This window comes from Thalassophryne amazonica, chromosome 12 (genome assembly GCF_902500255.1).
Source record: "Thalassophryne amazonica chromosome 12, fThaAma1.1, whole genome shotgun sequence".
In the NCBI taxonomy this organism is placed as follows: Eukaryota; Metazoa; Chordata; class Actinopteri; order Batrachoidiformes; family Batrachoididae; genus Thalassophryne; species Thalassophryne amazonica.
Window position 1 is genome coordinate 45873923 of NC_047114.1, and position 72089 is coordinate 45946011.

General features: G+C 42.6%; 2 protein-coding genes across 3 annotated transcripts in view; one reads left to right on the forward strand and one right to left on the reverse strand.

Moving 5' to 3' along the window:
* Positions 1-17534: 17534 nt before the first annotated feature.
* Positions 17535-57161, forward strand: LOC117521738 (annexin A13-like). Of its 2 annotated transcripts, XM_034183079.1 has the most exons (12): positions 17535-17677; positions 25168-25243; positions 34333-34427; positions 34511-34681; positions 36542-36575; positions 37336-37415; positions 37872-37940; positions 39786-39887; positions 48271-48346; positions 48450-48562; positions 56049-56900; positions 56964-57161. In XM_034183079.1, exons 1-11 carry the CDS (start codon positions 17663-17665, stop codon positions 56166-56168), a joined length of 951 nt encoding a protein of 316 aa, XP_034038970.1. In that variant the 5' UTR covers positions 17535-17662; the 3' UTR covers positions 56169-56900; positions 56964-57161. The 2 variants fall into 2 exon arrangements, with proteins under 2 accessions (XP_034038970.1, XP_034038971.1); XM_034183080.1 differs by lacking the exons at positions 48271-48346; positions 48450-48562.
* Positions 57162-67824: 10663 nt separating this feature from the next.
* Positions 67825-72089, reverse strand: part of LOC117521235 — a 12677-nt gene continuing 8412 nt past the window's right edge. The window contains exons 3-6 of the mRNA XM_034182569.1: positions 70752-70922; positions 70278-70430; positions 67919-67985; positions 67825-67832 (exon numbers count right to left, since the gene is read on the reverse strand). Coding sequence (XP_034038460.1) covers positions 67825-67832; positions 67919-67985; positions 70278-70430; positions 70752-70922 — 399 coding nt within the window. The remainder of the gene's footprint in view (positions 67833-67918; positions 67986-70277; positions 70431-70751; positions 70923-72089) is intronic.

Consider the following 72089-nt stretch of genomic DNA (forward strand, 5'->3'; position numbering starts at 1 on the left):
GTGCAGGAATGTGAGTACTTATCCAAAAAGTCCAATACAGTCTCCAGCTGTACTACTCACTATCTGCACACAAGCAACAAAGTATATTGTCAAGAAGACAACACAATTGGCTGAGTACGTTACCTCCTCGGTAGAGCGATATCTCGGCAAAGAGGTGGAGATGACGTCTTGCTGATATACCGATGCGGATCAGATGATTGGTGACAGCTGTCGTAGGTGATAAGTGACAGCTATCACCCCGGCTGCTCCGGTGAGGCGGCAGCGCCCTCTGGTGCCTGGAGCCCGCACTCCAGGCAGGGTGCCCTCTGGTGGTGGTGGGCCAGCAGTACCTCCTCTTCAGCGGCCCACACAACACCAATATTGTGTATCCTCCATCCATCCATCCATCCATCCATTCATCCATCTTCTTCCGCTTTATCCGGAGTCAGGTCGCGGGGGCAGCAGCTCAAGCAAAGCCGCCCAGACCTCCCGATCCACACACACCTCCCCCAGCTCCTCCGGGGGAACCCCAAGGCGTTCCCAAGCCAGCCGAGAGATGTAGTCCCTCCAGCGTGTCCTGGGTCTTCCCTGGGGCCTCCTCCCAGTGGGATGTGCCCGGAACACCTCTCCGAGCCCAACCAGCCCCTGAACACATGTCCAGGGGGCATCCGGAAAAGATGCCCGAGCCACCTCAACTGACTCCTTTCGACGTGGAGGAGCAGTGGCTTGACTCCGAGCTCCTCCCGAGTGACCGAGCTCCTCACCCTATCTCTAAGGGAGCGCGCCAGCCACCCTGCGGAGGAAACTCATCTCGGCCGCTTGTACTCGCGACCTCGTTCTTTCGGTCATGAGCCAAATCTCATGACCATAGGTGAAGATCGTAGCGTAGATCGATCGGTAAATCGAGAGCTTTGCCCCCCTACTCAGCTCTCTCTTCACCACAACGGTCCGATACAGCGACTGCATCACTGCAGACGCTGCACCGATCCGTCTATCGATCTCACGCTCCATCAGTCCCTCACTCGTGAACAAGACCCCGAGATACTTAAACTCCTCCACTTGAGGCAAAGACACTCCACCGCCCTGAAGAGGGCAAAGCACCTTTTTCCGGTCGAGAACCATGGCCTCGGATTTGGAGGTGCTGATTTCATCCCGGACGCTTCACACTCGGCTGCAAACCGCCCCAGTGCACGCTGAAGGTCCTGATTTGTTGAAGCCAACAGAACCACATCCGCAAACAGCAGAGACGAGATTCTGTGGTTCCCAAACCAGACCCTCTCTACACCCTGGCTGCGCCTAGAAATTCTGTCCATAAAAATAATGAACAGAACTGGTGACAAAGGGCAGCCCTGGCGGAGGCCAACGTGCACTGGAAACAGGTTTGACTTACTACGGCAATGCGAACCAAGCTCCTGCTGCGGTCGTACAGGACCGGATATCCCTTAGCAAAGGACCCCCCATACTCCCGGAGCACTCCCCACAGGGTGCCCCGAGGGACACGTCTGAACGCCTTCTCCAGATCCACAAAACACATGTGGACTGGTTGGGCGAAAACCAGGACGAAAACCACACTGCTCCTCCTGAATCCGAGGTTCGACCATCGTCGAATTCTCCTCTCCAGCACTCTGGAATAGACCTTGTGTATCCTTCATATGAAATACATGTTTATGGCTGAGGTGGTTAGTGAAGCATCCAGAGACGCAACAAGTAATTCCCGGCATTCTGAGCCTTTTCTTACTTCTGAGTGTGTCTGTGCTGTCTGCAGCAGGCATGGATTTCCCACAATCCCCTGCGTGACCAAAATCCAATATGGCGGGTGTGCAATCTCCCTATTGTTTAATGATATTGTGCACTAGAGAGGGTGAAATATGCATTTTTTTCCTAACCTATCATGATATGAGTTTTGCCATGTTCTTTATTTTACTCTTTGGTTTGCATTATTGTTTCTCTGTTCAGTGCTTTCTTGCATGTTTATTCTCTTGTTGGGTTTTTTTTTCCTGCTTGGGTCTTTCTGTCCCTTTCTCTCTTGTCTGTCTCTTGGTTCTTGGTGGTGGGCTTTTCTCTCTCTGGCCACACCCTTGTTCTGGTGCTTTCCATGCACACCTGTTCTCAATTTGCAGCTCATCACCTGGGTGTATTTAGGTTCACTGTTTGCTCTGCTCCCTTGCCAGATTGATGCACCTTGTGCCTTCTCTCCAGCTCCATTTGGTGTATTTCCTCAACCTGCTTGTGTGGGAAGTGTAGAGACATGGACCCACAACAGGGGGCATAAATGAACGGACAATGGATAAGCCAAAAAACAACAATTTACTGTTGTGAAGTGCACAACGAAATACAAACAATCACAGAGTCAATCAATGTACAAGGTGACGTGTGGGCAGGCTCGAGGATAGAAGACGTCTGTCCAGAGAAGAGCCGGGTCCCACACGATTTCCACTGCCAACGGATCTGGAGCACACTGGAGCCGTCAAGTCCTGAGTCCCCAGGTGGCCACCGTCTCCAGCTGTCAGATCTGGTACTGCTGGCAGGAAGCAGAAACGATTAATGGGTGTGTGCACACACCCAGCAAAATAGTCAGCAAGCACTTCCTTTCCAGTGGGGAAAAAACACTTCCACCTCCTGATCTCACAATATCCACAGTTCGTGCAGATCCCAAATTACACTTAACCGCTGAGGAGCGGAACGCCAACTCCTCCCGACTTCTACAACCTCAGCTCCAGCTGCAAGTGTAACGGGCTATGTCTGCAAACTCAGAATTGATAGTTAAACAGCTGTCCAAGCCTAGATGCAAAGGACATCACAACTACGATTAGCTACAAACTTAATATGTGCAAACTGCACAAGACGGCTGAGTTGTTTTACCTGAATGGTTGACGATTTCTCATCAGGAAGGTGGAGTTGCTGCCTGGCTTTTATGGGACGTGGTGATTGATGGTTGATGTGTGACAGCTGTCACTCCAGGCTGCTTCTGGGAGGTGGCTGCGCCCTCTCGTGCCTGAAGCCCGCACTTCAGGCAGGGCGCCCTCTGGCGGTGGGCCAGCAGTACCTCCTCTCAGCGGCCCACACAACAGGACCCCCCCCTCAACGGGCGCCTCCTGGCGCCCGACCAGGTTTGTCCGGGTGTCGGCGGTAGAAATCGGCCAGGAGGGCCGGGTCCAGGATAAAGCTCCTCTTCACCCAGGAGCGTTCTTCGGGTCCATAACCCTCCCAGTCCACCAAATACTGGAATCCCCGGCCCTGACGATGGACATCCAGGAGCCTGCACACAGTCCAAGCAGGCTCCCCGTCGATGATCTGGGCAGGAGGCGGCACCAGTCCGGGGGCGCAGAGGGAAGAGGCGTGGTACGGTTTGATGCGGGAAACATGGAAAACTGGGTGGATCTGCAGTGAAGCTGAAGCTGCCAGCTTCCGGACTGAGAACCTTGAGGATTGTGAATGGTCCAATGTATCGGTCTTTCAGTTTTTGGGATTCCACTTGCAATGGGATGTCCTTCGTTGACAACCAAACCTCCTGCCTGGGCTGGTATGCAGGGGCTGGGGAACGCCGGCGGTCTGCATGGGCCTTGGCCCTCATCCGGGCTTTGAGCAGGGCAGAGCGGGCAGTACGCCACACCCGACGGCACCTCCTCAGATGGGCCTGGACCGAGGGCACCCCGACCTCTCCCTCCACAAGTGGAAACAATGGGGGCTGGTACCCCAAACATACTTCGAACGGGGAGAGGCCAGTGGCAGATGAAATTTGGCTGTTGTGAGCGTACTCGATCCAGGTCAGATGGTTGCTCCAGGCCGTCGGGTGTGCGGAGGTCACGCAGCGGAGGGCCTGCTCCAAATCCTGGTTCGCCCGCTCTGCCTGTCCATTCATCTGGGAATGGTACCCGGACGAGAGGCTACGGTGGCACCCAGTTCCTGACAGAAACTCATCCAGACTTGTGAGGAGAACTGGGGACCACGGTCTGAGATGACATCGGATGGAATCCCATGCAGACGCACAACATGGTGGACCAGGAGGTCTGCGGTCTCTGGGCCATTGGGAGCTTCGGGAGGGCCACGAAGTGGGCTGCCTTGGAGAACCGGTCCACTATCGTGAGGATGGTGGTCATGCCCTGGGACGGTGGGAGGGCCCGTGACGCAAGTCCAGGCCAATGTGGGACCAGGGCGATGAGGCACAGGCAACGGATGGAGGAGTCCTTGTGCTTTCTGAATGGTCTGCCTGGCCCCTGGCGCAGGTGGTACAGGCCTGGACATACTCCTGGATGTCGGCTTCCATGGACGGCCCACCAGAAGTGCTGCAGGACCACTGCCACGGTTCTTCGCACCCCTGGGTGACAGGAGCGCTTGGAACCGTGACAGAAGTCCAAGACTGCAGCTCTGGCTTCTGGTGGGACGTAAAGTCTGTTCTTAGGGCCGTTCCCTGGGTCCGGGTTCCGTGCCAGGGCCTCCCGGATGGTCTTCTCCACATCCCAGGTGAGGTTGGCCATGATAGGGACTCGGGGAGGATAGGACCCAGTGGATCTGACAGCTCGGTTTTGACTTCCTCTTCATGGACCCGGGACAGGGGCGTCAGCTCGTTGGTTCTTGGTCCCGTGGGCGGTAGGTGATCTGGAAGTCAAAACGCCCAAAGAACAGTGACCAGCGGGCTTGCATGGGGTTCAGACGCTTGGCGGTCCGGATGTACTCCAGGTTCCGATGGTCCGTGAAAACTGTAAATGGTACGCAAGCTCCCTCCAACAGGTGTATCCACTCCTCAAGAGCCTCTTTCACCGCTAGGAGTCCCGATTGCCGACGTCATAGTTCCGCTTTGCCGGGGTCAACCTGCGGGAAAAATAGGCACAAGGGGGGAGACCTTATCGGACTCCCTGCTCTGGGACAGCACGGCTCCTATCCCTGAGTCAGAGGCATCCACTTCAACAATAAACTGGCAATTGGGATCGGGCTGCACCAGAACTGTGCAGTCGAGAACCGGCGTTTCAACTCCCTAAACGCGGCGTCGCACCGATCCGACCAGGTGAAGGGGACTTTAGTGGAGGTAAGGGCTGTCAGGGAGCTAACTACCTGGCTGTAACCCTTGATGAACCTCCGGTAAAAATTTGCGAAGCCGAGGAACTGCTGCAATTTCCTACGGCTCGTCGGTTTGGGCCAATCTCTCACCGCCGCCACCTTGGCCGGATCAGGGGTGACGGAGTTTGGAGGAGATTATGAACACCAAGAAGGACAAAGAAGTGCGGTGGAACTCGCACTTCTCACCCTTCACAAACAGCCGGTTCTCCCAACAACCACTGCAGGACCTGAGGTACATGCTTAACATGGGTCTCAGGATCTGGGGAGAAGATGAGGATATCGTCCAGGTATACGAAGACGAACCGATGCAGGACGTCCCGCAAGACGTCATTAACCAAGGCTTGGAACGTCGGGGGCGCATTGGTGAGGCCCGAACGGCATGACCAGGTACTCAAAGTGACCTAACGGGGTGTTAAACGCCGTCTTCCACTCGTCTCCCTTCCGGATCCGAACCAGGTGGTACGCATTCCTAAGATCCAATTTAGTGAATATTTGGGCTCCATGCAAGGGCGTGAACACCGAATGCAACAGAGGTAACGGGTATCGGTTGCGAACCGTAATTTCGTTCAGCCCTCTGTAATCGATGCATGGACGGAGTCCACTGTCTTTCTTGCCCACAAAAAAGAAACCTGCACCCATCGGGGAGGTGGAGTTCCGGATCAACCGGCAGCTAAAGAGTCCCGGATGTACGTCTCCATTGATTCGCGCTCAGGACGTGAGAGATTGTACAACCTGCTGGACGGGTACTCAACGCCCGGGATCAAATCAATGGCACAATCGTACGGACGGTGTGGGGGAAGAGTGAGTGCCAGATCTTTGCTGAAGACGTCAGCAAGATCATGGTACTCCTCAGGCACCGCCGACAGATTGGGGGGGACTTTAACCTCCTCATTAGCTGTCACACCGGGTGGAACCGAGGATCCTAAGCATTCCCGGTGGCAGGTTTCGCTCCACTGCATCACTACCCCAGACGGCCAATCTATCCGGGGATTGTGCTTAACCATCCATGGAAATCCCAAAATCACTCGGGAGGTAGAAGGTGTTACATAAAACACAATCTCCTCCCTGTGGTTCCCAGACACAACCAAGGTCACGGGCTGTGTCTGGTGTGTGATTAATGGGAGAAGGGTGCCATCTAGTGCCCGTACCTTCAATGGTGAAGGTAGAGCCACTAGAGGGAGCCCTATCTCCCTTGCCCATCTGCTATCCAGCAGATTCCCTTCCGACCCCATGTCCACCAGTGCTGGGGCGTGAAGGGTTAGATCCCCACTCAGGATCGTCACTGGGATGCGTGCGGATCTAGGGGATTTCCCCGCGTGAATGTTATGGCCCACCCTTAGCCCAGTCTCTAGGGGCGGGCATTGTAGTTTAACCGCTTGGGGCAGTTCTTTTGTATGTGCTCACTCGAGCCACAGAAAACACATTCTCCGCGGGCCAGCCTCCATTGTCTGTCATTAGATTTTACTTTAGCCCTGCTCGTGTCCATAGCTTCGTCAGCAGGGGGAGCTGTTACCACACGGAGCTCTCCAGCTGTGGAGCGTGGGGATGGTGGCACCCTTTCAGACCCGGAAGGAAGAGGGACGGCTCGCGCCCGGCCACGCCCTTCGGCCCGCTCCCGACGATGTTCCTCTAATCAGTTGTCTAACCGTATGACCAGGTCGATAAGCCCGTCAAAATCCCGTGGCTCATCCTTAGCCAGCAGATGCTCCTTTAGGACCGGAGACAGTCCGTTTATGAAGGTGGTGCGAAGTGCAACAGTATTCCAGCTGGACCTCGCAGCCGCGATGCGGAAGTCGACTGCATACTCGGCCGCACTCCGACGTCCCTGTCTCATTGACAGCAGCACGGTCGAAGCGGTCTCGCCTCTATTGGGATGATCAAACACTTGTTTAAACTCCCTCGCAAACCCAGTATAAGTGGTTAGGAGCCGTGAATTTTTGCTCCCAGAGCACCGTAGCCAGGTGCGTGCCTCTCCTCGAAGCAGATTTATAACATAAACCACCTGGCTGGCATCTGACGCGTACATGACGGGACGCTGTGCAAAGACGAGCGAACCACTGCATCAGGAAGTCTGCGCACGTCTCACACAACCTCCGTACGGCTCCGGAGGGCTTATGTATGCTTCTGGGGATGGTGGGGGGGGGTTCGTTGAATCACCACTGGAAGTCTGTATTCAGCACCTGAACAGCAGGAGGAGGAGCTGCAGCAGCGCCCCTGCGTGCGCACTTCCACCTGGGCGGTGAGAGCCTCCATCCTCCGATTGAGAATAACATTCTGCTCGGTCACCAAGTCCAACCGAGCAGTGAAGGCGGTTAAGAATTGCTGCAGCTCACCTAATACGCCTCCTGCCGGCGCCTGTGCACCCTGCGTTTCCATTGGTGGTTCACCCAATGGTTGACACCCCTCGGAATCCATGACGCTGCCGAGAAATCCTGTTGGGAAAGTGTAGAGACCGGACCCACAACAGGGGGCGTAACTGAACGGACAATGGATAAGCCAAAAACAACAATTTACTGTTGTGAAGTGCACAACGAAATACAACAATCACAGATTTTGGAGTCAATCAATGTACAAAGGTGACGTGGGCAGGCTCGAGGAAAAGAAGACGTCTGTCCAGAGAAGAGCCGGGTCCCACACGATTTCCACTGCCAACGGATCTGGAGCACACTGGAGCCGTCAAGTCCTGAGTCCCCAGGTGGCCACCGTCTCCAGCTGTCAGATCTGGTACTGCTGGCAGGAAGCAGAAACAATTAATGGTGGGTGTGTGTGCACACACCCAGCAAAACAGTCAGCAAGCAGTTCTTTTCCAGTGGGGAAAAACACTTCCACCTCCTGATCTCACAATATCCACAGTTCGTGCAGATCCCAAATTACACTTAACCGTTGAGGAGCGGGACCGCCAACTCCTCCCGACTTCTACAACCTCAGCTCCAGCTGCAAGTGTAATGGGTTACGTCTGCAAACTCAGAATTGACAGTTAAACAGCTCTCCAAGCCTAGATGCAAAGGACGTTACAACTACTAAAGAACATGGATTATAAAATAGTAGACAATATGACAACTGTGATTGATAACTTATTAGAATGTATAACTATTGAAATATGTGAAGAAAAAAGCAAAAATGTATTAGTCAGCTGTATATATAGAGCACCAGGATCTAGTATTGAAACATTCACTGACTGTATGGGAAAAATGTTCTCAAAAACTAATCAAAAAACTGTGTTCATTTGTGGTGAATTAAATATTGATCTGCTCAATCCAAATAAGCATAAAATAACAGATGAATTTATCAGTATAATGTACAGTATGAGTTTATATCCAAAAAATCACCAGGCCAAGCAGAATTACATCCCATAGTGCTACCTTAATTGATAATATATTCAGCAATGATATTGAGAATAACACTGTGAGTGGATTATTAATCAATGACATTAGTGATCATCTACCAGTTTTCATCGTTTATAATAGAAACCATCGGCGGAATCAGCCAGAGGAGAAAATAAAATACAGGCGAGTGCGGACAGAGGAAAACATGAACACACTAAAGAAGGATTTACAGGAGCAAAACTGGGAAAAGGTATACGGTGAAAGTGATGTTGATAGTGCATATGAAACTTTTTTACAAATATTTACATCATTATATGATAAAAATTGTCCAATTAAACAAGACTACAGAAAACAAAAAATCCAAGCTCGACCATGGATGACGAAAGGGTTACAAAATGCATGTAATAAGAAAAATACACTGTACAGAGAATTCATAAAACTAAAGACTAAAGAGGCAGAAAATAGATATAAGAAATACAAAAATAGATTAACTAATATTATACGGGTATGTAGGAAGGAATATTATAGTAACATATTATATAATAACAAAAACAATATTAAAGGAATATGGGATATATTAAATAGCATTATCAAAAATGGTAATAAAAAACAGAGTTACCCTCAGTATTTCATTGATAATAATGTCAAGAAGGAAAATAAGGATGAGGTAGTCAACGGTTTTAATAATTGTTTTGTAAATATTGGACCAAGCTTGGCAGAAAAAATTCCCGATTCCCAACCTGAGGATTGGGATAATAATCTCATAGAAATCCCTGTTCAATGTTCCTCACAGCAGTGGATGGAAAATAAATTATACACATTGTGAATAATTGTAAATATAAAACATCTACCGATTTAAATGAAATTGATATGGTGGTGGTAAAACAGGTCATTGAATGAATTGTAGAACCATTAACATACATCTGTAACTTATCATTTCAAACCGGTAAATTTCCCAATCAAATACAAATAGCTAAGGTTGTGCCGCTGTATAAGACTGGGGATAGACACCACTTCACAAATTATAGACTTGTTTCTTTGCTTCCACAATTTTCCAAATTATTAGAAAAGTTATTCAATAATAGATTACACAAATTCATAAATAAACATAAGTTACTTACTGATAGTCAATATGGATTCAGAGCACATAGTTCAACATCACTTGCATTAATAGAATCAGTTGAGGAGATTAAAAACGCCATAGACCACAAATTACATTCAGTTGGAATATTTATAGACCTTAAAAAGGCTTTTGATACAATCAATCATGACATATTAATCAATAAACTTGAACAGTATGGGATTAGGGGGTTGGTGTTGCACTGGGTGAGAAGCTACTTAAGTAACAGAAAACAGTTTGTGAAGTTGGGGGAATATACATCATCATGCTTGGACAATGCTTGTGGCGTCCCACAGGGGTCAGTATTGGGTCCAAAACTGTTTCTAATTTATATAAATGATATTGTCAATGTTCCAAAATATTAAAATTAGTATTATTGCAGATGACACAAGCATTTTTTGTTCAGGGGGGGGGGATTTGCAGGAGTTACTGAGGAGGATCAGTATAGAAATGGGAAAATTGAAAATATGGTTTGACAGAAACAAATTATCATTAAACTTAAGTAAAACAAAATACATGTTATTTGGCTATTGTAATACAGACATACAGGTTCAGTTACAAGTCGAGGGGGTAGATATTGAAAGGGTACATGAAAATAAGTTTCTGGGGGTGATAATAGATGATACGATAAACTTTTTTTTACAATCCAAATTCTTAAAATTCACAGACTTGGTTCATTTTCAACAGTACAAATCGTGTATAAAGCAATAAACAATTTACTTCCAGCAAATATTAAAAATACGTTTTTTAACAGATCAGGAGATTGCAGTCTGAGGGGGAAATTTAATTTAAAGCATCAGTGGGCACGAACAACATTAAAAGGTTTCTGTATTTCTGTCTGTGGGGTGAGGATGTGGAACAGATTGGGAGTGGGGCTCAAGCAATGTCCAAGCATGAACCGGTTCAAACAGCGGTACAAAAATATGTTTTTTTCTAGGTATAGGGAGGAGGAAGGGTAATGAGGGTTAGGGTGTTTTTGTTTTTTGCTTCGGCTTGTAAATATATAGTATTTTGTATGTAAGTAGGTATGTGTAGGTGTATATTTATGTTTGTATATATATATATATATATATATATATATATATCGGTTTAGGTGTGTAGGAATCTATGTGTATATGTGGCAAAGGGTATCACTGGTTGTGGGGAAGAAGGGGTAGGGAAAAATAAGCTGATTCTTCATCCTACCCCCTTTTCGGATATGTTGGGTACACAGTAGGAACTTTTTTGTTGTTGTCTTCACTGATCTATCTTGTAATTGTTGTTGTATCAAATGTTCCAAATAAACAGTTTTCATTCATTTATTCATTCAACTGTTCAGCTTCTCTTTTCTTTCTTTCTTTTTTTTTTTTTTTTTTTTGGTGAGCATTCCAAGCTCTTTATTTTGAAAATCTCACCTTCATAAACCTGTCTGAGTCATCACTCACTGCAGCTCCAAGCATGCATGCTCTGCAACCTGACTTCTGTTCCACACAAACCATGTGCCTGTGACAAGCGTGTGGACAGACGGAAGGAGGGAGCCAGAGAGAGAGACACAGAGAGAGAGGGAAGGAGTTTCTCCCAAAAAAGTCATTCATAAGTCATAAGTGTAAAAAGTCATAGTGTAAAAAAAAAGGGGGGGATTCTTGTTTTTGTGGTAGACTAAGCCAGTGTTCAAACTTTACTTATTGTTCCGTTATTGTTTGCATTATCTTTTAATTTGATGTTCTTAATTAATGAAGTGACCTCGTTTTGAGGTTTTTTTTTTCCCTTTTATTGATTAGTATCAAATCATGATTGCAATAACCTGTTGACATCACTAGTTTGTATTAACGCCAATGTTTATTTATCCATTCATTCAATCATTTTAACCCCATTACTTGCCCCAAATTGCCTGTTACAACTTTTTTTGGTACGTGTTACGGGCCTAATGCAGGAATGGAAACAAATATATTAACAAATGAAATCAAGTTGACCCCTCACAACATGAAATGTTTGGGTTTATGTTGTCTGCAATTAAATAGAAGTCAAAATCACTGCAGCATTTTATTTATTTATTTATTTATTTTGAGGTTGTATTTTTGATGCTGGTCTGACTTTTTTCTGATCTGGGGTTGCAGGATACAAATTTGCAGTTTGAATTATTTTCAGTCCTGCCAACCATAACAGCTCCCAGACGTTATAACACTGCCCCTATGTGGAAGGTCCAAAAACCTTACAGAGAGCTGAGCTGTTCTAGGTGGACTTTACATATCTGAGCAACTGCTTGCTAGATGGAATCAAGCTTTCACTGGTTTGGGGGGAGGAGAGGCGACAAAATCCCAGACTTGAAACAGTGAACACAATGAATTTATAGCAAGACTGGAGTTTTGAGGAGGTGCGGGATCTGTTGCCGAGGAGTTACTGATTCAGAAAAGGGTTTGATAAACCTGCATTTAAGATAAGTTTGTACAAGAACAAAAGAAAAGAAAAAAAAATCAGGAACTGAAAAGTGTGCTAATATATATATTATATATATATATATATATATATATATATATATATATTACACCAATCATGCTTGAACCCTCGTGCGCATGCGTGAGTTTTTTCACGTGACGTCATTTCCCTGTGGGCAGGCCTTGAGTGAGATGTGGTCCCGCCCTCTTGGCTGAACTCCTTTGTTTCACACGCTGCTCGAGACGGCGTGCGTTGCTTTATCAAAATTTTTTGTGGACCTGTGAGGAATATCCGAGTGGACATTATTCGACAAATTAAGCTGGTTTTTGGTGAAAAGTTTAACGGCTGATGAGAGATTATGGGGTGTTTCTGTCGGTGTAAGGACTTCCCACGGAGCGGGACGTTCGCGCAGCGCTTCCAGGCACCGTCGTCAGCCTGTTTCGAGCTGAAAACATCCTAATTTAAGGCTTAATTCACCCAGAACGTCGTAAGAGAACAGAGAAGATTCAGAAGAGGGCCGGCATGAGGACTTTATGCGGACATTCCACTGTTTAAGGACATTTTTTAATGAAAGACGTGCACGAAACACCTCCGTGTTGAAAACCATTTGTAAAATTCAGGCGGCTTTGATGGCTTTCAACAAGTGAGTAACTGAGAAATTGTTTAACAGCTTGGGCATGTTCCAACTTGCCCGTTAAGGTTTCCAACGGAGGTGTTTTTCCTGTCGCGACCCCCCGCGGTCGGGTCCTGCCCGACATGCGACTCTGCCCGCACGTTCTTTCATTACAAAATGTCCGTTAACAATGGAATGTCCGAATAAACTCCTCATGCCGACTTCTTCTGAAAGTTCTCTGTTCTCTGACGACTTACTGGGTCAACAGAGCCTGAAATGTGGAAGTTTTCAACTTGAAACGGCGAGACGCTGCCGCCTCGAAGCGCAGATCGCCGTCAAGCACCGTGGGCCGTCCTTAAAGCGACACTACCGGACCAAAATCTCTCATCAGCTGTTAAAATGTTTACCGAAAACCAGCTGAATTTATCGAATGGTGTCCACTCAGTTGTGCCTTACAGTTTTGAAAAAAATTTTGATCAAACAAAGCAGCAGTCTCTGAGCCATTCCTAAACAATGAAAAAATCGACGAGAGGGTGGGCGACTCCTCACTCAAAGACTGCCCACAGGCGAATGACGTAACCGACAGGCGTGAAAAAACTCTCGCATGCCCACGAGGGTTCAAGCATGTCTGATGTAATCACACGTGATTCAAATCCATGTGGTTTTTGAAAAAAATAATAAGGTCGGATACTTTTCTAATAGACCTCGTATATATATATATATATATATATATATATATATATATATATATATATATATATATATATATGCACAATAATGGAATTCTACTTGGTTATATTCTCTCAATGTTCAAACCTTCATCATGGACTTGAAATACCGCAAAATACGACTCGGGGGCTCAATGCAGGAACCTCTGTAGTATTCAGGGTAAATGCTGTGATCCATTGTACTTGAGACTGAAAAAATGTGCTCCAGCTTGGAAAAGTGCTATGAAATGTTCATTCCGAATGCCCAGTCAGAATTCCAAGTTGGAAAATCAGGCAAGCTCCGTGTAGACTGAGATCATCGATCTGATGCCACAGCATTATGGTGTGCACACAGTGAGCAGTCAGCAGAACTACCTTTTCAACAATTTATTATATCATACTTTCACCAAATGGTCTAAAAAAATCCCTCACAAATCATGAAGGCCTTTGAGTTTAGTGGTTTATCCCACAACCTGACCCTGCTCATCACCAGGTTAACAGCTGATCGCTCCACCCTTCTCATCACCTGAGTGTCCAAGTCACAGGTCAGACGACATGATTCAGAGGGGTGCCCATACAAGGTGTTTGTGATGGACAATCCATGTCCAGTAACAACACACATGGGTTCAGATCAGGGGTGCCGTTCACTCCAATCACTCCCCTTCAAGTTTCTCCATTATTGAACTCAGGAGCACCCAGCAGGGTCCTTTTCCAGGAACTGGTATGATTCTCAAAGAAGGCTGGGCATTCTGAACTGCTTTTTTGGTGCATGTGCACAAACAACAGTCCAAATCCTGTCCATGACATGAAGTCATATTGAGGCAGCCCTCCAAAATAACAACACAGCCAGGGAGTTGTGAGTATCCCACCCACCCCAAGTGCCTCTCACCCTGGACAATTCCAGACATAGTCCAGCACCTCTCTAGGGGCCTCATGAACAAAGCGTGCTTACGCACTAAAACCTGACATACGCCTGTCTCCACGCTAACGTTCAGATGTATCAAAAGTGAAATGACCATGGAAATGTGCAGTGCCTCAAACAAAAATCCTGACTGGCGTACGTACGTTTATACAGCTATTGTTCCACTGTGGACATGTAAAGGTGATGCTGGGAACCGTTAATAGTGTGAAAACAGGAAGTCATCAATTATATGGATAGATATAAAAGCATGCACAAAGTGATGTATAAAATGGCATTAACAATGGCTGCGTTAGCATTGTTAAAGCATCTTGCAAATGGTGCAATCCGATGTGAGCATGTACTCGGAATGCAAGGATTTACTTGCAAATGAAGCTAATTGGCTCATAAACCGATTTTGATTACCAAGGCCATTGTTACTGGAGCTGCCCATACAACTACAGCCGGCCCAGAGCGCAATACAGTGAGGAGCCAGTGGTTGTTTGTGCGCACACAGGTGCTGACTACGCTGGGCATCCTGGCATCATGGGCATTCCAGCATGAGCTGGCTGATCGGTCAGGAGTGTGCCAGTCAACCTTGCGCCTAGCCATGCCAGCTGTGTGGAACACAATCATCCGAATCTCATTCAGGTACATTCCAACATTAAAGTGCATTTTGCAGCGAGAGCCGGTTTCCCGAATGTAATCAAAGCTATTGACTGCACACATATTGCTATGAAGGCGCCATCACATGATGAATTTGTTTTTGTTAATAGGAAACATTTTCATTCCGTCAATGTTCAAATCGTGTGGTGGGCAAATGTGCATCAGGCTGGAGGCGCGGTGTGTGATGGGGGGGAGGGGTGTGATGGGCTTGGTGGTTACATAATTTATCCGTGTAATTGTTCCTAATGAAAACCAGCATGGACACATTTGGGCATGTGTGCATTCAATTTTTTTATTATTATTTAAGCTAGGGTAGGTAACTCTGTTCAGAAACACTTTTTGTTATATTGGGTGAAATGGTTTGTTTATCCTAACAGTCATCAATACATTATGTATTCAGAAAAGGAACGAAAAAAATCAGGCGTCTGTAGCAGCTGTAGGTTCAATAAAACTCTGACCAATAGAAGCCCCGCGATCCGCTCTCAAAAAACAATCAGATGCCTTCCTGTCTAGTTCTTCCTGTTGGTGTCACCAGGCTCAATGCCCCCCCTCTGTCCCTCCCTCCTCTGTGCGTGCACACTCATCTCATTTTACCAAAGAAGTTCACTTTGGTACAATGGCAGAGGGAATACAGCTAAACTACCACTTCCACTGGATTGTGGCATGTCGGATTAATCATTTTCTCTGCAAATTGGCAAATTGGCTGTTGAAAACGGCTGTAATCAATTCTTGAATCACACAGGACCTCTCCAGCTTCAGCCATTCGTGCGTGTGCCCAACAAGCTGCAAATTAATTATTTGTCATGTTTACATTGTCATGGCTTAGTAAAACAGTTGTGTGCTCTTTCCTTCTTGTGTGCAGCTGTGCGTGGATTCATGTCTACGCATCCCTTGATACATCTGAATACGAGGTCTGTCAATAAAGTAACGGTCCTTTTTATTTTTTTCAAAAACTAAATGGATTTCATTCATATGTTTTTACATCAGACATGCTTGAACCCTCGTGCGCTGCGTGAGTTTTTGCACGCCTTTCGGTGACGTCATTCGCCTGTGAGCATGCCTTGGGAAGGAGTGGTCCCGCCCCCTCGTCGGATTTTCATTGTCTGGAAATGGCGGAATGAAAAGGACTTTTTTTCCATCAGAATTTTTTCAGAAGCTGTTAGCGACTGGCACCTGGAAACCATTCGAAAAATTTATCTGGCTTTCGGTGAAAATTTTACGGGCTTCACAGAGAATAAGGTCTGTTACTACACCTTTAAGGACCCCTTTAAGGACGCTCGGTGGGCCGTGCTCCGAGCTGCGACAACGCGGCACAAGCCACCAGACCATTTCTAAACGGATGGCTCTGTGGATACGAGACCGTCGTGTGCTATTTCTCTGGTTATCACAAGAGCTGGACATCAGCCATTTTCTGGCAGATTTCACTTTTAACAAGAGATTTTGTCATGGAAAGCCGCGCAGAGGCTTCGCGCGTAAAGGCTGATTCGCTTTGGAAGCGAGACAAAGGAACACTTCCGTTTCGGCGTGTCAGAGGACAAGTTTGGACATGTCTATCTCGGCTTTCAATGCTTACCAGTCCAGTAAATATCAGTGAAATTGTGGAAAGCTGGACATTTCAAAATTCAAAATTTCATTTTGAATTTGCAAACATAGCAGGTGTTATGTTTCTCCCCACATTTGCTAGCTTAATCCTGCTTATTAGCGGATGCTAACATGTGGGCAAAACAAAACTGCTTGTGGGATTGATCTAGTACATTAAAGGTTCATGACAAAATAATCAGTTCATCTTTGTTATGTGCTCTTCTTAAGTAGGGGATAGAATTTATTGTTTTTGAGTAATCTTTTACACACAACCTGACTGGGATGGACTAGAGGGCATGTACAGAGAGTGGTGACACTGGTGTTCCAGGGTTTTGAGAATGACAGGTGCCATATTACTTCCAATGCCAGAGTCATCAACCCTTGATTATACTGCACATCGCAAGTATTCGACAAAAATCTGCATAAAATACAGTGAATAATAGTGTCCAATCGCTTCAGCTTGGAAACAATATGGCTTCAAGTTGTCACTCTCGAGGATGGACTGTCACTTACTTGCCCACTATTCTACATTTTTGTTGTTACCAACACACATTTATAAATTAAAAAAAAGACTTGTTGCTGCAGCAGATAATTGTGTGATTTGGACTAGAGGTGGGCGGATCAATCCTAATATCGATAATATCGATACCAACGCTGGTATTGATATTGAATGATCTTCGTGTAAAAAGATCGATACTCAAGCTTTTTTTTCTCTCCCGCACGCACTGACTGTTGCGCACGCATATTCATCAAAATCTACTCTCTGTAAGAGCAGCGCTGCGCTGTGTCACACAACACAGAGGAGCGCACCCTTGTATTGTGGTTTGTCAGCCCTCTACCTCAGGAGATTTTAAGTTGTGTTGAGTGACATTTTTTTAAACAAAAATGTTGATTGTGATAATTAAGTATTTTGTTGTCACGTACAATGTTTGGTGAAATTCTATAATAGGTCTTTTGGATCCTTTGGATCTATGAAACTTAAATATGAAAAAGTATCGGTATCGGTATCAGCAATACTGGGTCTGTATTTACTTGGTATCAGATCAATACCAAAATGCCCAGTATCGCCCACCTCTAATCTGGACTGAAGGTTTTTTTTTTTTTTTTTAAACATTTGATTTACGGTCACCGCCCCTCTCGTTGGCGCCGGCGCTAATAAATGAACGGCGGTGACGTCATGGCTGCAGATGCGGACGGACAGGGCAGGAACCAGGCGGCAGACACGGAACTCAACAAGAGACAGCGCACATCCTAACAGCTTCATATTACTCCAGTAGTGGAAAAACCCGTCCGACAATCATGGGCAACGTGCAGGTGAGAAAAAGGCAATTTTCTCCAAGTTGTTCACGAAAAACAACTCTGTCAGCTCATAAAGAAAGAGAGAGTTTTGCGCTTACCAAGCAGTGATGCAGCAGAAATGTCAAAGTGTAAAGTTAAACATGATGCCAGCGTAATGTTAAAGTGGATAAAATGGGTTTGGTTTGAGGTAAAGATGATGAAGTGACTGTGAATAGTGAGAACAAGAAATTGCGCAGTTAAGAGGCGTAAAGTGAGGGAGGGAGCCGAGCAGGAGTGGCTGTATGTAAATGTGTCTGATCAATGAGGCTACAGTGTGTGAAGGCAGCAGGATGACTCAGCAGGCCGCAATAAACATAAATAATCTATATTTTATTTGTTATGATGCTAAACCGTAGAACTCTGGCTTTTGTCGTCAAAAAAAATCTACGTGAAAAATCTGCATAATCTAAATTAAATAAACATAAATCACAAAGTTGATTGAATAAGTGCACACCTTTTTTAAATATAGTACAACTAAATCATTACTTTTAAAGTCACTATATCTTTGGCTTTTGGTGTTTGTGTGTGTGTTTAAATCATCTTGCCCAATTTTGTTTTCACTTTGACATAAAGAGCATCATTTTAAAAATTGAATGAATAATTTTTTTTCTCAGTTTGCATTTTTTTTTAAAAAGCACTTAATTTGTAAGTGTTAGACAGAGATGTCTAAAAAGTCATTACTAAAATAAAATTAATTTATAAAGGATAAATTTACAAAATATTTCGGTGTACAAGGATTTTTTTTATTTATTTATTTGTTTGTCTTTTACGAGGGCTGTCAATAAAGTTACGGTCCTTTTTATTTTTTTCAAAAACTATATGGATTTCATTCATATGTTTTTACGTCAGACATGCTTGAACCCTCGTGCGCATGCGTGAGTTTTTCCACGCCTGTCGGTGACGTCATTCGCCTGTGAGCACTCCTTGTGGGAGGAGTCGTCCAGCCCCTCGTCGGAATTCCTTTGTCTGAGAAGTTGCTGAGAGACTGGCGCGTTGTTTGATCAAAATTTTTTCTAAACCTGTGAGACACATCGAAGTGGACACGGTTCGAAAAATTAAGCTGGTTTTCAGTGAAAATTTTAACGGCTGATGAGAGATTTTGAGGTGATACTGTCGCTTTAAGGACTTCCCACGGTGCGAGACGTCGCGCAGCGCTCTCAGGCAGCGTCATCAGCCTGTTCAAGCTGAAAACCTCCACATTTCAGGCTCTATTGATCCAGGACGTCGTGAGAGAACAGAGAAGTTTCAGAAGAAGTCGGTTTCAGCATTTTATCCGGATATTCCACTGTTAAAGGAGATTTTTTTAATGAAAGACGTGTGGACGGATCCGCGCGTCGGGACGCAGCCGACGCGGTGCGGCGGCACAGGAAAAACACCTCCGTGTTGATAACCATTTGTAAAATCCAGGCGGCTTTTGATGGCTTTCAGTGGAGTGAGTATATGAGAAATTGTTTAACAGGCAGGACATGTTCCAACTTGTCCTTAAGGCTTTCAACAGAGGTGTTTTTCCTGTGGCGGAGCGTCGCGGCGGCTGCGTCCCGACGCGCGGACCCGTCCGCACGTCTTTCATTAAAAAAATCTCCTTTAACAGTGGAATATCCGGATAAAATGCTGAAACCGACTTCTTCTGAAACTTCTCTGTTCTCTCACGACGTCCTGGATCAATAGAGCCTGAAATGTGGAGGTTTTCAGCTTGAACAGGCTGATGACGCTGCCTGAGAGCGCTGCACGACGTCTCGCACCGTGGGAAGTCCTTAAAGCGACAGTATCACCTCAAAATCTCTCATCAGCCGTTAAAATTTTCACTGAAAACCAGCTTAATTTTTCGAACCGTGTCCACTTCGACGTGTCTCACAGGTTTAGAAAAAATTTTGATCAAACAATGCGCCAGTCTCTCAGCAACTTCTCCTACAAAGGAATTCCGACGAGGGGCTGGACGACTCCTCCCACAAGGAGTGCTCACAGGCGAATGACGTCACCGACAGGCGTGGAAAAACTCACACATGCGCACGAGGGTTCAAGCATGTCTGACGTAAAAACATATGAATGAAATCCATATAGTTTTTGAAAAAAATAAAAAGGACCGTAACTTTATTGACAGCCCTCGTATGTTAGCACCAAGTACCACAGCAGTTTCCTAATGTGAACTTTTCACTCATATGGCAATAAAACTTTTCTGAAAAGCAGTATTTGCTGTCTTTATATTTTGGGACTTTGTCTAAAGGGGCTCTTTAATACAGAGGCTGAGCAGTTTAATTTAGGTATTTCATCTCAAGAGTCATTACCGCAGATATACGAGGTCTGTTAGAAAAGTAGCCGACCTTTTTTTTTTTTTCAAAAACCTGATGGATTTGAATCACGTGTGCTTGCATGAGCATGCGTGATTTTTTTCACGCCTGTCGGTTGCGTCATTTGCTTGTAAGCAGCCTTTGTGTGAGGATGGGTGGAGTCTCTCTGCGTTTTTTCTTTGCAAGGAAATGGCGGAACGACTGGAACAGCGCGACTGCATCAAATTTTGCCACAAACTGGGCAATAGCCAGGTGGAAAGTTGTTTTCCAATTGTTGTTTTACAATTTCTCTGATAGTCACATGACTGAAAAGCCACTGAAAGCCGTCTGAATCTTCCGAATGGTTGACGAGCTGGGCATGTCACAACATGTCCTGTGATGCTTCGTCACGGAGGCGCTTTTGCTGCGCCATCAGCTTTGTGCCGATGAATTTCGCCGCAACTCTTTTCATGGCAAAATCTTCTGTCACAGTGGAATGTGCCGAAAAAGTGCTGATGTCCACCTCTTCCGCAGTTTCTCAGATAATCACACAACGGTCCTGCATCTTCACAGCATTCACTTCGGAAATGATCCGGTCGTTTCAGCGTGTTGATGCCGATCGGAGCGCGGCTCACTCTCTGTTGTGCGGCCGTCTTTAAACCGGTTGTACCACTCCTTAATCTGTGTGATGCCCAGAGGATCGTCACCGAAAGCCGTCTGAATAATCCTAATGGTTTCCACCTGGCTGTTGCCCAGTTTGTGGCAAAATTTGATGCAGTCGCGCTGCTCCAGTCATTCCGCCATTTCCTTGCAAAGAAAAAAATGACGAGACAACACCCATCCTCACACAAAGGCTGCTTACAAGCAAATGACGCAACCGACAGGCGTGAAAAAAAAATCACGCATGCGCACGAAGGCTCAAGGTTGGCTCATGCAAGCACACGTAATTCAAATCCATCAGGTTTTTGAAAAAATAAAAAGGTCGGCTACTTTTCTAACAGACCTCATATACTGAACAACAAGAGAAATCAGATTTCTGACGTCCGCCGATCCGGATCACCTCCAAAATTCTGTGGATTCTTCCATGCTGTAATATCTATCTGTGGTGAAAATTTTGTGAGGATTCGTGAAGTAGCTTTGATTTAATCCTTCAAAGTCTATATAAAGTGAATCTTGATCCAGGATCTGGATCCAGATCACCTCCAAAATTTAATGGAGTCTTCTGTGGCCTAATATGTATCTGTGTTGAAAATTTCATCAAAATCTGTGCAGTAGTTTTGACATAATCCTTCAAAGCCTGTATAAAGTGAAACTTGATTCAGGATGTGGATCAACTCCAAAATTTAATGGGTTCTTCCAAGGTCTAATATCTCTGTGGTGAAAATGTTGTCAAAATCTGTGCAGTAGTTGTGACACAATCCTGCCAACAGAGAGACAGACAAATAAATGCAGGTCATTTTATTACATCTTTAGCAGATGTAAAAATATAAACGAAACACTTTAATTTTTAAAATACTTTATGAACGGTAACGTCAAAGATTCCCAATTTTTTTGTGCATGTGCAAGTAACAGCAGGCTGATCCCTCACTCATCGTCAATCACTTACTCCAGTTAAGGGTCGTGGGGGGGCTAGAGCTTATCCCAGTAGTCATAGGGCATGAGGCAGGGTACATCACGGACAGGATGCCAGTCTGTCACAGGGCCACATATAGACAAACAAACATTCACACCTATGGACAACTTAAAGTTTCCTGTTCACCTAACCTGCATGTCTTTGGATGTGGGAGGAAGCTAGAGCACCTGGAGGGAACCCATGCAAACATGGGGAGAACATGCAAACTCCATACAGAAAGGCCACAGGTGGGAATTGAATCCATGACCTTCTTGCTGTGAGGCAACAGTGCTAACCACCAAGCCCATCATCCTGCAGGCTGATTCCTATTGTTTTAAATTCACAAATGGTTCTCCAGGAACCATCATCAACAGGTTTGTGTGCCCCTATGAACCTGAGAGCTGTGCTGTCTGTAGCCTTTGTGCTCCTGGTAGGGTCTCCCATGACAAATTGGTCCCAGGCGAGGAGTCAAACTAAGAATGGTTCACAATGACTCCATTAAAAAAAACGAGGAAGAGGATACCCAGCCCGGGGCCCCATCTGGAATCAGGCCTGGACGGAGGGCCCATCAGCGAGTGTCTGGTGGCCAGGCTTGCCACAGAGTTTGGTCGAGCGCCGCCCAAAACAGCGACATGTACTTTCCATCTCCACCCTGTGGGCTCACCACCCGCAGGGGGAACCGCTGGGATCAAGTGCGCTGTTCCATGGGTGGCAGTGAAAGTCGAGGGCCTTGATGGACCAGACCTCGGCGGCAGAGGCTAGAGCCAGGGGTGTGGAATGTCACCTCGCTGTGGGGGAAGGAGCCGGAACTTGTGCGGGAGGTGGAGCGCTACCAGTTAGATCTGATGGGCTTCGCCTCCACATAGAGCCTCGGCTTCAGAACTTCTCTCCTTGAAAGGGGTTGGTCCTTATTCTTCTCTGGAGTTGCCCAGGCTGAGGCACTAGGCAGGTGTAGGGATACTCACGAGTCCCCGGCTGAGCGCCTCTACATTGGAGTTTACCCCGGTAGATGAGAGGGTCACCTCCCTGCGCCTTCGGGTGGCAGGGGCTCTGACTGCTGTTTGTGCGTATGCACCAAATAGCAGTTCAGAGTATTCGGCCTTCTTGGAGTCCTAAAATGAACTCCTGTATGAGGTCTGCATTGTTCTACTGGGGGACTTCAACATACGCATGGGCATTGACAGAGATACCTGGAGAGGCATGATTGGGAGGAGCGGCCTCCCCGCTCTAAACCCTAGTGGGCGTTATTGGACTTCTGTGCTTGTCATGGACTGTCCATACCAAACACCATGTTCAAACATAAGGATGCTTATAAGAGTTTTTATAGGATATGTTATCTTGGAGGATTCCGGAGGCAGTTGCAAGGTACTGACAGACCCCAAAGGGTGGCAGTCTCATCTGTGAGGGAGGCAAAGCAGTGGGTGTGAGAGGAGTTGGAACTAACCATGCAGAAGGACTTTTGGTTGTCACCAAAGTGCTTCTGATGGACTGTGAGGTACCTCAGCAGAGGAAAACTGGGAACTATCCAAGCTGTCTAAAGTAAGGATGGGACTCTGTTGACCTCAGCTGAGGAGATAATCTGTCACGGGTAAGGAACACTTTGAGGAACTCCTGCATCAGACTGGAGCACCCTCTACAGTAGGGGCAGAGCTGGACACCGATGGGGGATCATAATCAATTTCCTTGGTGGAAGTCACTGAGGTAATCAAACAACTTTGCTGTGGCAAAGCCCCGGGGGTTGATGAGATCTGTCCAGAAATGCTGAAGGCGCTGGGTGCGAAGGGACTGTCTTGGATGAGACGTCTTTTCAACATTGGGTTGAGGTCTGGGACAGTGCCAAAGGAGTGGCAAACTTGGGTAGTGGTCCTCATATTTAATAAAGGGGAACAGAGAGTGTGTGCCAACTACAGGGGCATCACACTACTTAGCCTCCCTGCTAAAGTCCACTCCAGGGTGCTGGAAAGGAGGGTTCGGCCGATAGTCAAACCACGGCTTGAAGAGGAACAATGCGGGTTCCGTCCTGGCCGAGGAACAACCAATCAGCTCTTCACTCTCATGGTTCACATGAGGAGGCCTGGGACTATGCCCATCCAGTATACATGTGTGTTGTGGACTTGGAGAAAGCGTTTGATCGGGTACCCTGGGAGATACTGTGGGAAGTGCTGCTGGAGTATGGAGTGAGGGGTCCCTTCTCAGGGCCATACAATCTCTGTACTCGCAAAGCGAGAGCTGTCTTTGTGTTCTTGGCAGTAAGTCAGACTCGCTTCCAGTGGGGGTTGGCCTCCACCAGGGCTGCACCTTGTCACCAATCCTGTTTGTGACATTTATGGACAGGATATCTAGGTGTACTCTGCGTAGTGAGATGTACTGCACTGCGAGATGCAAAGAGACCACACAAGATACTTGTGACTTTTGATGCATGACCCCTCCCCGGGGTTGTAATGAATCTCAGTGAGATCCAAATGGACATGTGAATGCATTATGTGTCTAATCTGTGTGAAAATGAACAATAAAGGTGTGTTGACTGAACTGATAAATTTTGTTTAACCCTAACTGTACAAAATAGTTGATGTCCAATATCGGGTTTGTAATTTTGTTCAGTGTAATGGATGCAAACATGTAGTATGGTGTGAAGTTGCTCATGTAGCTCTCTCTCTTAGTGTGTGAACAGAAAATCACATTTGTAATGTCAAAAACATTAAGTTTGAGGGCTTTAAAAAAAAAAATCAGAAAAGTTTTGAGTGGCACACCCAGTTTTCAAAGTAAACATACAAAAATTTTTGACTATGGAAAAACTTGATTTAATACATGGCCTTGAGATGCTGAAATCAAACTCTTCAATAGGGCACCGCAGTCTCGTTTGAACCCTGCATAATATTGTGGGATTTGACCGCTGACGGGGACCTCCGCTCCGATGTGCAATATAAACACAGCATAAGGTCACACAGAAAAATGGTGTACTGCTGAGTTTTCGGTTGCAATCACCGAAGCAGTCGCAAAAAAAAATTTTTTTGTTGTTCGGTTCCCAGTGGAGAAGAGAAGAGGAGGCAGATGGGAGAGGTCATGTTGGTAAGTGTCAGCCTACACAGCTAACCAGATTAGCTCCATTCTCTCGCCTGCAAAACTGCCTCGACATGTTCGCGCTCTGGGTCATAAGCAGACTGCAAATCCTGTCCACCTTCCACCGCATCGTCACTTTTTCTTTGCGTTTTCACTTTGTTTACTTGTAATTTGCCCCAAAACCCATTTAAAAATGCTGTCTGTTTTTCCTGGAAGTAGAGAAATTACGCCATATGATATTTTACCCCTTTAGTGCCCGCCCTCAAACGAGACTGCAGTGCCCAATCTGTATCAGTTTTATCTCCAGTGTTTTTCTCTTATTCACTTTTTTTATAACAGTCAATCTTTAAGGTGATTGATGTTTAATCTCAAATGATTTTCTTTTTTTCTATAAATGTTGCTATTTTAAAAACGAATAGTAATAATATCAAGATATTGTTTTTTCTGATAACTATTTGGTGAATAGTTTCACAATTTGCATGTTCAGTATGTACAATGTTGTGTTGTTTTTTTTGTTTTTTCTTTAGCCCACCATTATCCCATATGAGGACTTTGACGTTACAGCAGACATCAAGGGCATCAGAAAAGCATGTAAAGGCTTAGGTAAGTATAATTTACTCATTCTCTCTCACTTCTCTTCCTTTCCTCCACAGATTCTGGAAAGGATGGAAAGTATAATTAAAAGAAAAAGACAAAGCAGTTCAGCTGTCAGCCTATTTGCTGATCAAGCTTTCAGTACTTCTGGGCCGAGCCTTATCATCTGAATCTTAAAGATGGTGAAAACGTTACTTTTAGTGTAACTGGTAATGTCACTGATAATTATTTTATTGAAGCCTTGCTGACTTTGAGTACTTCTTTGTAGCTTACTATGCCTCCTGACTTGTTTTTCTTCATTTTATTTTGATCAGTTTCTGCTGATGCACAGTTATATCCATAAATACTCGTATTTGTACAGTGATGCAGTATTTGTAATTTTCACCCTGTTTCCACCACATTGGAGTTGAAATGAAGTAATCAAAATGCTACTGGTAGACTTTAACTTCAGACATGGGTTGGATTCTGTTGTGGGAAATACTTTATTTTTCTGGGAAAAGCCTTCAGGTTGAGGTAGTGGTTAACAGCAAGGTTAAAGTTCCAGTTAGGTAAACGGTATTTGAGTTTTTTGTTGGCTCTCATGTGGGATGTAGAGTTTGTCTGTGGAACCATTCCCCTGTCCCAACACCTCTTCAAAGAGTAGGAGTGGCTAGCACTAGCTCCTGACATTTATTTATTCCCAGGCAGTGTTGCCAAGTGACTTTCTTTCTTTCATTTATTTTTGTGTTTCTCCTGTTTTACTCTGGGTTGCCACAGAAACTATGATTTGCACCCTCCTAATAAATCTCTAAATGTAAGTGGCAAATGATGAAAAACTGAAATGCCTGTTTTTAATGCACCTGGTGACCTATATTAGCTTGATGAAAAGGTGTTCATTGAGTGTGTGTATATGTGTGTATTTTCGTGTATACGCAAACGTAGTTCGGCGAGTGAAGTCACTTGTTATAATCACTCCACTCTGGTCAACGTGCAAATCAGTTGGCGCAGATCAGCTGTGTTTTGACAGGTGAATGACAGAAACATGACAAAACATGGATTTCCAAGTGAATTTTAATATTTTTGGCCAAAATAAAACGTTTGAGGAATGGGAAGAGGAGGCGAGCAAACGAGAAGAACAGCAAAAGCAACGGCATAAAGATTTAACATCGGATGAACTGGACAAGATTGAAGACAGGAAAGAAGAAGAGAACGGTTGCCAAGGATGAAAATGTCTTGAGACTGGCATAAAATAATCCCAAATACTTACACATTTTTATCATGTTCTGTTAACTTAAATAAATATTTGTGTTAGCTCACTGTGTGGGACCATGGTATAAGCGGATTAAACAACTCGAAGCCGTGCATTATACGGTTTGAATGCACTTCGCGGAGTGACACTACTCCGGTTCGCGTCGTGGTGTTTTAGGCTCCATGTCGTGCATTCAAACCGTATAATGCACGGCTTCAAGTTGTTTAATCCTTACATATACACAGGGGTGCACATAACTGGTACTCATCATGATTGTTTGTGCAAAAAAAAATCATTGATGCACAGCAGAGGGAAACACTTTTCCTACAATCTGTCATTGCTTTCCTCTTATGAAGTGCTTCCCTTGTGTTTTCTGATCTTCTTTGTCTTTCGGCTGTTCCCGTTAGGGGTCGCCACAGCAGATCAATTGTTTCCTTCTCACCCTGTCCTCTGTATCTTCCTCTGTCACACCAACCACCTGCATGTTCTCTCTCAGCACATCCATGAACCTCCTCTTTGGTCTCCCTCTTTTCCTCCTGCCTGGTGGCTCCATCCTCAGCATCCTTCTCCCTATATACCCTGGGTCCCTCCTCTGCACATGTCCAAACCATCTCAATCTCGCCTCTCTGACTTTGTCTCCAAACCGTCCCACCTGAGCTGTCCCTCTGATATGTTCATTCCTATTCTTGTCACTCCCAAAGAGAATCTCAACATCTTCAGTTCTGCCACCTCCAGCTCTGCCTCCTGTCTTTTTGTTAGTGCCACTGTCTCTAAACCATACAACATAGCTGGTCTCACTACTGTTTTGTAAACTTTCCCCTTCACTCTTGCTGATATTCTTCGGTCACAAATCACTCCTGCCATCTTTCTCCACCCACTCCACCCTGCCTGCATTATCTTCTTCACCTCTCTACCACACTCTCCATTACTTTGAACAGTTGACCCCAAATATTTAAACTCATCTACTTTCACCACTTCTACTCCTTGTAACTGCACTACTCCACTGGGCTCCCTCTCGTTCACACACGTACTCAGTCTTGCTTCTACTGACTTTCATTCCCCTTCTCTCCAAAGCATATCTCCACTTCTTCAGACTAGACTCAACTTGCTCTCTACTCTCACTACAAATCACAATGTCATCTGCAAACATCATAGTCCATGGGGACTCCTGTCTGATCTCATCTGTCAACCTGTCCATCACCACTGCAAACAAGAAAGGACTCAGAGCTGATCCTTGGTATAATCCCACCTCCACCTTGAATAAGTCTGTCATTCCGGCTGCGCATCTCACCGCTGTCACACTATTCTTGTACATGTCCTGCACTACCCTAACATACTTCTCTGCCACTCCAGACTTCCTCATACAATGCCACAACTCTTCTCTTGGCACCCTATCATAAGCTTTTTTTAAGTCCACAAACACACAATGTAACTCTTTCTGTCCTTCTCTGTACTTTTCCAACAGTATTCTCAGAGCAAACATTGCATCTGTAGTGCTCTATCTCGGCATGAAACCATATTGCTGCTCACAGATCTTCACCTGTTTTCTAAGCCTAGCTTCTATTACTCTTTCCCATAACTTCATGCTGTGGCTGATCAGCTTTATGCCTCTGTAGTTACTGCAGCTCTGCACATCACCCTTGTTCTTGAAAATAGGAACTAGCACACTTCGTCTCCACTGCTCAGGCATCCTCTCACTTTCCAAGATTTTATTAAACAATCTGGTTAGAAACTCTACTGCCATCTCTCCTAGACATTTCCATGCCTCCATTGGAATGTCATCTGGACCAACTGCCTTTCCACTCTTCATCCTCTTCATAGCAGCCCTCACTTCCTTGCTAATCTCTTTTACTTCCTGATTTACTCTCACCACATCATCCAGCCTTTTCTCTCGCTCATTTTCTTTATTCATCAACTTTTCAAAATATTCCCTCCACCTTCTCAGCACACACTCCTCACTTGTCAGCACATTACCATGTGCATCTTTTACCACCCTAACCTGCTGCACATCCTTTCCAGCTCTGTCCCTTTGTCTGGTCAATCGGTACAAGTCCTTTTCTCCTTCCTTACTCTTCAACTTCTTGTACAGCTCGCAATATGCCTTTTCCTTTGCTTTTGCCAATTCTTGCCTTACGCCGCATCTCCTTGTACTCCTGTCTACTTTCCTCATCTCTCTGACTATCCCAAAACTTTTTTGCCAACCTTTCTCCTTATGCTTTCCTGGACCTCTTCATTCCACCACCAAGTCTCCTTGTCTTCCTTCCACTGTCCAGATGTCATACCCAGTACTGCCTTAGCTATCTCCCTCACCACATCTGCAGTACTTTTCCAGTTGTCCAAAATTGCTTCCCCTCCAACTAGTGCTTCTCTCACCTGCTCGCTAAATTTCACACAACAGTCTTCCTCCTTCAGCTTGCACCATCTGATCCTTTGTTGAGCTCTCTCTCTTCTTCTTCTTTACCTCTAAAGTCATCCTACAAACAACCATCCTATGCTGTCTAGTGACACTCTCTCCTGCTACCACCTTAGTCTGATTTCTTTTAGCTTGCATCTCCTATAAAGAATGTAGTCCACCTGTGTGCACCTTTCTCCACTCTTATGTTACCCTGTGCTCCTCCCTTTTCTTAAAGTAGGTATTCACCACAGCCATTTCCATCCTTTTTGCAAAATCAACTACCATCTGTCCTTCCCCATTCCTATCCTTGATACCATATCTACCTATTACTTCCTCATCACCTCTGTTCCCTTCACCAACATGCCCATTGAAGTCTGCTCCTATCACCACTCTTTCATGCTTGGGCACACTCTCCACCACCTCATCTAATACACTCCAGAAATCTTCTTTCTCCTTCATCTCACAACCTACCTGTGGGGCATATGCATTGATATTCATCATCACCCCTTCAATTTCCAACTTCACACTCATCACCCTGTCAGACACTCACTTAACCTCCAACACACTTTTAACATACTCTTCCTTTAAAATGACCCCAACACCATTTCTCTTCCTGTCCTCACCGTGGTACAACTTGTACCCACTGCCGATGCTCCTGCTCTTACTTCCCTTCCACTTGGTCTCTTGCACACACAATGTGTCTACCTTTCTCTTCTCCTCTCCATCATATCAGCCAGCTCTCTCCCTTTACCAGTCATACTACCAACATTCAAAGTCCCCACTCTCATTTCCACCCTTCTAGTTTTCCTCTTCTCCTGCTGTTTGTGGCAACGTTTTCCTCCTCTTCTTCGTCGTCTTCGCCCAACAGTAGCCCAATTTCCACCGGCACCCTGTTGTGCAATAGCACCGGTGGCGGACGTTGTTAACCCGGGCCGCGACCGATCCGGTATGGGAATTCGATTCTGAGTCTGCATAGTTGGGTTGGCTTGTTTTACGCCGGATGCCCTTCCTGACGCAACCCTCCTCATTTATCCGGGCTTGGGACCGGCACTCAGAATGTACTGGCTGCACACCCCGTGTGTTTTCTGATGCGCATCATTTATTTTTAGCATGCACAAGCACCCTGAGTACCAGTTATGTACATGCCTGTGTGTGTGTGTGTGTTTATATATATATATATATATATATATATATATATATATAAAAAATAGATAGGCCCTTGGGCAAGGCCTTTAATCCCCTATTGCTCCCGGTGTGTAGTGAGCGCATTGTATGGCAGCACCCTGCCATCGGGGTGAATGTGAGGCATAATTGTAAAGCACTTCTATATAAATGCAGTCCATTTACCATTTTTATATATATATTCACCCTGTTAAGATATCCTATAGTCCCTTGTGCACCAGAGAGGCGTTGCAGTCAAAACAACATAAAGCACATGATAACAATTGCAAATGAACAATATACTACCAAAATGTAGATTTTTTTTTTTTCTTTTTCTTTATGCCTTTTGTAGCACTTACAAGAGATTGCAAGCATGAGACCCCTGAAAACTTGCTCAAACAAATATTCCAAATATTCAGTGTCTGCTACTTTCAACCTGCATGGAACTTCATAAACGCAAATTAAATTTCAGACATCTTATATATTACTCTTTGTACTTTGTGCAAACGGCACAAATAGTGTTGTAAACGACAAGCTTTTCCCCAGAATGACATAAACGAAGCGATCGCAACTCACTTTCCATTGAAAATAACGGAGAAGTCACTTGAGATTGGCATGTTTACATAAAACAAACACAATAACAAAGTCTAAAAACCTAGATATTTTCACAAGAATTTTAGGCACAATATGCAAAGAGTTTTACCTTGCGATGTTGATGCTGTCTGTGTGTAGCAGTTAAATTTAGGGCTGCAGCTATCGATTTATTTTTGTAATGGAGTATTCTATTGATTATTCTGGCGATTAATCGAGTAATCGGATAAAAAGTACTTTTGCATTTTTAAACATCAATAGTCCAAAGCCGTCCCTAAGCAGTGGCACAATGTCCCTGTGCCAAAGTCTTGCGATTTTGCTGAAATGGCGATGGGATGTGGCTTTCTGTTCTGTACCACCACCAACTTGTAAAATGTAACCATTTTGAGTTTTTTTTATTTGTTTTTTTTTTTTAAGGTTGGTGGACTGGATCCCTACGTGATTTTTTTTTTTTTTTTTTTTTTTTTTTAATCCCTGTTTCTCTGCGATTCAGCAGATGCATTTCAGCAGGAGGTTGAACATGCAGCCTCGCAGTTATTTTTTTTATTTTTTTAAGTTACCGTGTTTGTGAAGCTTTGTGTGTTGCCCAGAAAAAGCGAAACACTTAGGGCGAGTCTGAACAGCAGCCGGCTTCGACTGTGGGTACCTGGCAGTCACTCAGCACGTCGAGCAGACCATGTGTTTTTAACACACTGCTTTGCTTTAAATGCGCAGTAAGTCTATTTCAGATGATCAGAGTGGACCCTCTTTCTCTTAAAAGGCTTTATTTTACTGTGTCACATTGGAAAGCAGTAGCTTTAAGGGCTAAATTATTAGCTGTTAAGCGGCCTGAGTGCATGCTCCAGTCTTCTTCTGTTTTTCTGGGGACATTACAGCACCACACACAGGCCTGGCATATGTACCACAACGTTTAAACGAAGCTTCGAGGCACAGAATTTGCCTCGATCATTTGTTGTAATCGAATTATTCAAGTAATCATTTCAGCCCTAGTTAAATTGCAGCGTTATCGGAACACCTCAGTGCATTTCTCAATGCTCTTAACATCTCGAAGAGTGGCGAACTCAGATTTTGTGGGATTTGAAACCTCAACAGGGTGAATCTATTGATCGATCGATCGATTGATATGGATGAATATAATCTTACACCTTCTTCAGGTGGGCCTTAGGGTCTGTCACTTGAGAGGATCAGCTCTTCCATTCTTGAGTTGTCTTAGAAGACACACTCCTCTACTTTTTGAGGCTCTCATTGGACTATCATGCAATAGGGGTTTTGAGTCCAGCCTATGGCTTGCAGGGCCTGTCTAGGCCAGACTAGTAACTGTTCCTTTAGTTACTATCTGATCTCCATCCCCTCCTTCAAGGTTACAGAATAGGAATGTTGCACGTACCCCAGGACTAGGAAATTGGTTCATTCAGGCACTCACACCATGACAAGGCAGAAGGATCAGGGGCCCAGGTGTTCAGGCATCCCAGTGAGGGATATACGTGTGTGTGTGTGTGTGTGTACAGAAGTCATGGTTCGTTGCAAGTTTGGTTTTTCACCACAGTCTCTCTCTTTAATCTGAGCAGCACAGGGATGCTGACACACGTTAACACTTTGAGACAAAGTGCAAATGTAAACGTTCTTTTTTTTCATTTCATTTGTGAATTAAATTACATCTCGTGTAATTTGCGTTGAGATGAATTTACTGTGCAGCGTGTTTTGGTACACTTTAAGTTTGTTTTACTTTACTTTAGCACAATGACACATCTTACAAAACCTCACTCTGTACAGATTTTAAATTATACGCAGTGTCGCTATTTGGCGGCCGTCTCATCTGTGAAATTTTAGACTAATTTATATAAAACGTCAGTTTAGAAGTTGTTGCCGTTTTCTGTGGAAACTAAAATGCGCACTGATCTCATCCTGGGACAGGGATTCAACATAAATGCGTATCAGTATACTTTTTTTGGTCGACGTTTTGGAATAAAAAGGCAAATTAACCAATTCCCATTTATGGTCCCAAAGTTTCAGATTGGAATAATCCACCCACTTGCTTTAAGAGCCCGACTGCCTGTTGCTTCTTTTCAACTCGGACAGCAGACTGAGCAGGTTGGCCACACCTCTTGCACTGAGGGTCTGGTCACGCCTCCTGCACAGAGCATGAAGCCAGAGTGACACACAGTCTGTGGAAATTAAATCAAATGTCAGTGACTGACAGAAATAAATAAGCATGTGTCCAGAATCATACTGTGCAGAGTCGTACCGTGTATTCTGTATGCAGTTCTGTGCACCGAACTGTCATGTGTGTACCGTGTTGAGGGTTTTCGTGTATCCCGTAATCCCTTGCACGCCAGAGAGTCGCTGCAGTCAAAACAACATAGAGAATCCACATGATGACAATTGAAAATGATTATTATACTAAAAAAATGTTTTTTTTATGCTTTTCATCACGTTAATAAGAGACTGCGTGCATGATACCCAGAAAACTTGCTAAAACAATTATAACAAATAATCTGTGTCTGCTATGTTTAATCTGCGTGGAATTTAATAAGATCAAACCAAATTTCAGAGATATTATATATATATTAGTCTGGAACAAAGAGGACAAACAGTGTTGTAAAGAACAATAATCAAGACGTTAAAGAGCAAACTTCACTTTCCCCCAGAACGACATGATCAGGAAGTGAGCGTAGCTCACAGCAGCTCCCATTGAAAATAACAGAGACAGCCTGTGATTCTTGCATGTTTACACTAGAAGTACTCAGAGTGCAAACCTCCGCCAAGGCCATGGGGTCACTGACTCCATAACATCTGCACGTCGTGGAATCATTGAACCTAAAAAAGTCTAACAATGATGTTTGCGCAGTAGTAAAGTTTCATCTGCTGTGACTGGATAGCATGTATCCTTAGCGCTTGGCATCAGTTTATTGCAACTTGCACCTTTCCCAGAAGCTACTGTCATCTGAGCACTGATATTGATATTGCATGTGCTTATAGACAAAAACAAATGAGACAAAATTCAATTTATTATTCAACTAAACTGCAAATATATGAATTTTTAACATTTATGAAACACTTCTCTAAACAAGGCCATAGGGTCACTGACCCTAAAGAGATTCCCTCCTTGGCACAGTGATCTATTTCTTTTTGTCTTTCTCTAAAATTGTATATAATAATCATTAGATAATTAATATATAAACAAAAATAAATTTAAGAAATATTATAATTTGAAAACAAATGCACCCGAACGTGATGACAGCTGCAACTGCTTAATGCTAACTTTTAACATTGAAAATCCTATAGACATGCTAACGGATCACCACTAAAATTTAATCACTTGTTCCTCTTGTCATTTCCAACCACTCCACAAAATTTCATCAAAATCCGTTCAAAACGTTTTGAGTTATCCTGCTGACAGACAAACACGACCGAAAACATAACCTCCTTGGCGGAGGAAATAAAATAAACGCAATAACGTCTATAAACCCAGAGAATATATTCATGAGAGTTTTAGGCACAACATTGTTAATGGTGTTGTCCGTGTGCAGCCCGATCAGAGCGTCAGTGTTACTGAGATCTCGCTCCGAGGTTTTGAGGGATTTGAAACCTAAAAAGGGTGGATGGTTCAAAAATGTATGTGACAGCGCTAATATATATATAACTTTTTTTGTTAAATTTGAAGGATCCTACCTGAGCCCATTATGACTTTTTTTTTTTTTTTAACAATTATTGTTAATGCAGGCACAGATGAGGAGCCCATTATTCAGATCCTGGCTAATCGTTCTGCAGCCCAGCGCTTGGAGATCAAGCAGGCCTACTTTGAAAAATACGATGACGTAAGTACCCGCGTGCCTCTCTGTTTCCCTCCTCCAAAGTTGAACGCTGAAGCGATGCATCTTTGTCATCACTGTTTGCACAGGAGCTGGAGGAGGTCCTGAAAAAGGAGCTGTCGGGCAGTTTTGAGAACGCCATCATGGCCATGTTGGACCCGCCACATGTTTTCTTTGCCAAGCAGCTGATGAAGGCAGTGAAAGGGGCTGGGACAGACGAAGCCATCTTGGTCGAGATTTTGTGTGCAGCAACCAGTGAGGTCTGTTTGCAGGCGATAGACTGTACTCATGAATGTTGTTGGGCTGACGGGTGAAAAGGTGAAATGACAGGCCAGTGACTTAAGTATTAAATAGCATTTGTCTGACAGAAATGCTATAATTACAGCATTGGTGGAGTGCATGGGAAACGTCAAATAAATTGCAACTGGTGGAGTGGAATAGAGATTTTATTTAAAAATGTTAAGTTTCAGCTACAGTCTCCCAGGTGGCACAAGTTTAGATTTCATGTTTTCTTATCGGGAAATTCTACTCTGTTCCACTCCACCATGAAGATGTGCAACTAGTGATGGGAACAGACACAAGCTGCAGTGAACATAGTTTCTTCAGTCACAGCCATAAAGCCTATAACTCCATCAGACGTGTCTTGGTGGCTTCCCACACTGGTCTTTTTCCACAGAGAATTGCCTTCTCCAGACAGATTTACCATATTGTGTGTGTGTGTGTCATAAGAAAAATGTCAAAGTGCAAGGGGTCCCAATGTTTGCATGTGACTCTATTACAAAAAAGCAACCTCTTATAAATCTCCACCAAATGTTATCAAATCTATCTGTACTTTTGAGATATTTCTGTACAGACAAACACAATAAAATACAACCTTCTTGGCAGATATACAGATCACTAATTAGATAGCAGGCTAAGAAATGAAGAGGTATCGGCAAAATGTATTACTTGCCTATCAGTTTCTGGGGCAGTGGCATGCTAACGAGCATGCAGAGCCATTATCATAATTAGCTTACTGCAGAAATGAATAACCACTAGAGGGGACATTGATTTCTTTTCCGCAATATTCTCATCTGCCATCTTGGCAGGATTGTCACAGGTTTGTGACCCACAGCTGTACTGACGGCAACACCAAGATCCAAAACTCATTTCAGTAACCGGCGGATACTTTTATTGCACAAAACCCACCGACTTGTGGCAAATACTATAAAAATCCAGACCAATGCAAATTACAAGTTGTGAATAATCATCAAGTTGTAGTTCGAAGGAGCACTTTGTGGCCGTGTCATAATTCAGCGTCTACACCCTTCTATGGGCTGTTTCCCATGAAATGCTTCAGGCAGTCAGACACCATGGAGGCCAGAACAAACTGTTCTGAAATGAGACTGTCTGGCCCACAGCATTTTGCTTTTTCATTATCTTTTCCCACCCCTATCATCCAAGACATGCCAGCTCAGTGGGCATAATGTAGTTTATCATTTGTTTTAGTACTTATAAATATTACTTATTTACAGCTGTACATCTAGAGTACAAAATCTAAAAAAAAAGCCACGTATGATGCAAGTGGCCAACGTTTGCAGCCTTAGAAGTGTGCAGCTGCTGAATTGGGATGCAGCCTGTATGTGTTGTTGGAAAGTGTTGCATACATTATTATTATAATTATTGGTTTTTTTTATTGCTTCCATATTTATAAAGTCATTTCTAAAATTTTAATAAGATTTTAACAAGATTTAATTATATTTTTGACACAGTAATATCAGTATTCACCCTCCATAATAACAGAATTCTCTTCTGCCACAGACACACACAACTGACACCAGCTTAACTTTAGTTTGCTGCTCATCTCCAGTTATTTTTTTTTCATGAAATTCTGTTCTATTAACATTAAAAGTGACATATTAAGGAGCAGCAAGAATTTGTAGACAGGATCCCCCTCCCCAAACATTTCTGCTACTTTTGTGGTGTAAACAACAAGAACGTCATTTGATCTCTCAAGCTGCTCGTTGCTGGATGTCTCAATGAATGACAATGTCTCCTCTCGTGTGTATTCGTCTCTAGTTGGCTAGTCTGTAGGTTCTGTGTTGTGGTTAATATAATTTTGTTCTTTATTCCCCCAACAGGATATCATGAGCTACAAGGAGGCATATGTCCAGGGTAGGTTCCATTTTCTAAGTTTTGTTTGAACAGCTACCAGTTAGTAGCTGAGGAGATTTTTAAGTCCAGATTGAAGACTCATTTTTTACCATGTGATTGTGTTTTCTTTTATTCTTTTTCTCTCATGTTTTTATTCTTTTCTTTTAATCGTTTGATTCATCTTGCTCTGTTTTGTTTTTTGTGTTGTGTGAAGCACCTTGAGGCGACTACGTCGGGAGTTGGTGCTATACAAATGAATAAAATTGGAATTTGTTATTCAGTAACTTGGTTATTTAGCCCCATTGTAAGAAAGCTGTTTTTAGACTTGCCCATAAATACATGTGATTCACATTTGAGTGTGAATAATGGTGCTGTCAGCACCATTATTATTTTACTCTCAGATTTGTTACTTCTGTGGGTCAGAAGATAGAATGTGGGCCAAAGAGGAAACTGTTCGTTTTTTGGGACTGATCCACTTAAGGTGGCGGCTCCATGAATTAATGTATTTGCCTCCTTAATTGGATACTTTCTCAGAGATAAAGGTTTCCTCCTTGGCCTATGCCTCACCCTTCCACCAATTTTCTAGATTATCATTAGTTTTTGCCCAGTCCTAGACAGACAACACTGAAAGTATTATCTCCTTCGTGCAGGTTAAAAAAAGGCTAATGCCTAAGAACAGGTGAGATTTGGTTTGTTGCCAGAGGTATACGCTTTCCAAGTGTCATTCTACTTTGTATGTACAGCATACCTATGAAATGTGATGGCAGGTGTATATTTGCAGTTTACGAGCGTGACCTGGAGGCTGACATTGAGGATGACACCAGTGGAGACGTGAGGAACCTGCTGGTTTCGCTGCTGCAGGTGAGCAAAATTTACTTTTTTTTTAAATCCCAGTGAGACTCTTCAAAGAGGAAGTCATGAAGAGAGGCCAACAGTAGCTCTTTTCTTTGCTGTTGTCTAAAAATTGTTGTCGTGCTGTAAACTGCCCACTGGGACATTTGTCACACATCAGATCATTGTTTGGCACAGTGTGTCCTGCATGCCAGCTCGAGCTGTGCAGTGCTCCCGCCCTCGCCTACTTCCCTTTTCCTTCCCAAAAGACAAACATAATGTGTCTCATGTTGAACAACAGTGCCGATCCACAGAGCTGCAGCTTCAGTAGGCCACAGTATGCGTATTGCCCAATACTGTAGAACAGACAGCTGTTATCCCAGAAAAATCCTGAGGTTATTTTCTTAATCCCTCGCCGTCTCCACCCCATGCCCTTATCCATCTTTTTAAACCTCACATCATTTCCCTCGTATTTGTTGTTTACAGGCGAGCAGAGATGAGGGCTACGAGGTGGATGAGGCTGTAGCAGAACAAGATGCCATAACTTTGTTTGAGGTACATTCTCACAAAGCCTGTTCTGCATATTTAACACAGGCCCTGATGCACTTTTGTCTTTCAGATAGTAGTGATGGTTGTGAGATACGTTTTTACGTATGATTTGGATGTCTGTGCATGAGAGCACACATTGACATAGTTATATGGTGTGTCCTATGCTGGTGTCTGTATGCAGTAATGAAACTGGTGCATAAATGGTGATGTACAATGTGTGTTTCTACCTACATGAGTATGTCCTATTTATTTAGTTACACACACACACACGTATGTGTGTGTGTGTATACAACCCCTGGCAAAAATTATGGAATCACCGGCCTCGGAGGATGTTCATTCAGTTGTTTAATTTTGTAAAAAAAAAAAGCAGATCACAGACATGACACAAAACTAAAGTCATTTCAAATGGCAACTTTCTGGCTTTAAGAAACACTAAGAAACCAGGAAAAAAAAATTGTGGCAGTCAGTAACGGTTACTTTTTTAGACCAAGCAGAGGGAAAAAAATATGGAATCATGAAAAACAAAAGAACGCTCCAACACATCACTAGTATTTTGTTGCACCACCTCTGGCTTTTATAACAGCTTGCAGTCTCTGAGGCATGGACTTAATGAGTGACAAACAGTATTCTTCATCAATCTGGCTCCAACTTTCTCTGATTGCTGTTGCCAAATCAGCTTTGCAGGTTGGAGCCTTGTCATGGACCATTTTCTTCAACGTCCACCAAAGATTTTCAATTGGATTAAGATCCGGACTATTTGCAGGCCATGACATTGACCCTATGTGTCTTTTTGCAAGGAATGTTTTCAGTTTTTGCTCTATGGCAAGATGCATTATCATCTTGAAAAATGATTTCATCATCCCCAAACATCCTTTCAATTGATGGGATAAGAAAAGTGTCCAAAATATCAACGTAAACGTGTGCATTTATTGATGATGTAATGACAGCCATCTTCCCAGTGCCTTTACCTGACATGCAGCCCCATATCATCGACTGTGGAAATTTACATGTTCTCTTCAGGCAGTCATCTTTATAAATCTCATTGGAACGGCACCAAACAAAAGTTCCAGCATCATCACCTTGCCCAATGCAGATTCGAGATTCATCACTGAATATGACTTTCATCCAGTCATCCACAGTCCACGATTGCTTTTCCTTAGCCCATTGTAACCTTGTTTTTTTCTGTTTAGGTGTTAATGATGGCTTTCGTTTAGCTTTTCTGTATGTAAATCCCATTTCCTTTAGGCGGTTTCTTACAGTTCAGTCACAGACATTGACTCCAGTTTCCTCCCACTTGTTCCTCATTTGTTGTGCATTTTTGATTTTTGAGACATATTGCTTTAAGTTTTCTGTATTGATGCTTTGATGCCTTCCGTGGTCTACCAGTATGTTTGCCTTTTAACAACCTTCCCATGTTTGTATTTGGTCCAGAGTTTAGACACAGCTAACTCTGAACAACCAACATCTTTTGCAACATTGCGTGATGATTTACCCTCTTTTAAGAGTTTGATAATCCTCTCCTTTGTTTCAATTGACATCTCTCGTGTTGGAGCCATGATTCATGTCAGTCCACTTGGTGCAACAGCTCTCAAAGGTGTGATCACTCCTTTGTAGATGCAGACTAACGAGCAGATCTGATTTGATGCAGGTGTTAGTTTTGGGGATGAAAATTTATTTTAGATGCAGACTAACGAGCAGATCTGATTTGATGCAGGTGTTAGTTTTGGGGATGAAAATTTACAGAGTGATTCCATAATTTATTCCTCAGAATTGAGTGAGTCCATATTTTTTTTTCCCTCTGCTTGGTCTGGAAGCTTGTTTCCTTTGTTTGTTGCTGCTGTTTTCGTTCAGGCTGGAGAAGGCAGGTTTGGCACAGATGAATCAACCTTCAGCTACGTCCTGTCTCACAGAAACTACATGCAGCTTCAGGCCACCTTCAAAGCATACGAGTCGGTAGGTACACGGCAGTTAATCTCATTAAATCTACATCTGTTTAAGTTGTCAGTCTAACAGATTTTAACAGTTGAAAGGAAATGGTGAATATTTTGAGGCTATTCATATGCACATGTGTCTTTTGACCCACCCCAAAGATATGCACACGACTCTTTGGGTAGCATAGATTCAGCAAGGATTAACTAATTACACTTGACAATTGAGATCCACAGTTCAGAAGAAATTATTTCTGTATTTTTAATTGTGCATTCTAACATTAACCACCTGAGGATAGTTACGTGTAGGTTTGGCCAGTTGGAAGAGTCGTGGATGACTGACTGACTTTATAGTGTTATAGGCACCATTTTGATTCCCCCCCAGCCTGCTGCATACACACTCATTCCATTTGCCTTTCTATGAAGTGTATGCATATATACAGTGTATAGTAAGTCCCTTCGGCTGCTCCCTTGTTTGCACTCGGGGTCGCCACAGCAAATCCAAGGTGGATCTGCAAGTTGAGTTGGCACAGGTTTTACGCCAGATGCCCTTCCTGACGCAACTCCACATTACCTGGAGAAATGTGGCAGGGGTGGGATTTGAAACCGGAACCTTCTGCACTGAAACCAAGCACGTTAACCACTTGGCCACCACACGGTGATTTTCCTCACTGTGTACAGTAGTGTTCAGAATAATAGTAGTGCTATGTGACTAAAAAGATTAATCCAGGTTTTGAGTATATTTCTTGTTACATTGGAAACAAGGTACCAGTAGATTCAGTAGATTCTCACAAATCCAACAAGACCAAGCATTCTTGATATGCACACTCTTAAGGCTATGAAATTGGGCTATTAGTAAACAAAAGTAGAAAAGGGGGTGTTCACAATAATAGTAGTGTGGCATTCAGTCAGAGTTTGTGAAATTTGTGGAACAAACAGGTGTGAATCAGGTGTCCCCTATGTAAGGATGAAGCCAGCACCTGTTGAACATGCTTTTCTCTTTGAAAGCCTGAGGGAAATGGGACGTTCAAGACATTGTTCAGAAGAACAGTGTAGTTTGATTAAAATGTTGATTGGAGAGGGGAAAACGTATACGCAGGTGCAAAAAATTATAGGCTGTTCATCTACAATGATCTCCAATGCTTTAAAATGGACAAAAAAACCAGAGATGCGTGGAAGAAAACAGAAAACCATCAAAATTGGTAGAAGAATAACCAGAATGGCACAGGCTCACCCATTGATCAGCTCCAGGATGATCAAAGACAGTCTGGAGTTACCTGTAAGTGCTGTGACAGTTGCAAGAATCCCCCGCAAAGTCGCTCTGTTAAATAAGACGTGCAGAAGAGGTTACAATTTGCCAAAGAACACATCAACTGGCCTAAAGAGAAATGGAGGAATATTTTGTGGACCGATGAGAGTAAAATTGTTCTTTTTGGGTCCAAGGGCCACAGACAGTTTGAGACAATCCCCAAACTCGGAATTCACAGTTCAGTGAAGCATGGTGGTGCAAGCATCATGATATGGGCATGTTTCTCCTACTATTGTGTTGGGCCTATATATCGCATACCAGGTATCATGGATCAGTTTGGATATGTCAGAATACTTGAAGAGGTTATGCTGCCTTATGCTGAAGAGGACATGCCCTTGAAATGGGTGTTTCAACAAGACAATGACCCCAAGCACACTAGTAAACGAGCAAAATCTTGGTTCCAAACCAACAAAATTAATGCGTCGCAGATGTGAAGAAATCATGAAAAACTGTGGTTATACAACTAAATACTAGTTTAGTGATTCACAGGATTGCTAAAAAAGCAGTTTGAACATAATAGTTTTGAGTTTGTAGCGTCAACAGCAGATGCTACTATAATTGCGAACACCCCCTTTTCTACTTTTTTTACTAATAGCCCAATTTCATAGCCTTAAGAGTGTGCATATCATGAATGCTTGGGCTTGTTGGATTTGTGAGAATCTACTGAATCTACTGGTACCTTGTTTCCCATGTAACAATAAGAAATATACTCAAAACCTGGATTAATCTTTTTAGTCACATAGCACTACTATTATTCTGAACACTACTGTATCTGTGTGTGTATATGTATGTATCTGTGTGTGTATATGTATGTATGTGTGTGTGAGATTTCCACAAAAATCAAATTGAGCGCTGATGACTAAATACCTTAAGGCGTGTCAGCCAGAGGTGCACAAATAAGGATGGTGGTAAGTCTATATTTGTATTGGAAATATGTCTGATGCTCTGCGTACGTTGTGTTACTGATACTTTACGTTGTGTTGTTGCTCAACTCAGAGGCCCCATGCGGGCGTGAGGGAGGGAGGGGCGGGTGTGCTGCAGCAGCAGCGTCCAGTTGTTCTGCCACACACAGAGAAAAAAAAATTAATCCTAGAGAACAATAAGCATTCTGTTGCATTGAGTCATGTGACGTGTGTCAGGCCATCGAGTGTCATTCACATGCTCTCCAGATCCAGAATGTCCAGGGTAGGGGTAGGTGGGGGCCACTGGACTGCCGGACTGATAGCTTCCAACAGGTTGAGGTGTTGTGCAGCAGCGTCCCATTTTAATGCTGTGCAAAGAAGAAAAAATAAATAATTAGAAGTTATGAGATATGAAAATTAGGTCTCTTTCCTTGAGTTACCTGGTCACTCAAGGGAGACTTTTTTTTTTGTCAGGGCTGACTTTTGCCAAATTGTGGTGGTGTTGGCTCAGCTCCGCCGAATGCCACCAGTTAACAATTGCTTTGGTAACTCAGCTGAGGTGTGCTGTTTTTTTTTTTTTTATGATTGATCGGCATTTATTGAATTAAATCCAATTAAAACAGTAATCAAACTAGAGCACCGCATTCGTAAACCGCAAACATCCACCAACACTAGTTTCTAGTTCCACAAATTTTTACCTTGGAAAATGTCAGTGTAATTCAGGCTCAAAGTCTTGGTAGAAGTGGCTTTTCATAAGCTAAAATATCATTTAATATATAGATCAAAAGGGCTTTTCAATGTAAAAATCAATTATCCGTTAAATTCACAGTATGGATCAGATGTGGATCAAACTTGGTCTATTCATTGAGAGTGCCAGTTTGTACCTCATTGTCACAAATGAGTGATTGGAGCACTTTTGATTGAGATGTAATGCAAAATGTACACCAAATGGGCTTTTCAGTATTATATTCAAATGTCTACAAAATCCACAATCCAGATCAAACCTTGTCAGGTGGCAATTAGTGCTAATCTGCACCTCACTTTCAAATATGAGAGTGATTGGTGCATGTTTGATTCAGATATGACAATTATACATTAAATGGGGTTTTCAATGTTAAATTTAAATGGCCACAAAATCTGTAATCTGGACCAGATCCAGATCAAACTTTGTCCGTTGATATAGGATACCACCCTACATAACGTTCTCAAATATGAAAGAGACTTGATCTTTTGACATTTCTGAATTTATGAAAATACGTTCAGTGTTAAACATAGGTATTTTTCCAATTTTCTGAGATTTTTACTGGCTTTGACCAATGATCTTGAAAGTTGAATCAGTTCTTGCCTATCAGAATACGAACCTTCAGTAAAAAAAAAAAAAAAAAAAAAAAAAAAAAAAAACTGAATCACAATTTATGAAAAATTGTGGGGCTCCAGGCTGTTCACAAACAAACGGGCGAAAACATCATTGGTGGAGGTAAGTGTGCACGTGTTCCCTTTGCTTTGCGTTAGATGTTCTGTCAGAGCCCCTGAACAAACTCCTACCTTCTGCTTCACTATAGAGCCACAGTACATGTTGTAAAGCATTTGAAATGTCTTTACATACTCTGCTGATCTGAGTACACTGTTTCTAGTTTCAGAAACATTTTTCACATCACTTGAAATGCACACCAGCTCTGTTTCTGATGAATGGAGAGTGTGATATGATCTTCCTCCTGGTCAATCAGGTAGTCATTTCCACAAAAAAAAAGTTATTCCTCGCAGTCATCAGTTTAGATCCTGTTTACACAGAGGGTACACAGAAGCAGAGCTGGAGAAGGGAGTTGAAAGGGCTCTCCGACTTTTTTTTGTTTTCCATACATCCTTAATGATGATGATAATTATTGTATTTTTAACTAAGTGGACTTGATGAGCACAGTGGCTTGGTGGTTAGCACCATTTCCTCACAACAAGAATGTCATGGCATCAATTCCCACCTGTGGCTTTTCTGTGTGGAGTTTGCGTGTTCTCCCCATGTTTGCATGGGTTCTGTCCGGGTGCTCCGGCTTCTTCCCACATCCAAAGACATGCAGGTTAGGTGGACTGGACATCTTAAATTGTCCGTAGGTGTGCGTGCGGGTATGAATGTGTTTGTCTATATGTGCCCTTGCGATAGACTGACATCCTGTCCAGGGTATACCCCACCTTACACCCTATAACTGCTGGGATAGGCTTCAGCCCCCCATGACCCTTAATTGGAGTAAGCGGTTGAAGGTGAGTGAGTGAGTTGATGGGACAGTAAATGACAAAAAAAAATGTTTACTTGTTTAAAGGAAAAAACAACAAAAAAGCAATGCAAATGAAGGTGGGGTTTTTTTTCTTTTTCTGTTAAACTGGCATAAGTATACAGTGGATTGAGTTTAATGTGTTTGCATTCTGCTCTGTGTGCCAGTGTAATATTGAGAAAAATAAAAGTATCGGATCAGGAGCCGATATCTGCAGATACACTAGTCAATGATTTCATCGGGGCAAATAAACCAGCTCGGATAGCCTTAGTAATTAATTTCTTACATTTTTAGACATTGTAAACAGAAAATAAAGTTATGTACTGTATTTTCCGGTATGTCACCCCAGAGTATAAGTTGTATGTTTTCTGTGTTATGAGCTATTATTTAACAGCTGAGTGGCTCCTTGTCATTTGATTGGTGGGTTGTATGTCACATGACATGGATTATTCATACCATTTGTTGTTGTCTTTCATTGACCGTGTAATAGTTCTTTTTTTAAGCATGCTATATGAAATGTGCTATTGCACGCATCGACCACTATGTGCGCTCACACTACCGGGGGCGGCGTTTAGCTAAACATAGCGGCGTTTGTTTTGCTGGCGGACGATGATTTGAAGAAGCTGATTGACGCTGCTAATCCACTATGCTGTAAGCTGTCTGGAGGCATGAAGAGCTGTTGGGATGAAAAGCTGGACAAATTTCTGATGTGATTTTTCACTGGTGACTGCTTTAACAGGTTGACTGAGAACAATTTTGGACTCCAATAAGTTTGTGTTGGACTGTTAAGCACCAGTGGAACACCATAATGTTAGTCCCTTTTCTGTTGTTTATAAATTAATAAATCAAATGATGAGAATCTGTTTTAGCATTGCATAAAACAAATAGTTTTTTCATTCTTTCAATGGAACGAATATTTAATTTGGTGAAAGCTGGAACGTATCATTCAACTCTGCTTCGCCTCATTGAATGGAACATCCCATCTTCATCTACATGAAATATTCATACCATTGAACTCCTAAACATTCATCATTTGTATATTACTGCCATTTATTCTTTTATTATTAGTTTATTTTGTTTAGTGCTTTGATTATTGGGAAAGTTCTATGTAAACAGTCATTATAACAATAATTATTATTAATAAACGTGTGACTTTTCAGTAAGTCACACCGGCGCACAAGTCGCAGGGCCTCTCAAACTAGTAAAAAAAAAAAAATGCTGTGACTTATATCCCAGATATATGGTACTAAATACACGCCTGGCCATCATGATGTTAAGTCATCCAACACTAACGTTTGGATGTATTCTGAACGACAGTGGTGTTTTATGGATGTATGCCAAACCAGAGGCTGTGGCTGATGTATACCACAGGGAAGGGGGTCCATGCCCTCAAACGTGTAGGTCAAAATAGCCGCTGGCCCTTGACTGATGCAACCACTTACCAAAAGAAGACGAGGGAAAAGTTAGATGTGAACAAGATGTATGCCATCCTGTGAAGCGGCATGGACTCCCAAAATTTCCTGTATATTCGTTTTGTAAATTGTCTGTGGTATGGCCCAAGCAAAGGGTCACCCCTTTGAGTCTGGTCTGCTTGAGGTTTCTTCCTCAAATCATCAGAGGGAGTTTTTCTTTACCACTGTCACTTGTGTGCTTGCTCTAGGGGTTGGTAAGGTTAGACCTTGCTTGTGTGAAGCACCTTGAGGCAACTTTGTTGTGATTTGGCGCTATATAAATGAAATGAAAATGAACAACCATCTTATGTGGCAGATCTGGAGCAGCCTTCTGGTTTATGTCAGTCAGATTTCTAGAGCAACAGAATATTTGATAAACCTGCTATAGTACTGAGTGACCCCCATGACCTGCTTGATTGATTTTTGGGGGAACAGAGTTGGGGGTTTTCCTCTGCCCAATTTTCGGATTGGCTTTGAGACCAGATCCACCTGTGTTGTGTACATATGCTGTCAGGAGTCTGACAGAATGATGTGCATGGGAGGAGGATCTGATCCATCAACCATTGGAACATGGGTGAAGCCCCAAACAATCCAAAATAGAAGTATCGTGAATTGATGCAGTCCTTGCGGGTTGAGCATGGTAGCTGTGCTGCCCGGTCCACCTCACCCAGTCATAGGCCACTGTAAAATCTTTGAAGAGGTCAAAGAATGCCTCTAAACCATCTTTCATCTTTGGTGAACTGGGTTATATGAGGCACAGACAGATTTCATGTGGTTTTTCCAGACTCTCAGACAGTCTGCCAGGGCTGCTGCTCTCCATCTCTGTGCCTCCAGCACTTGTTCATAGCTGTATGACTCTGATGTCATCATGCACGGGTTCAGTTCTACCCTGTGCTGGTATTGATTGCTCTGCTGTTCTGTGTTTGTCTCCTGGTGTGCATCCTGCTGTCTTCCTCTGAGTGACATAGATACACAGACAGGTGCTCACATAATTACCATCTGCAGTCGACCATGCCACTGATACTTTGCAGGCTCTGCTGTCACAGACTGCACTCTGAACCACGCCCCCTCCACCTTGTGCATACAACAGCTTCTGCAGGGTTGCCTCCCTGCCACAGTTACATGGTGGAGTGGCACTGTTAAGAAGAGTGTGCTTGAATTTGCTGGGAGACGCACATCCACTCTGAATGCTCAGATAAAAGTCAATGACCTGATAAGGGTTAAAACCAAACGCCAAACGTGCTGAGGTCAAACATGATGATAAAGTCTTACTTAATAATTATTAACACGAACCCGCTAAGTTGGTGATAGACGTCATTTATACAGTATAAGTGCCTTCATGTTTAGATGCTGTTTAAAGTATGTTCAGACTTCAGACAACTTTATTGATCCAAAAAAGGGAAATTACATTTACACTCCAATTACCTCAGAATACAGCAATTAATCCACAGTTATTACTTGTTTACCGTAATAATGGCACACATCAAAATTAAAGACAACACATATACATTTGACATTGTTTATGTGCACTAAACTTGAGGCAGTTCGTCATCCGAATTGAGGCAAAGTGGGTGAAGGCCGCCACAACTGGAGTCACGCCGCCGCTAGCTTAGGGGGAACGGGGTCCTGCCGCAGCTAAAAACCGCGCAGCCCCAGAGGGGAAAGGGGTGGCGTGAGCAGTGGCCGGGATGGGGTGTGTGATGGGGACAGGAACGGAGGTATAGGGGAAAAAATGGAGCATGCTTCATCTCTGTCCATTTGTAAGTCTGTCAGTTTATTGTCTTTGTGGGTTGAGATAAGGAGCCTGGAGTGTTGTGGTTGAGCAGTGAAAAACACTTTTAACAGTTCCACTTGAACAACCAAATCCCAATTATGAATTAAGAATATTCACCGGCCTCTGAAATCTTCAATTTCAACTGCAAGGCACGCATCTGCTCCAAGATGTTAACCAATTTGCGTCTGAGTTCAAGAGTCATCGCACTCTGAGAATGCACTGCCTTGCCAACCTTGTTAATCAGGATGGACAAGCGAGGGGCCGTGGTTCTTGATGCCGCCGTCTTGCCAATTTTCCCGTAGATCAGGGCAGCACATAAGCCAAAAAGTACCAGCCCTGCTACCATAAGACCAAAAATGAATAAATCCTCGACGTCCTCAATGGAGAAAGGCGCCAAGCATGCAACACGCCAAGACCCCCAGGAGTCGAGAACATAGCCCGCAGGATACGTTCTATCTGGGCAGGTAGGATCCCCCGCTCCTGACCTTCTTGTAGAACAAAATGGTGTCAATAGCGTTCAGAGACCAGCTGATCAATTCCATGGTTAATCCAATAGATTCAGAATCCAATATACTTTGAGGAATTCAGTCTGAAGTAGAGACTTGAAGGTTAGAGCAGAGATAAGGGAGTGGAGGAGATGCGACCGCCCTCGTCTGAGTCCCAAGCATTGTGCTTTCAAATATGGAAAAGATTGTTTTTGTCTTTCAGCTTTCAGGAACAGACATCTTGGACACTATTGATGCTGAGGCCACAGGAACTCTGAAGGACTGCTACATCACTCTAGGTAGTTTGGAGCTGGTTCAAAATCAATGAATTATTAATACTGTATGTTGTTACGGTTGTCAGTTCCTGTAATACATCATGCTGTCTTTGTGTGTGATCTGTAGTGAGATGTGCTAAGAACCCACAGCTTTATTATGCCCGACGTCTTAATGCTGCTATGAAGGGACTGGGAACTGATGAGGACACGCTCATTCGCATCATTGTTGGCCGCTCTGAGGTATGTGTGTGTTTGTAACTGTGAGGAATCAAAACATAGTGTGTAACCAAGGAATGGCTATTATGTCAGAGCACATCTTGAGTATTTTATTCTTGGAGCTTGTTGTACACTTGTAATCATACAGTAGTGTTCACAGTAATAGTAGTTTTATGTGACTAAAAAGATTAATCCAGGTTTTGAGTATATTTCTTGTTGTTACATGGGAAACAAGGTACCAGTATATTCTTACAAATCCAACAAGACCAAGCATTCATGATATGCACACTCTTAAGGCTATGAAATTGGGCTATTAGTAAAAAAAAAAGTAGAAAAGGGGGTGTTCACAATAATAGTAGCATCTGCTGTTGACGCTACAAACTCAAAACTATTATGTTCAAACTGCTTTTTTAGTAATCCTGTGAATCACTAAACTAGTATTTAGTTGTATAACCACAGTTTTTCATGATTTCTTCACATCTGCAAGGCATTAATTTTGTTGGTTTGGAACCAAGATTTTGCTCATTTACTAGTGTGCTTGGGGTCATTGTCTTGTTGAAACACCCATTTCAAGGGCATGTCCTCTTCAGCATAAGGCAACATGACCACTTCAAGTATTTTGACATATCAAAACTGATCCATGATACCTGGTATGCAATATAGTAGGAGAAACATGCCCATATCATGATGCTTGCACCACCATGCTTCACTGTCTTCACTGTGAACTGTGGCTTACTGTGGCTTGAATTCAGAGTTTGGGGGTCGTCTCACAAACTGTCTGCGGCCCTTGGACCCAAAAGGAACAGTTTTACTCTCATCAGTCCACAAAATATTCCTCCATTTCTCTTTAGGCCAGTTGATGTGTTCTTTGGCAAATTGTAACCTCTTCTGCACGTCTTTTATTTAACAGAGGGACTTTGCGGGGGGATTCTTGCAAATAAATTAGCTTTACACAGGTGTCTTCTAACTGTCACAGCACTTACAGGTAACTCCAGACTGTCTTTGATCATCCTGGAGCTGATCAGTGGGTGAGCCTTTGCCATTCTGGTTATTCTTCTATCCGTTTTGATGGTTGTTTTCCGTTTTCTTCCACGGGTCTCTGTTTTTTTTGGTCCATTTTAAAGCATTGGAGATCATTGTAGATGAACAGCCTATAATTTTTTGCACCTGCGTATACGTTTTCCCCTCTCCAATCAACATTTTAATCAAACTACACTGTTCTTCTGAGCAATGTCTTGAACATCCCATTTTCCTCAGGCTTTCAAAGAGAAAAGCATGTTCAACAGGTGCTGGCTTCATCCTTACATAGGGGACACCTGATTCACACCTGTTTGTTCCACAAATTTGACAAACTCTGACTGAATGCCACACTACTATTATTGTGAACACCCCCTTTTCTACTTTTTTTTACTAATAGCCCAATTTCATAGCCTTAGAAGTGTGCATATCAAGAATGCTTGGTCTTGTTGGATTTGTGAGAATCTACTGAATCTACTGGTACCTTGTTTCCCATGTAACAATAAGAAATATACTCAAAACCTGGATTAATCGTTTTAGTCACATAGCACTACTATTATTCTGAACACTACTGTATCTCTGTTTTACTGTTACAGTATTAACAAATTGTATTCTGTGGTATCTCCCATGCAGTCAGAAAGTGCTTGTAATGTGTTTGAGCGCAACTTGGAATTTCCAGCTTTCTAGTACAACAAGCCAAAGAAATACCCTTGAAATCAGAATTCTGACTTGGAAAGATAGACATGGGTTCTGAATCACGACTCTGCTTTTGTGGCATCAGCAGTTATAAAATGACACTGCTTTAGTGGAACTGAAGGTTTTGTGTTATGGAGCTGAGAGTTATGAGGCTGTTGTGTAGCTCTGTGGCAAAAGTGGAACTTGTAGATCTCTGGGTCCTTAGCCTTTGAGATTGAGAGACACCTAGGAAACGCTTATGGAGTTATGAGGTCATTGGACTCAGGTTTAGCAATGCCAGTATCTATACAGAAGAATGAAGGTGCAGGTTTTTAGGGTCCTGAACCTTCCTCTTTTGAATCCAGTGATGAATAGATGTCTTTACTTGGTACTCTTTAGAGCATCCTTGGATACAACTGACGTGACTTTGTGTCAAACAAGTGCTCACTTACTCAAAAGTATAAGATGAATAACATCACTTGCATTGTGAGGGAAAGTCAGCCACAATATTTTGATCATGTTTTGCATTTCTCTGGACGTGATCCAACACTCCATTGACTCAGTGCTGAAGACCCCATGTTTGGTCTCGCTGTACCAGATAGGAACTATCACGAGGTGGGGATGGTCTGGTCGTCTGAGTGGTTGCTATCTTGGACCCAAGGCATTTCCATAGTGTGGCAGATGGTGCAACCCACAGCACCAGCATGAGCTCGCAGGCCTGACCTATCCTGAACGGTCTACATATGTGGGCATTTAAGCTAACCCTGGGTACAGATGCTACACTTGAGTACCTCTGTGGTATAAACAAATATCAGCACGCCCAGCAGGTGTAGTGTTATAGCATCATCATTTAAATTAAACTCAACCAGTACTTCACCTTGTTGCTTTTCAGGTGACAAACTGACAGTAGCACAGACTGTTCCATAACTGCCAATGCTACATTTGCAGCTATTTGAACACTAATATACTTAAATTAATTTGAGGGTTAAAGCTGACATAGAGTTCAACAAATCAATTTGACTTGGCGTCAGTCACAGTCAGTCAGAGCTGCGTGTCGTCAGAGCGAGCTGCAAAAAGTTTGTACCTGAGTTTTCAGAGGTGGTGTTTGTGGTTGCCATCTGCCACGCCGGTGTTTGCCAACCCGGACAGTGGGAATACCACCTCAACCGGCAACTTAGCCCCGCGACTGGACAGCAACAACGTCCGAGGCCCGCTCAACGTGGTGAATTCACTGAGGCCGCGCGCTGCGTCATTAGAGCCGCGCGTCACGAGTGCCGCTTCCCCGAGGCCTCGTGCAGCCACCGCGGATCCATCAGCGCGGAAACACCGAGGCCGCGCGGCACCAGCGCAGTGCAGATCCATCCCGGTGACAAACAACGCAGGCTGTTAACATCGGCGATCGACAAGCTGCTCATAAGCCGACCATGGGGCCTAAGAAGGTTCTGACAGCGGAGGAAGGTGACGATATTAAAAAATCTCTGGACTTTCTATCAGAGGAGATTTCTGTTGTGAAGCAGCAACAGAAATCAATCATGGATCTGGTGGAGGAGGTGAAGGCATTACGGCTCCAGAATGCCGAGAAAGACCGGCATCTGGTGCAGCTGGAAAATAGAGTGGCTGAATTGGAGCAGTACACCAGAATTAACAACGTCATCATCACAGGTCTTCACATCAAACCACGGTCCTACGCACGGGCGGTAACAGATGAGAGCGGAGGGGAGCCCAGTGAACAGGAGGTCAGCTCTGTGGAAAAACAGGTTGCTGATTTCCTCCTATCTAAAGGTATAGAAATGGATTTAAATAACATTGAAGCGTGCCACCCTCTGCCCCGGAGAAATGACGGTGATAAACGAACCATCATCATGAGATTCATCAACAGAAAACACAAAACAGCACTGTTAAAACAAGGAAGAAAACTGAAAGGGACAAACGTATTCATCAATGAACATCTCACCAAACGGAATGCCGACATCGCCAGGAAAGCACGCTTCTTGAAGAAACAGGGAAAAATCCAGCACACATGGACTTCAAACTGTAAAATATTCATCAAACTGAACGGATCACCAGAACAAGCAAAAGTCATGGCAATAAGGAACATCGAGGAGCTGGACAAATATGAACAATAGTGTTTCTTAAAGCGAGGATCTGGACAAATATGACCAATAAGGTATGAGGACACAAACACATCACAACACCATGACACAGACCAGAGGAACCTATTCATCTACTACCTATTCATCTACATCTGGAGACAAGAAGGATATAACTCAAAGGATTGCTGATCATGGAAAAGTAGAACTGAGAACATTTAAATACACAGACCACAATGTACTGGACTTGGAGCACGATATAGACCCGGACAATAATTTCTTCTCAAATATCAATGACAGTTGTTGCTATTATACAGATGAACAGTTTAATCGGATCATTAGAACGGATAACAAATTATCAATAATCCATTTCAACAGCAGAAGTCTATATGCAAACTTTAACAACATTAAAGAATATTTAAGTCAGTTTAAAAAATATTTAACATAATTGCTATATCAGAAACATGGATCAATGAAGATAAAGGAATGGATTTTGAACTGGATGGATATGAATTGTGTAAACAGAAAAAATAAGAGTGGAGGAGGAGTGGCTGTGTATGTGGATAAGAACATGGATTATAAAATAGTAGACAATATGACAACTGTGATTGATAACTTATTAGAATGTATAACTATTGAAATATGTGAAGAAAAAAGCAAAAATGTATTAGTCAGCTGTATATATAGAGCACCAGGATCTAGTATTGAAACATTCACTGACTGTATGGGAAAAATGTTCTCAAAAACTAATCAAAAAACTGTTAATTTGTGGTGACTTAAATATTGATCTGCTCAATCCAAATAAGCATAAAATAACAGATGAATTTATCAGTATAATGTACAGTATGAGTTTATATCCAAAAATCACCAGGCCAAGCAGAATTACATCCCATAGTGCTACCTTAATTGATAATATATTCAGCAATGATATTGAGAATAACACTGTGAGTGGATTATTAATCAATGACATTAGTGATCATCTACCAGTTTTCATCGTTTATAATAGAAACCATCGGCGGAATCAGCCAGAGGAGAAAATAAAATACAGGCGAGTGCGGACAGAGGAAAACATGAACACACTAAAGGATTTACAGGAGCAAAACTGGGAAAAGGTATACAGTGAAAGTGATGTTGATAGTGCATATGAAACTTTTTTACAAATATTTACATCATTATATGATAAAAATTGTCCAATTAAACAAGACTACAGAAAGCAAAAAATCCAAGCTCGACCATGGATGACGAAAGGGTTACGAAATGCATGTAATAAGAAAAATACACTGTATAGAGAATTCATAAAACTAAAGACTAAAGAGGCAGAAAATAGATATAAGAAATACAAAAATAGATTAACTAATATTATACGGGTATGTAGGAAGGAATATTATAGTAACATATTATATAATAACAAAAACAATATTAAAGGAATATGGGATATCTTAAATAGCATTATCAAAAATGGTAATAAAAAACAGTTACCCTCAGTATTTCATTGATAATAATGTCAAGAAGGAAAATAAGGATGAGGTAGTCAACAGTTTTAATAATTTTTTTGTAAATATTGGACCAAGCTTGGCAGAAAAAATTCCCGATTCCCAATCTGAGGATTGGGATAATAATCTTATAGAAAGAAATCCCTGTTCAATGTTCCTCACAGCAGTGGATGGAAATTTAATTATAGACATTGTGAATAATTGTAAATATAAAACATCTACCGATTTAAATGAAATTGATATGGTGGTGGTAAAACAGGTCATTGAATGGATTGTAGAACCATTAACATACATCTGTAACTTATCATTTCAAACCGGTAAATTTCCCAATCAAATGAAAATAGCTAAGGTTGTGCCGCTGTATAAGACTGGGGATAGACACCACTTCACAAATTATAGACCTGTTTCTTTGCTTCCACAATTTTCCAAATTATTAGAAAAGTTATTCAATAATAGATTAGACAAATTCATAAATAAACATAAATTACTTACTGATAGTCAATATGGATTCAGAGCACATAGTTCAACATCACTTGCATTAATAGAATCAGTTGAGGAGATTACAAACGCCATAGACCACAAATTACATTCAGTTGGAATATTTATAGACCTTAAAAAGGCTTTTGATACAATCAATCATGACATATTAATCAATAAACTTGAACAGTATGGGATTAGGGGGTTGGTGTTGCACTGGGTGAGAAGCTACTTAAGTAACAGAAAACAGTTTGTGAAGTTGGGGGAATATACATCATCATGCTTGGACAATGCTTGTGGTGTCCCACAGGGGTCAGTATTGGGTCCAAAACTGTTTCTAATTTATATAAATGATATTGTCAATGTTTCCAAAATATTAAAATTAGTATTATTTGCAGATGACACAAGCATTTTTTGTTCAGGGGGGGATTTGCATGAGTTACTGAGGAGGATCAGTATAGAAATGGGAAAATTGAAAATATGGTTTGACAAACAAATTATCATTAAACTTAAGTAAAACAAAATACATGTTATTTGGCTATTGTAATACAGACATACAGGTTCAGTTACAAGTCGAGGGGGTAGATATTGAAAGGGTACATGAAAATAAGTTTCTGGGGGTGATAATAGATAAGATAAACTGGAAGACTCATATAAAACATATACAAGTAAACTGTCAAGAAGCATTTCAGTTCTAAACAAAGCGAAACATATTCTGGACCACAACTCACTCCGCATTCTTTACTGCTCACTGGTTTTACCATATTTACAGTACTGTGCAGAGGTATGGGGTAATACTTATAAAGGTACAACACAATCACTATCAGTAATGCAGAAAAGAGCTATAAGAATTATTCATAATACTGGCTATAGAGATCATACAAATCCACTATTTTTACAATCCAAATTCTTAAAATTCACAGACTTGGTTCATTTTCAAACAGTACAAATTGTGTATAAAGCAATAAACAATTTACTTCCAGCAAATATTAAAAATATGTTTTTTAACAGATCAGGGGATTACAGTCTGAGGGGGAAATTTAATTTAAAGCATCAGTGGGCACGAACAACATTAAAAGGTTTCTGTATTTCTGTCTGTGGGGTGAGGATGTGGAACAGATTGGGAGTGGGGCTCAAGCAATGTCCAAGCATGAACCAGTTCAAACAGCGGTACAAAAATGTTTTTTTTCTGGGTATAGGGAGGAGGAAGGGTAATGAGGTTTAGGGTGTTTTTGTTTTTTGCTTCGGCTTGTAAATATATAGTATTTTGTATGTAAGTAGGTATGTGTAGGTGTATATTTGTTTGTGTATATATATATGTATGTATATGTGTATGTATGTTGTGTGTGTGTATATATATAGATAGATAGATAGATAGAGAGATAGATATCGGTTTAGGTGTGTAGGAATCTGTGTATATGTGGCAAAGGGTATTACTGGTTGTGGGGAAGAAGGGGTAGGGATAAATAAGATGATGCTTCACCCTACCCCTTTTCGGACATGTTGGGTACACAGTAGGAACTTTTTTTGTTGTCTTTACTGATCTATCTTGTAATTGTTGTTGTATCAAATGTTCGAAATAAACAGTTTTCATTTATTCATTCATTCATTTTCAAAATTTTTCTTTTTTTTTTTTTTTTTACTGTGCAATCAACATGAATTTCTTTTATTTTTAAAGTATCCATTGAAAATGGCCAAACTATTTCAAAGAGAAGTTTATTGTAATCAATTTTTTTTTTTTTTTTTTTTTAATGGCAGATTGACCTGGGGACTGTGAAGGATATGTACCTGGAAAAGTATGACGTAACCCTGAAAGATGCTCTGGATTCTGAGTGCGGTGGAGACTTCAAGCGCCTTCTGATTGAGATCCTGCACTGAAACATTTAACCTCATCACTAATGGCCTTACTCAAACACTACTCAGACAAACGCACTGATCAACCCGTCTCACTCCAGTTAACAGTTTATACATTTATTGGCCATACGTTTCTGTACTTGTCCTTTTTCCTGTCTCTCACTCTTAAAGACATGCAGTTCTCTTTGCAGCACCGACCAAAAACCAAGTCGTCATAATACGACAGTGTCTGACACATTATAAACGAGTGCAAATGTAGATGTATTAGCAATCTTATAAAGAAAACACGCAGCTAAACCTTGTACATCCAGACGTGTATCCATAGAGTGATTGTGCACTTATTTATTCACACTGAGCAGCATTTTGTTTTTCAGTTGCAGTCCAAAATTTCAAGTGCACCTCCTAATAAAATGCTCATCCTCTGTTTATTCATGTCAGCCTTCATCCTCACTTGATGTTTTTCCTTTCTCTAGTCAGTCAACACTAAAGTGCCGAATTGTTACATTTTATGTCTAGTATCTGAAGACACAAGATCATTAATAATGCACAACCGTATAAAGACTCCAATATCAAAATTTAAAATGGTTTGATACATATTTTTTGTTTGTTTTGCAGTTCCATAAATGAGTTTTGGAGGTTTTTAACTGTTTGTAGTCTTGAAAATCTTTTTAATCACAGCTATAAACCTGCCGTGATCTCACATCTACACACATTACTTGTCTTGTTGGTATTCACTTCTCCAAAGTATTACAGGTCGTCATCGTTTTTCTCTCTTGCTAATGCTGTAAACCTGTTTCTAATGCTGCTGGTATTGAAGAGAAAGCCATTAACTAATTAAACCCTGAATAATCTACAATTAGATTGTTCTTCCTATTGCTTTATGAAGTTGTAGCTAAATTAAATTCTCCTTAAACTAATACTGTGTATCAAGTTGGTGTGTTTAAAATGTATAAAGGAAGTTAACATGCTGTAACTACATATGTATACTGTATGGTGATAAATTATTATTCAATCAGTTTTACTTCTCCTGTGTTCCTGTAGAGGGCAATATTTGATCACAATTACAATTCTTGAGCATTATTTGGCTGAAGGTTTTTTTTTTGGGGGGGGGGGGGAATTCTGTACACTTCATACTTCCATACAATGATAAATGTTAATTATTTCTGCTCAGCTGTTAATAGAGAGATTCTATATTCCACTGACTATTGGGTAACATCTGTGTTTGGGGCCTGTTGTACAAAGTCACAGTATTTGTCCATAAATGCTTTTTGTATGTTTACCCCCAGTACATTTTCATTTTGAGGACAGAAATGGTTTGAGGCTTCTTCTCCAGCAGATGGAGAGAAAAGTTCAGTCACAAATGCTTCAAGATGCACCAGCATAGGAGTCGATTATTTCAATTCATTTTATTTTATTTGTATAGCATCAAATCACAGCAGTGCTGCCTCAAGGCATTTTACATGGTAAGGTCTAACCTTACCAACCCTGCCGAGCAAGCACACAGGTAACTGGTCAGGAAAAACTCCTGATGATAACGAGGAAGAAACCTCAAGCAGAACAGACTGACCAGGAGTGACCCACTGCTTAGGCCATAATACTTAAGGTTTTTACAAGAATTTCTTAAACTAAAGAAACTGAAAAAAAAAGCAAAAAGAAAGAGACCTTAACTGAAACTAAAAAGCAGTCCATCTTGGGTCTTTAATCCATGTGTCCATGTCCAGTACTGGTATATCCTGAAGAGGTACAACTTCTAGTCATTGATGCAACAGGCAGGGCATCCTGAAGTCAGTCCGGTGCCCTGGGATGCAGGGCCAGGACCTGTAGAAGTTGAACATACCAACCAGAAAATAGGACATTGCAATAATCCAGTTTAAAAGACATTCGTGGACCAGAGTCTACCTCAGCTATAGACAGGATGGGATGAATCTTCGATATGTTACGAAGGTGGAAGAAAGCAGTCAGTGATTTCTCTGTGTAGGTCAAAGGACAATGTGGGCTCAAAAGTCACCCAAAGGTTCCTCACTTTGTCAGTGTGATGTATGATGCATAAGTCTAGGTGAAGCTGGTCAAACTGATGTCAATGTCTCGCTGGACCAAGGACCATCATTTCAGCCTCCTTTGTACTTAAAAGAAATTGCTAGACATCCAGCTTTTCACTGCAGCAAGCCAGTCCTTTAAAGTCTTTATGTGTATGAGATTACCAACAGTAATCTCATACACATAACGATTTCTCATCTTTCTTCTGTCTGGAGGCTGTGTCTGGCACTCTTGACTGCCAGGAAGAAAGAAGGTCCAGGGTTCAAGTCCGCCACTGCCAAATTCCTTAATTGTCGTCATTGTCTGCTGCTGCTGCAGCAATACTCAAAACACACATTGATCAAGAAAGAGGTGGGAATCTGACTCGGGTATAACCATACCTGAGAACCTGTGGTCTGACTTATGCCAGAACAGCTTGTTTGTAAGTGTGAATGCCGGATTTAACTCAACTGCAATTTTCTTTGTCTTTACCTCACCTCTCAAAAATTCCACGAGTGTACAGTAGTGTTCAGAATAATAGTAGTGCTATGTGACTAAAAAGATTAATCCAGGTTTTGAGTATATTTCTTATTGTTACATGGGAAACACCCCCTTTTCTACTTTTTTTACTCATAGCCCAATTTCATAGCTTTAAGAGTGTGCATATCATGAATGCTTGGTCTTGTTGGATTTGTGAGAATCTACTGAATCTACTGGTACCTTGTTCCCATGTAACAATAAGAAATATACTCAAAACCTGGATTAATCTTTTTAGTCACATAGCACTACTATTATTCTGAACACTACTGTACATGAACCTACAATTTTAAATCTCTTTCAAATGTGGCATTGCTGAGGTGACAATACACTGCACATGGCAATGTACTAAAGTCACAACCTTGTGGTATATTTGACTCACTAAAATTATGGATGCACCAATTCCACCACAGGACATCAATCCCATACAGGTTACTTTCCCAGTTATAGCTGGGTGGACTGGGATAGTGCAGCTTAAGTGTCTTGTTTAAGAACACAGACAGCAGGGACATGAATCGAACCCACGTATACATATTGGCGGTTCAACTCGTGTTTAGCAGTAGTCCTCCTCCTCCATTGTTCTATCCACTTTGTGCAATGCACCAGTACCACTGGTAGCAAAACATCCCCAGAGCATGATGCTACCACCACCATGCTTGACAGTTAGTGCAGTGTTCTTAGGTTTGAAAACCCCACCTTTACTCCTTCAAACATACCTCTTTCTCATTGTGGCCAAATAGTTCAATCTTTTACAAGTCTGATGACAAAACTTTTCTCTAGAAGCCATTTGTCTTGCACATATGGGCAGCTACAAATTTGTCTATGTTGAAGGTGTTGATTTCGGAGTAGGAGCGTCAATCTTGGTTAGTACCATCTAAGTTCATATTGATGTAAAACTCGTTTCACTCGTGGACAGTAACACTGGTGATCCAGCAGTTTCCAGTTCATGGCAGATGTGAGCTATCGTGGTTCCTGAGTTATTCCTGAATATCCTAATTTCATCTCATCTGTGGGTGACACTTAGGGTCTTATTGCAGAACTTGGGAAAGTGGTGACACATTTGACTAAGTTACGTACAACTGTTAGACAAACTGCCGTACAGTTGTTTGAAGTGATGATCTTGGAATCTGCAGTTGTTTAGAAATGGCTCCAATAGACCTTCCCAACTTGCGTAAATCTGCAATTGTTAGAGCTTCACTGAGTTCCTTGGATTTTTGAGTATCGGTCATACCAGTAAGTGCTGGCTAACACATCCTTTTTATGTTGGCAAAGAGAAACTACCAGTTGTAGTCAATCGTAATTACTAAAGAGGAGTTAAAAGGTCTTGTCGCATTAAAAGGCATTGTAGAACCTTCAGCACCACTTATTAAAAGATTTAAGTGAATGTATGTATATATTTGAGCCTGTATGTATAATTATGAGCCCGTGTAGATTAGAGATGATCCAAAATACATTCAAACTTGTGCACCCAATTCTTGTTTTTAAGTCATTAATGATGTATGCTGTACAATCATTCCACCCTGACAAAAGAAAAGTTCAAATACATCATTAAAAGCCCAGGTTACCATGACTTTCACATGCATGGGTGTATGCAAACTTATGATCACATCTTCACATCAGTTTGTATTATTTACCCATAGCTTCCAGAGAATAAGTTACACCTTTTCTCACCATTGTCAGTTCTTTAATGTGGGGGTTTTGTGCACTGTTGTAGTGCTCTTTTTACTATTGGCATTTATTTATTGATTATTGGATTTATTTTGTTTAGTGTTTTGATTCCTGTGGAACTCCTATATAAATAGTAATTATAATTAATATTTTTAATAATGAATGTGTGATTTTCAGTATACAAGTCGCACCTGAGTATACTTAGGAAAATACGGTAGTTTTATACCATGTGCTTGCCTTACATTTGTATTTTTAAAGCTACAACATTGAGATTCATACACCAAATTTAATCATGTTATGATACATGTTAACATTGTTCTTCATATTTCAGGGGATGCATTATGTTCTTCTCTTTTAGACAAACATATGCACATCCCAAACACATGCATCATCACTCAGACCTAATTATATGTTTGCATTTCTTCAGTCTGCAATCTATCAAACATCATGCACTGGACTTGCCAGACAGAGTATTGTTGTCTGTGACCTTTTATCCATTTATCATCCACCTCAGACCACCATAAATTAGTCTTTCATCAGTGTGGAAGTGGTTTTAATTTGAAACTTGGATGTGCTTTGTTTCTCCTCTGTTAGTTTGCTTCGATGTGGTTAAGTTTTATAGTTTTATTAGGGGCTTCTCTGGGCCACTGTCAATCACGGGCCTCTAGAATCCTTCTCCTAACCCCCCCCCCCACCCCCCACCCCCCTTTTGGCGCCCCTGGCACCAAATCATTTGCATTAAAAGATTCCAACATCTGATGTCACCAAGTGAACTGTAATCTTGCTTTATTCCATGTGTACCAGCTTCCTGCTGGCTTACATCCTCCCAGCTGCTATTAGACTTTACAGTCTGCACTGTTCCAAGTAAGTGCATATATTTACTTATGTGTATCCCTGATCAACAAACTGTGCAATAATTTAGTCATATCTGTTTATTGTGCACAAACACTGGACTTGTGCTGCCCACTGGATAGACTATTTGTGACCTGCTTACAATATACATATTATGTTTCTATTATTCATTCTGTTGGTTTGCCATGTCTAGGTACAGTAGTGTTCAGAAAAATAGTAGTGCTATCTGACTAAAAAGATTAATCCAGGTTTTGAGTATATTTCTTATTGTTACATGGGAAACAAGGTACCAGTAGATTCAGTAGATTCTCACAAATCCAACAAGACCAAGCATTCATGATATGCACACTCTTAAGGGTATGAAATTGGGCTATTAGTAAAAAAAAAAAAAGTAGAAAAGGGGATGTTCACAATAATAATAGCATCTGCTGTTGACGCCACAAACTCAAAACTATTATGTTCAAACTGCTTTTTTAGCAATCCTGTGAATCACTAAACTAGTATTTAGTTGTATAACCACAGTTTTTCATGATTTCTTCACATCTGCGAGGCATTAATTTTGTTGGTTTGGAACCAAGATTTTGCTCGGTTACTAGTGTGCTTGGGGTCATTGTCTTGTTGAAACACCCATTTCAAGGGCATGTCCTCTTCAGCACAAGGCAACATGACCTCTTCAAGTATCTTTACATATCCAAACTGATCCATGATACCTGGTATGCGATATATAGGCCCAACACCATAGTAGAAGAAACATGCCCATATCATGATGCTTGCACCACCATGCTTCACTGTCTTCACTGTGAACTCTGGCTTGAATTCAGAGTTTGGGGGTCATCTCACAAACTGTCTTACTCTCATCAGTCCACAAAATATTCCTCCATTTCTCTTTAGGCCAGTTGATATATTCTTGGGCAAATTGTAACCTCTTCTGCACATGTCTTTTATTTAACAGAGGGACTTTGCAGGGGATTCTTGCAAATAAATTAGCTTCACACAGGCGTCTTCTAACTGTCACAGCACTTACAGGTAACTCCAGACTGTCTTTGATCATCCTGAAGCTGATCAGTGGATGAGCCTTTGCCATTCTGGTTATTCTTCTATCCATTTTGATGGTTGTTTTCCATTTTCTTCCACGCGTCTCTGTTTTTTTTGTCCATTTTAATGCATTGAAGATCATTGTAGATGAACAGCCTATAATTTTTTTGCACCTGTGTATAAGTTTTCCCCTCTCCAATCAACATTTTAATCAAACTACGCTGTTCTTCTGAACAATGTCTTGAACGTCCCATTTTCCTCAGGCTTTCAAAGAGAAAAGCATGTTCAACAGGTGCTGGCTTCATCCTTAAATAGGGACAATTGATTCACACCTGTTTGTTCCACAAAATTGATGAACTCACTGACTGAATGCCACACTACTATTATTGTGAACACCCCCTTTTCTACTTTTTTTTTGTACTAATAGCCCAATTTCATAGCCTTAAGAGTGTGCATATCATGAATGCTTGGTCTTGTTGGATTTGTGAGAATCTACTGAATATACTGGTACCTTGTTTCCCATGTAACAATAAGAAATATACTCAAAACCTGGATTAATCTTTTTAGTCACATAGCACTACTATTATTCTGAACACTACTGTATTTGTTTACCTTTTATTTGCACATTTTATACTGTCCTACTCTTACACAGTTTTATTAGCACTGCTGCTGTGACATTGCAAATTTCCACATGTGGGCCTACTCAAGTCTTATTTTCCTGTAAGTTCAAAGTGCCTCACAGAATAAATCTGGACATATAGAATCTAACATGATGCCGACAGCCCTCCAGAATTATGCACTTCACATCTCAAGTTTACACGGAGGTGGCAGCAAAAGCATCTGGCAAAACAAATAAAAAATTTATTGACTTTACTATAAAACATCAAATATACACTTTATTACAGTTTGGTTTGGGTAAACAGTACATATATTCCAGTAAATTAATAGCTGGAATAGCATGCTGTCTCAAGAGAAAATGAATTGTCAACCAGGCTTGAGTGAAACATGTGACTCTTTTTAAGTTCTTATAGGCACAAAGTGGTGATTAAACAAAGCATGCAGTAGATATTCACATTAGAAAATATGCTAATGTGAAACACGTGTGCTGACACAGTGCACTCCTGAATTAAACTCATGCCTGTAAACTGCTTGAAGTGACAGCACAAACTGCTACAGACACACGAGTGTGTTCCAAATGTCCTTTGGCGTCAACAAAGTAACTAGATTACGTAAATTGAAGACAGACAACATACCACACATGTAGTTTCTCAACATTAAAGGGGCATGCCTTCATAATTATTCACCCGTGAAAACGGCACCCCAAATTATGCTTTTAAGCTCTGTGGCATTAGCTGTTGCCAAAGCAAAACAAAAACAACAACATAAAAAAAAAAAAACATAGTTGAACATTAAAGCTGTTGAGCAATACACATGGACAAAATTGGAGGCACCCCTTTATTATATGTACATATTTTAATAAATGGTCAGAATTAAACGTAAACAAAGCAATTTTGTTGACTCAAAATATTTTTTTTAAATATCTAAAGTTATTTAGCAACAACAACAAAACAAACAAAAAGCATGCTTTCATAAAGTGAAACCAAAAATCATGGCATAAATATATGCTGGACACAATGATTGGCACCCTTTGATGAATTTACAGTCGATCTTCACTTTTACAGCCAGTTTTCTTTATACAAGTCAGGGGATGGATACATGAACATGAATATGTCTTGGACTTCATTTCCATCAATCTTTTAAGATATACAAACAGTATGGTACTGTATGGTAAATCAGTCTGGAGGAGGCAGTTCTCAAAAACTGAGTGCCTGTGCAAGATGGAAACGAGTGAGGGAAGCCACCAAGACAACCCTGAAGAAGTGATAGGCTTCTGTGACTATAATTGGAGAAACTGTGCATAGTGCAACTTTTGTCTGTTGCACCATCACTCACAGCTCCACCGTGAAGTGGAACAGAGAAAGATTTTCATACAACAAAACAGATCAGCTCTAGGCTTGCGTCTCTCATGTACTGTATGGCAAACTGTAGCTGAAATTTCCCCCTCTGTGCCACTCCACCATGAAGTTGTATAACTGACACCTTCAGTAGGTGTCCAAACTACCTCAACTAACTCCTTTTGATGTGAGGGAGCAGCGGCTCTACTCAGAGTCCCTCCTGCATATTCAAGCTTCTCACCCTGTGCTTGAGTGTATAAGACTGGATACCCAACAGAGGAACATCATTTCTTTCACTTGTATCCAAAATCTTGTTCTTTCGGTCACTACCAAAAGCTCATGACCATAGGTGAGAGTATAGGAATGTAAATTGAGACCCTCACCTTCTGTCTCAGTTTTTTGTTCACCATGATGTTCCAGTACAGTGTTTGCAGAACCTCAAATGCAGCACCAATCCGTCAACTGAGCTCACGCTCCAGCTTACTCTCATTTGTGAGCAGGACCCTGATATACTTGAACTCCTCCACATGGAGTAATAATTCTCCGCTGTCCTAGAGGAGACTGAGATGAACGATCCAGGCCATCTGACCTTTCCTTTGGATCAATTTTCATTTTCTATGCCCTCTGTTATTGACATCATCTGTTTTTACATGACTTTCCACCTACCTGTTCTTGTTTTGTGTGTTGAGTTTCAGCCTGTTTCTTGTTCTCTGAACCTCTGCCTGTCTCCCTCATTGCCTGACACATGTACAACCATCCGCTCCGCTACCCTGTCTTGTTTGATTGCATTATTAACCTCTCTCTCTCTCCCTCTCTCTCTCTCTCTCTCATGGCCGGTCTTCTGCATCCTTGTCCTAAAGCCTGCTCGCTCCCAGTTTGGATTGTCTGGTCTATATGTGACCGTAGGACCTTCGTCGCCAGGACGGCGGTGGGATCGAACCTGGACGGCTCGCACTAAAGACCATTCCTCTACCAGGTCAGCCAAAGGGGAATTCTCCGTTAGCCAAAATGGCGGGAACGTCTTTTCAATCAGGACTCTGGACCTTCATCCCGCTACATACCTCCCCACCATTTTTGACTTTGTCCCGAAGCCACAGGTGCATTTAAGCATGTTCTGTGACTACCCACATCCTGTTCGTGATGCCAGATTGTGACCGTAGGACCTTCGTGGCAAGGATGGCGGTGGGATCGAACCCGGACGGCTCGCACTAAAGACCATTCCTCTACCAGGTCAGCCAAAGGGGAATTCCCCATTAGCCAAGCTAGCTGGAATGTGTTTTCATTCAGGACTCGGGACCTTCATCCTGCTACATATAGACAAGCTCACCTGTATCCTGGTTCTGAGGTGTTCTACCGTTCTCTAGTGTTGAGTCTTTGCAGTTTGCTCTGAAACTCAACTCTCTGTACTCAAAACCTGCTTCCTGTGCTGGCACACTATTACACCTGATGAGAACATGGAACCTTACTCTCATCCACTGTGGAAAGCTGAAGCTAAGTTGGGTCAGTCCTTATCAATATTTGGACGGGATTCCTGAGTGTATCACCTGATGTACTTTCCTTTACAGTCAATCATGCCAGTGTCCGGTCTTCCGCTTCCTCTTCAAGGTCTGCACCAGTGCACTGTCAAACTTAATGGAAGCTTCGATAAAGTTTATTTTTTTAATTCTCAGCATGAGTTGTCATCTTTTCCTACTCATGCTTTCTTACAGCTTGTTATAGAACATGCATGCTAATAGTATGTATTGGTTCAAACATGAAAATGGCTCACATGGGCCTGTAAAATAAGAAAAAAAAAATCTAACATTAGTTTCTCAAAAACAAGCATCTTAATATCCAACCAACCAATGATAATGATCCATGCAACAAATTCTTTCTCATCTCTCTTGATTTGGACACATAGTAAAAAAAAAAAAAGTTTCTGTCTTTGTGTCATTATGATGCCACCCAAAGTATTGACACTCCACTTCCTGAGATGTGGCTGATCTGGTTGACTCGCCCACGTACACAGTCCAGTGTGAAGAACACTGCGGTGCCATTATGAACCTCAAAGGATGCTCGCAGACCAACACTGGCCCACTGGCTGCCCTCAGGCATCTGCCCACCCACCTGCTGGGCCAGAGGGACAGGACGTGCTCTCTCAGCCTCCCTGTCTCCTCCTGACACCTCAGTATCACTTCGCTTGTGAAGAGTCACCTTGACCAGGTTGCAGGAGTGAATGAGTTTGAGGTCCAGAGCTATGCTAGCCGTGCCACTCTCCCGAAAGACAAAATCTTGTCTCTGCTGAGTGGATCCTTTCCCCGCCAGTCCCACCTGGGAAACCTGAGGGCTGGTCTGGCGGAAGAATAGAGGCTTGTTCCGAACAGCTCCAGAGGGAAGGCCGGTATGAGTTACGCAAGCCAAAAGGGTTGAAGAGATTGCAGCAGGAACCCAAACCAAGCTGAGGGTACTGATGCCTGTCTCATCACCAAAGTACCGCACATTGCACTGTGCGGGAGACAGAATCTCAAAGCCTAGAGTGTCTCCAGGGTCAACTTTGGCCACTGCAGAGAAGGATATGGAAGTGTCTCGGTAATGGACTCCTGGTTTAAAGGTACGGCACAGCTCTGCACCGGTCCCGTTGTGGTTGATGTATGCCAACAGCTGGAATCCTTCACTCACACATGCCTGGCCCATGGAGTACAAGGCCTGATGATATACAAAACGCACAGATCCACTTTCAGAAAAACGAACTCCACGGCCATCATGAGTAAGCCTCACTACGTAAGGGTCAGAGGTGGAAGTTATGCGGAAAACTGGCCGGTAATTAGTGTGATAGTGCGCAGACACCAAAGCCTGCGCTGTCATGGCAACAGCCCCGGTGTCGTGGGACAGCCAGACGAGGCTGAACGGAGCTGCTGAGGGACTGTACAGCTGCAAGTTATTACTGCTGTTGTTGCAGTGGTGGGTGGCACTCCGCAGGAAAAGGGAGATCATGTGATTTGGGGCGACCTCTGCAACACCACTGATGCTAACGCTCTGGATGGACCTCCCCTCCCGCTGCTCGATCCTAACGCCACTGAGGTCGTGGCCTTCAGTACCATCGGTGCTGTTCATTCGCAAACCCACTTGGATGAAGCTGCGGCAGCTGTGGCTCACGGAGAGATTCTCATCCAGCCAGACTAGGCCATGCTGCTTCAGCAGTAGGTGACCATCTTCAACAGAGACCAGGTGTCCATCTCCTCCTCCCTCGATCTGAAGCTGCACAGTGGAGAAAGCATGTCCAAAAATGTTTCCTTTTCCCTCTGGAAGACTCACATCTCCAGTCCAGGACAGCGACAGAGCGTTGCTGTCATCTGAAGGAGGACCGGAGCAGATGGTGTCGGTGGTAAAGGTGCAGGGGGAAACCAAGGGATTGCCATCACACTCGGTACAGGCCTGGCACTCGTCCATGCCTGAGTTGAAGAAGTAGCCATGGCCACACATTCCTGAACTGGCATCTCTCTCTGCCATTCCCTGACACCTGAATCCACCTTTGCATACAGCAGAGGGAGATAAGGACAGAAAGGTGGTTTCAAACTGATGTATACAACTGGACATATCATCAAAAGCCTTCCATGTAGATGTAACACGTTCACTCTTTAGTAGACTGACAGAAGAGAACATCTGGAAATTAAAGCAAACACTCATATAAGATGTGCTCCAGAAATTAGATTAGAAATTATCAACAAGTACCTGGAGTATTGAGGCATTTCTGTGGATCTCCACACAGATTGGGAATTTCAAGACATTCATCTCTGTCCTGCAGCAACAAATAAAAATAATAATGTTGGTCAGTTGGTAGGAGGACTGACAATGATCTGGTGTGTGTACTGTATGTGTGTCTTTCTCCAGATGCATGTGTCAGGTCAGGTTTGGGAGCATTCCAGTGGCGGCGCCAGGAACTTTTTGTTGGGGGGAAGCTGAGGGGGGGGCTCCACAAAATGTCATTGAAATGAACAATATATAGTAAATTGCTTTATAAATACCAAGGTATATGTTATGGTATCAGTGCATACACACATCATTTAGAATGATTGCACGTTCATTAAACTTGCACATAGATATACAAACTGAATTCATTGAAATGGTGCTCAAGATAATGCATGGAATCAACCTTACACAAATAGTCTATATCAAAGATTTATTGCCAATTTAACACAGAGGTTTTGGGCGAACAACGATATATAGCTTCTGTATATTCTGTGTTAGTGTGAGGCTGCAGCCAACATGCTTGATGAATTCCTGCGCAAAAAATAGTTCCCAGTGATAGTAATTGTGATATATTCCAGTGAGATAAGTATATCTCATCTAAATCAATTCTAAAATTTACCAGTAATTATAAAGATAAGTGAAGTTTTAAGAGTGGCCGTAATAAATATTTAGGAAACCTAAATTTTTGGAGTATGGAGTTAAATTTGTCTCACTAATACTTGCAAATGCACAGAGGGTGATTTACAAATATCCTTTGATTTGTTCACGTGCTTTGTGATCCACAAACACACATTTCTGATTTGTAACTTGTGTGTGGGTTTTTACAAATAAATGTTTATTTGCAAAACTGAAAATTCTGTTTGTGAAGGGTGATTCAGCAATGATGGATCACTGAACACACACATTCATCACTTTGCTCAGTTACGCAGTATTGAGACATTCTCAGCGCAAAACTGCAGTTGAGACCCACAAATATGTCAGTCGCTATTCACATTATTGGCAGAATTATTATTATTAAAGCCCCCCCTTGGCGCCGCCACTGGAGCATTCAGTAGAGCACTTGGCTGCAACTCTAGACCTTTATCCTCCGTTGCCAAACACATTTGTCCTCGACCTCATGACTTCATAATCTCCAAATCCCAAACATCTCTTAACCTGATGAGTCAAGCTTCCAGACACGCTGCAGAGGGCTGAGTCCAGGAATTCACTGAATGTCTGGATCTTAGTCTTGAGGCAGGACAGATCATTTGATTCTGAACTAGAATTTTTTAAAGTTGTGTTGACTCTGAACAGCTAGTGAACTTGAAGATCAAATGAGGCAGCTCTGGATGTCGTGGTACTGCTCAACTACACCAAACTCTTGGCTAGATTGTGAATGGGTAAAGAGGTGGAGCCTGTGCAGGACTGACATGACCTGGGAGGGATGAATGAAGCTTGAACACCCCCCCCCCCCCCCCCCCCCCACCCCCAATCTTGGTTACAAAACAAGCTAAAGCCAGCAGGCTAACTTTGCTTCTGGTATTTTATAAATGCAGTGTTTTTTGCAGACTGGGCCATAGTTTTATAACAGGTGGCTTAGGTGAATTGTGACAGGCATATTGCCTCAGTAACCATGGAGAGAATGTCACCAACTTCTCGACACTTGCTAATTAGTGCTAAAAGTACTAATATACTAATTAAATAGTACTGAAATGTTACTCAATTAAAAGAATGTATCACTGCCTTCTTAGATGGCCAGTTCATACAATTAACCACACAGTAAAAAAAAAAAAAGCAATAAAATGCTCAGAAAGGACAGAGTCCACAGTAGCTAGCAGCAGTGGTTAGCAGTGGCCTGTGCTCAGCGGACACTGGATAGGGCTTGCCAGCACACACTAGATGTCAACCAAAGTAACCATGCCCCGAATTATTCATAACTCTATGGATTAAAATATCTTAAACTAATGATCTATTTCATAACACCCCCTCCCCCCCCATACAGTTCTCACTAAAGGTTAAACTACCTACAGAGACCAAAACCTTTGTTGTACCAGGCTGTAAACGTGTTTATTTCAGCTATAATGTTCACCAATTTAAGAAAGGTGTCTATGGGGAGTGACTCACTTTTGAAGGCAGCCTCAAGTGGCCAGTCAAGGAACTGCAGGATTTGCCACTACCGTGTTGGCTTCATTTCTCAGAACTAGAGGTTGGGGCTTGTTTTGATCTAAATTTACTCCATCGTGGAAAATCTAAATGATTAAACTGTGATTCTCTTTCCCTGCTACAATCCAGAAGACATTTTCCTATTTTGCCCAGATTTAGCTATAGCGGTGCTATTTGTAGAACACAAAGTAACACTAACCTGGCAGATTCTGTCTGCATGGACAGAACACTGGGCGACCAGAAAGAAGCCAGCAGGACAGACGGTGCACCTCTCACAACGAGGATGGCCACTGCTAAATCCGCAGTACTCCTCGGAGCTGCAACTCCCACAGGCCAGCAGGGGGCGCCCCACCTGCCGACATCAAACGCATCGATGTCACAAAGATTCAAAGGATGTTGGATGATGGTAAAATCATACATTTCATGATTTTTTTAAAAATTCTGATTTTCATTTTTTCCATATTTGATATTTCCTTTGAAAAATGATTTCAAACTTCTACTGTCTCTTACAAGAAGAGAACTTTCCTGAAAGATGTTGTCAGGGTTAACTTTAGTTGTAAATGTAGGCTCCAGTTAGAATGTGTGCTCCATAGAAGCATGTTTCACTCACACTGGCTGATTATTTACAAGGTTTTGACACACTGTACACAATGTAAAGAACCTTGTGGCTCACCTCCATGATGCTGGCTTCCATGTCCACTTTATGCAGGGCCAGGGCCTGCTCTGTATGGTGGGCCCTCATCTGCCCACTTAAGGTTTCCATGTGACTGTCCAGTTCCCCCTGGAGGTTCTCTAAGGATGTTTGCTTGATGCTGTCCATCAAAATGTTGTACTGGCCTTTCACCTGAAGATAGAGAAATATAAATGACCAGGAAGGTGACGCAAACCCTGGTAACTCCTGTCTGTGTGTTTAATAAACTCCAAAATTCTCAAATACGAGATCTGTCCGTAAAGTATAGGTCCTTTTTATTTTTTTCAAAAACTATATGGATTTCATTCATATGTTTTTACGTCAGACATGCTTGAACCCTCGTGCGCATGCGTGAGTTTTTCCACGCCTGTCGGTGACGTCATTCGCCTGTGAGCACTCCTTGTGGGAGGAGTCGTCCAGCCCCTCGTCGGAATTCCTTTGTCTGAGAAGTTCCTGAGAGACTGCCGCTTTGTTTGATCAAAATTTTTTCTAAACCTGTGAGACACATCGAAGTGGACATGGTTCGAAAAATTAAGCTGGTCTTCAGTGAAAATTTTAACAGCTGATGAGAGATTTTGAGGTGATTCTGTCGCTTTAAGGACTTTTCACGGTCTCGCACCGCGCTCTCAGGCGGCGTCATCAGCCTGTTTCAAGCTTAAAACCTCCACATTTCAGGCTCTATTGATCCAGGACGTCGTGAGAGAACAGAGAAGTTTCAGAAGAAGTCGGTTTCAGCATTTTATCCGGATATTCCACTGTTAAAGGAGATTTTTTTTAATGAAAGACGTGCGGGCGGATTGCAGCGTCGGCTCGCAGCCGCCGCGACGCTCCGCCACAGGAAAAACACGTCTGTTGGAAGCCTTGAGGACAAGTTGGAACATGTCCTGCTGATAAACAATTTCTCATATACTCACTCCACTGAAAGCCATCAAAAGCCAAATGGATTTTAACAAATGGTTATCAACACAGAGGTGTTTTTCCTGTGCCGCCGCGCCGCGTCGGCTACGTCCCGACGCGCGGACCCGTCTGCACGTCTTTCATTAAAAAAAATCTCCTTTAACAGTGGAATATCCGGATAAAATGCTGAAACCGACTTCTTCTGAAACTTCTCTGTTCTCTCACGACGTCCTGGATCAATAGAGCCTGAAATGTGGAGGTTTTAAGCTTGAAACAGGCTGATGACGCCGCCTGAGAGCGCTGCGCGACGTCTCGCACCGTGAAAAGTCCTTAAAGCGACAGAATCACCTCAAAATCTCTCATCAGCTGTTAAAATTTTCACTGAAAACCTGCTTAATTTTTCGAACCATGTCCACTTCGATG

Coding starts and splice junctions, on each gene's coding strand:
- LOC117521738 (XM_034183079.1), top strand. Junction 34,682..36,541: donor TGTGTGCAGCAACCAGTGAG/GTCTGTTTGCAG, acceptor TTCCCCCAACAG/GATATCATGAGCTACAAGGA. Junction 37,416..37,871: donor TGCTGGTTTCGCTGCTGCAG/GTGAGCAAAATT, acceptor TGTTGTTTACAG/GCGAGCAGAGATGAGGGCTA.